The following is a 72,089-nucleotide window of genomic DNA, read 5'->3' on the forward strand; positions in this document are numbered from 1 at the left end:
CATCATCACGGATAACGGCACGAACTTTACGGCCGACGAGGTAAAACTCTGGTGCAAAAACATGGGCATCAAGCTCGATTATGCTTCCGTCTATCACCCACAAACTAACGGCCAGGTCGAACGTGCAAATGGTCTTATCATGAGCGGCATCAAACCCAGATTAGTGCGGTCCCTCAAGGAATCTAACACGCACAGGGTAGAGGAGCTCGACTCCGTACTCTGGGGGCTGCGGACCACGCCGAATCGCACCACCGGATACACACCATTCTTTATGGTGTACGGCGCAGAGGCAGTTTTGCCTTGCGACATAATTCATGACTCACCTCGAGTGCGCATGTACGAAGAAAGAGAAGCCGAGCTCGATCGGCAGGACAGCTTGGACGCACTAGAGGAGGAGCATGACGTGGCAAAAGCCCGTTCCGCATTCTGTCAACAGCAGGCTCGAAGATACCAAATCAGAGAAGTACGAGCGAAAAACTACAATGTTGGCGAATTAGTTCTACGACTACCGGACAAGAAAAAGGACAAACTCAAGCCCAAGTGGGAAGGTCCCTTCATAATTGACCAAGTCCTGACTGGTGGAGCGTACCGCCTGCGAGATGCATCGGATAACCGACTCGAGCCGAACCCATGGAATGCAGCCCGTCTCCGAAGATTCTATGCCTAGCGCCGGACTCTGTGTTCATCTCCTTCCTCTCTCCATTTTTATATACTTTCTGTCTTACATTCCTCTTCTTCTCTCTCTCTCTCTCTCTCTCTCTCTCTCTCTCTCTCTCTCTCTTATAGCCTTTAAAGGCTCATAAAGTGACGCGCTATCCGCGCTCATTAAACCTGGGGGCTTCTTTAAACAGAAGCTTATCTATACGGGCTTCATGCCCAACACATGTGTCACACTTTCGCATGTACCTTTTATTCACCATTATATGCATCGATATGACTTAAGTTTTGGCCAAGCTGGGTTGCCTGGCTCCTGTGCTTACCCCTACGTTCCCGATTGTTCGGCTAGGTGGTAAAGGGAGCACCTCTGCGATTGTTACTGCCGGGTCAGTCGGACGTGTACCTCAGACTGGGTGAAGCCGAAAGCTAGCGTTCTTAAGGGAATATTCGGTCGGTGAACTAAAGATGATCTTTATTTTATTTTATTTATCTATACGCCCCCAGATGTTTTTCCTGCGTTTCTTTTCGCAGCATGGACATGCACTTTAGGGCATGCCTCCAGGGAAAGGAACCCCTAACGGGACTATTCTCCCTGGAAGATGTTTCTTACTAACCATGTAATATAACATAACTAGTCGGGCACTTGTCTGTTCACGCACTAATGACCCCTACGCCTAGTCTCCATGCATTCCCCGGTTCTTATATAACCGCATGGGAATTTGGACACACTCCGGACCGTCAGGTCCTGAGGCTGAAGCGAAAAGGTTGGCCATGACAAATGATCTACAATTTGGCTAGAAGGCATTATAAATGTCAATTAAATTACATAGTCATTTTGACTGACTGTATTCCTCTTCAATACCATCTAACAGGCTGTCTAATTTACAGTCCTGCTGGGAATACTTTGCGGCCAACTCTACTTGGCCGTATACTAAGCTTAGGGGGATCTCCTTCCCATCGGGCCCTACAGGACCGACCTCGGCCATGTGGTTGGGGTCAGCCTTTGTGTACCGCGTCTTCACCATGGCCCAGGCCTCCCTAGCGCCTTGACGGCAGGCCGATATCTTCCACAATCGGAAGCGCCGCCATGCTCCCTTTAGCTTCTCCGCAAGCTCTCCAAGACCTTCGGGCATGGAGATGGATGGCCACAGGGCCTAGGCGACGCCTTGCATCGCCTGCCGAACTCGATCGAGCAGTTGCAAGAGCTCGGGAAGAAGGTCACCCATAGAACCGGGCATCTCCTCTGCAGGACGACCTGTTAGCACACCTACGGACATTGCTCTGTTAGTCGACTTCCCCGCCGAACTTTCTTTTAAAGGTTCATTCAAGCACTTACTAAATATGCCGCGCCGAAGCCGCTGATTCTCCTTAACGGAGTCTGACAGCTGGGCACGAACATCTTTCAGCTTGACGCCCAGCTTGGTGTTGGCATCTTGGAGATCGTTCTTCTCCCGCCTCACCTTTGTCAGCACCTTCTCACCAGCCTTTAGCTGGCATAGGAGGTGTTGCCTTTCCGGATTCAATCCGGCGCCATCTGCAATTTCATTTGTCAGATTCACACCCATGCCGTGCTTCGCAAAATACTTATCTTTCGAAGTGTATATTACCAGAGGGGGTCTCCTTGGGCTCCCCTGCCGCGGCTAGTGCGGCCTCAAGTTGGGCTTTGCACTCTTCTAGCTCCTTGGACAGTAGGGAACTATTTTCTGTAAGAACCTGCATTACAAATGATCCTTAAATCAGTTATTCTAACTGTCTCAAGTCTCGGGGGCTACTGGTATATATATAATTACCAAAATTTTCTTACCCGTATGTCTTTTACATATTGCTCCGTGGCTCTGGCTAGACCATTTTGAGCGGCACGGAGGTATGCATCTCCTGAATTAAAGGCATCTAATGCCTCTTGGGAGAAACAAGCGTCGCGAAGAATTGTCCGGCGATGCCTGTGGTTCATGGCACTCTCCACCTCAGAGTTGGTGGCAGACAACCTGTCCACATCCTCCATCAGAGGAGCGTCCGGTGCGCGCCTTGTGTTCTCCTCCGCCTCCGGACCAGGCTTCGGAGCCTGGCTGGTGGAGGCACGGTTGGCAGCCTCTCCGGGTATAGTCCGGCGAGGTCTCTTTGTCCTGAAGATAGCACGAGTGTTAATATGCCTCGCAGGTGTAACACCTGGGATAAGGGGGCGCGCCATACCTTTGCGCTGACGCCTCGGTCCGGACTGCGCCTCTTTTCTGCCCACGGGCCCTTGCGGCCCCTCGTTGGCTTGCCGCCGCAGGTTCGGCCTCCCGTCTCAAAAACCTCCCCTGCAAAGCTCGGTTGTAATCAGGAAACTGAAAACACGAGAGGGCGGACACCTATTCGGGGTACTGGGACCTCGATCTCAGTTACCTGGGAGGCCGGGATTAGCCCTGGTAATCGGCCGTAATGGCCACCAAGGCGTTGTCCTTGCTCAATTGATGGAACACTCCATCAATCAGCTCCACAGATATGTCCAGATCCTCTTGAGAGGCCGGGTTGAGGGACCGTCCTGGGTCCTCGGGTTGTGGAGGAGGGCTGTTTATTTCCTTAACAGCCCGGCGCAGTTCCTGCATTGAAGTCGTTAGACTAAATATTTAACAATGGGAATACAAAACGGATGGGCAAGTAAATGTGACCGCTTACCTAGCTTGGGGGATTGTGCATAGAGAATCCACCCTGTGGGTTGACGCGGAGAAATTCCTCCTCTTCTCCCTTATACAAAGTGGACAAGATCTTTAGTAGAGCGGCAGCTGAATCCGGCCCCTTACGACCGTAGCGGGTGGCGTCGTCCTCCCCGTGGAAGTCCCACATGGGGTGGCTTCTATACTAAAGCGGCTGCACCCCCGCATGATGCATTCGGCCATAACCCCGATCATGGTCAGTCCGGAATGGGCTAACAATCTTATTCGGCCATCAGGTAAATGATGTCCCTGTCACTTTCCCTTTGAGGGCTCCGTGGATGCCAGCTTAGGCGCTTCTTTAAGGGAGCACTGTCGAACTCAGGGAGGCCAATCTGAACAGGATATGGCAGCGGGACATCCTCTATATAAAACCATTCCGAAGGCCAGTCTTCGGACGCCTTCTTTGGAGTTCCTGATAGATATCCGGTCCCGACGATGCGCCACACGTCGGATCCGCCCACTTGATACATTGACCCCTCCTTAGAGCAGGGCACAAGGCAGAATAACCTTTTCCATAGCCCGAAATGAGCCTCGATACCCAAAAACAGCTCGCAGAGGGCTAAGAAGCCCGCGATATGCAATACGGAGGCGGGCGTGAGATTGTGTAGCTGGAGGCCGTAGAACTCCAGCAGCCCCCGGAGAAATGGATGGATTGGAAACCCGAGCCCCCTTATTAAATAAGGGACGAGGCATACCCGCTCTCCTTTGGAGGGATTAGGGGCACTCTCCGCTTGCTTTCCGCCGTTATAGATGGCAAGACCGGCTCGAACCGGGATCATATAGGCCAGGGGGAGAAATCCCTTGGTCTGGAGTGTCACTAGCTCGCTATGCGCGACGGAGCATCTCTCCCAATATCCAGGCTGAGGGCTGGAAGGGCGAAAGGAGGAGTTATGATGGCTGGCCATGATGGAATGGACCTTTGTCGAATGCGCTCTAATGAACACTCGCGAAGGGGAGAAGGTGTGGTTTGGATCTAAATCCTTGTCCCCTTAAATGGGCGGCTCATTTAAGCGGCTAGGGGTGTGAATGTAAAAACACTCAGACTTTTCATATTCATTTGACACGTGGGAGACGGCCATTATTGGGCGTAGAAGCCGAGGAGCGCAACATTTACAAGAAGCCGGACTTTATTCAACAGGTACACGAAATTTAGAGGAGAACCCGCCTTGCAATGCCGAAGACAATCTGCGCGCCAGACTCATCGTCATTGAAGCCTGGTTCAAGGGCTACTGAGGGAGTCCTGGATTAGGGGGTGTCCGGATGGCCGGACTATACCTTCAGCCGGACTCCTGGACTATGAAGATACAAGATTGAAGACTTCGTCCCGTGTCCGGAAGGGACTTTCCTTGGCGTGGAAGGCAAGCTTGGCAATACGGATATGCAGATCTCCTACCTTTGTAACCGACCTTGTGTAACCCTAGCCCTCTTCAGTGTCTATATAAACCGGAGGGTTTTAGTCCATAGGACAACATACAATCATGCCGTAGGCTAGCTTCTAGGGTTTAGCCTCTCTGATCTCGTGGTAGATCTACTCTTGTACTACCCATATCATCAATATTAATCAAGAAGGACATAGGGTTTTACCTCCATTGAGAGGGCCCGAACCTAGGTAAAACTTCGTGTCCCTTGTCTCCTGTTACCATCCGGCCCAGACGCACAGTTCGGGACCCCCTACTCGAGATCCGCCGGTTTTGACACTGACAATGAGGTTGCGGGAGATAATGATTGGAGAGAGGTGCGGGTATCTTTTGTAAAATTATCATAGTTTGCTTTCTATCCTCAGATATAGATCATACGGTCTGTATTACAAGATGGCAGACACACCATCACCGCCAACTCATATTTTATAAGGGTACAGATGATAAGTTTGCTGACTACTAAAGTAAAGTGGAATTTTTCCATGTTATGCAAGTAAATAAAGGTGATTGTTTATCATACAGGTAAGGTTGGATGAAGGGTGGTAGGAACAAATGCTCCTCCTAGAGCATGTGTGTGTGAGATGGAGTCTTAGTGTGTGTGAGAGAGAGAGAGGAGAGAGACAAAGAGAGATGGAGTCTTAGTTTGTGTGTGTGTGAGAGAGAGAGAGAGATGGAGTCTTAGTGTGTGTAGGGGGGGTGCGTGCATGCGTGCGTGTGTGTGTTTGTGTGTGTGTGTCTGAGAGAGAGAGAGATGTAGTCTTAGTGTGTGTGTGTGGGGGGGGGGTGCTGATACGTTTCCGTCGTATCTATAATTTTTGATTGTCCCATGCCAATATTCTACAACTTTCATATACTTTTGGCAACTTTTTATACTATTTTTGGGACTAACATATTGATCCAGTGCCCAGTTCCTGTTTGTTGCATGTTTTTTGTTTCGCAGAATATCCATATCAAACGGAGTCCAAACGGAATAAAAACTGACGGAGATTTTTTTGGAATATATATGATTTTTGGGAAGAAAAATCCACGCGAGACGGTGCCCGAGGTGGCCACGAGGCAGGAGGGCGCGCCTGCCCCCCCAGGCACGCCCCTGACCCTCATGGGCCACCCGTAAGGTGGTTGATGCCCTTCTTTCACCGCAAGAAAGGTAATATTGGGATAGAGATCGTGCTAAAATTTCAGCCCAATCGGAGTTACGGATCTCCGGGAATATAAGAAACGGTGAAAGGGAAGAATCTAAGAACGCAGAAACAGAGAGAGACAGAGAGACATATCCAATCTCGGAGGGGCTCTCGCCCCTCCCATGCCATGGAGGCCATGGAACTGGGAGGAAACCCTTCTCCCATCTAGGGAGGAGGTCAAGGAAGAAGAAGAAGGAGGGGGGCTCTCTCCCCCTCGCTTCCGGTGGCACCGGAGTGCCATCGGGGGCCATCATCATCACCGCGATCTACACCAACACCTCCGCCTTCTTCTCCAACATCTCCATCACCTTCCCCCCTCTATCTACAGCGGTCCACTCTCCCGCAACCCGTTTTACCCTCTACTTGAACATGGTTCTTTATGCTTCATATTATTATCCAATGACGTGTTGCCATCCTATGATGTCTGAGTAGATTTTCGTTGTCCTATCGGTGGTTGATGAATTGCTATGATTGATTTAATTTGCTTGTGGTTATGTTGATGTCCTTTGGTGCCCATCATATGATTGCGCACGTGGATCACACCCTAGGGTTAGTTGTATGTTGATAGGACTATGTATTGGAGGGCAAGAGTGACAGAAGCTTCAACCTAGCATAGAAATTGATGCATACGGGATTGAAGGGGGACCAATATATCTTAATGCTATGGTTTGGTTTTACCTTAATGAACATTAGTAGTTGCGGATTCCTACAAATAGTTACAATCATAAGTGCATAGAATTCCAAGTCAGGGATGACATGCTAGCAGTGGCCTCTCCCACATAATACTTCCTATCGGTCTAATAAAGTAGTCAATTGCTTAGGGGAAATTTCGCAACTCCTACCACCACTTTTCCACACTCTCTATATTTACTATATTGTGTCTTTACTTAAACAACCCCTACTTTTTATCTACATACTCTTTATTATCTTGCAAACCTATCCAACAATACCTACAAAGTACTTCTAGTTTCATAATTGTTCTAGGTAAAGCGAACGTCAAGCGTGCATAGAGTTGTATCGGTGGTCGATAGAACTTGAGGGAATATTTGTTCTACATTTAGCTCCTCGTTGGGTTCGACACTCTTACTTATCGAAAACTGTTGCGATCCCCTATACTTGTGGGTTATCAAGACCTTTTTCTGGCGCCGTTGCCGGGGAGCAATAGTGTGGGATGAATATTCTCGTGTGTGCTTGTTTGCTTTATCACTAAGTAATTTTTATTTGCTGTTCTTAGTTGTTTTCTATCTTTAGTTATGTGTAGGAAATGTAAAATACCAAAAAAATATTTGTACCTGCTAAACCAATGGTTGAAGAACCACTCAAAATCTATCACACTGCTGAAGCCTATTACTTGGATCATCTTCTATCCCTATGTGCTCGTGCTGAAACCCCAACTAGCTTAGTTGAGGGCAAATCTTTAGATGAGCTTGCTTGTTATGTGCGACACCGAATATCTGAAAAAGGGAAACTTTTACTGGATCAAATTCATCGTTTGCAATGCTATGCTTGGAATTTATGTGAAATATATGATTTTACTTGTTGTTCTGAAAACCCTAAGAAACACCTTCCCTACCAACGTGAGTTTAGTGATAATGGAATCGTATCTTCGTATGCTAAGGGTGTTTATAATTACTATGATGTTCAACAAATTGAAGAATTTGTTGCTTTTAAGGGTGCTTACGAAATTGCTTCTTTGATTGAAAAGTATGATGCTACTCTTTACAAATCTGAAAATTTTGTCATACTTAAATATTGCTATGATAATTATGCTTCTAATGCCTATGTTGAACCATATATTGAGGACTACTCCGCTGTCCAAGAAGAGACTAATATTTTGGAGGAGTCTATGGAAGAAGAAATTCATGAAACTGTGAGCTCATTGGATGAAAAAGATGATGAGAAGAGCGAAGAACAAAAGGAGGAAGAGCGGATTATCTACCCGTGCCCACCTTCTAATGAGAGTAACTCTTCAACTCATACATTATTTAATTTCCCTTCGTGCTTACCGAAGGATGATTGCTATGATGATTGTTATGATCCCGTTGATTCTCTTGAAATATCCCTTTTTGATGATGCTTGCTATGCTTGTGGCCAAGATGCCAATATGAATTATGCTTATGGAGATGAACTTGCTATAGTTCCTTATGTCAAAAATGGAATTGTTGCTATTGCACCCACACCTGATAGTCCTATTATCTTTTTGAATTCTCCAAACTACACTATATCGGAGAAGTTTGCACTTATTAAGGATTATATTGATGGGTTGCCTTTTACTGTTACACATGATGATTTTGATGAATATAATATGCATGTGCTTGCTGCTCCTACTTGCAATTATTATGAGAGAGGAACTATATCTCCACCTCTCTATGTTTCCAATACGATAAAATTGCAAGAAACTGTTTATACTATGCATTGGCCTTTACTATGTGTGCATGAATTGTTCTTTTATGACATGCCGATGCATAGGAAGAGAGTTAGACTTCGTCATTACATGATATATGTTACCTTGTGCTCACCACTAAATTACAAATCATTGTTAATTAAAATTGTCTTTGATATACCTTGGGATCCGGGTGGATTCACTACTTGGGCACTTATTAAGAAATCGCTGCCAGGGAGACAACCCGGAAGTTTTAGAGAGTCATTTATTTATGTTATGTGCTTTTATAAAGTTTAATTATAAAAATAATGTGCCAAGGTTTGCCTTTAGGATGTTTACATTTGCTTGATGGTTTGTACTGTGCAGGACAGAAACTTTGGCTGTAGTGCACGATTTTACATTTTTTTCTGGAATATCAAATGGTTCTGATTCTTTTTGCACTCTATTCCTACACAAATTTATTATTTTTCCTAATTTTGGTAGAATTTTTCAAGTATCAGAAGTATGGTGAATGTTCAGATTATTACATACTGTTCTGTTTTAGACAGATTCTGTTTTTGATGCATAGTTAGCTTGTTTTGATGAAACTATTGATTCATATCAATGGATTAAGCCATGAAAAAGTTATATTACAGTAGACACAATGAAAAAAACAAAATATGAATTGGTTTGCAACAGTACTTAGAGTAGTGATTTGCTTTATTATACTAACGGATCTTACCGAGTTTTCTGTTGAAGTTTTGTGTGGATGAAGTGTTCGATGATCGAGAAGGTCTCGATGTGAGAAGAAGGAAGACAGGCAAGAGCTCAAGCTTGGGGATTCCCGAGGCACCCCAAGTAAATATTCAAGGAGACTCAAGCGTCTAAGCTTGGGGATGCCCCAGAAGGCATCCCCTCTTTCTTCAACAAGTATCGGTATGTTTTCGGATTCGTTTCGTTCATGTGATATGTGCAATCTTGGAGCGTCTTTTGCATTTAGTTTTCATTTTTATTTTATGCACCATGATGGTATGAGATAGTCCTTGGTTTATTTATAGAATGCTCTATGCACTTCACTTATATCTTTTGAGTATGGCTTTATAGAATGCTTCATGTGCTTCACTTATATCATTTGAAGTTTGGATTGCCTGTTTCTCTTTACATAGAAAACCTCCATTTGTAGAATGTTCTTTTGCTTCACTTAGATTTGTTAGAGCACAGGCATATCTTTTGTAGAAAGAATTAAACTCTCTTGCTTCACTTATATCTATTTACAGAGATGACAGGAACTGATCATTCACATGGTTAGTCATAAAATCCTACATAAAACTTGTAGATCACTGAATATGATATGTTTGATTCCTTGCAATAGTTTTGCGATATAAAGATGGTGATATTAGAGTCATGCTAGTGGGTGGTTGTGAATTGTAGAAATACTTGTGTTGAGGTTTGTGATTCCCGTAGCATGCACATATGGTGAACCGTTATGTAACGAAGTTGGAGCATGAGGTATTTATTGATTATCTTCCTTATGAGTGGCGGTCGGGGACGAGCGATGGTCTTTTCCTACCAATCTATCCCCCTAGGAGCATGCGCGTAGTACTTTGTCTCGATGACTAATAGATTTTTGCAATAAGTATGTGAGTTCTTTATGACTAATGTTGAGTCCATGGATTATACGCACTCTCACCCTTCCATCATTGCTAGCCTCTCTAGTACCGCGCAACTTACGACGGTACCATAAACCCACCATATACCTTCCTCAAAATAGCCACCATACCTACCTATCATGGCATTTCCATAGCCATCCCGAGATATATTGCCATGCAACTTTCATCATCATCATATACATGACTTGAGCATTCATTGTCGTATTGCTTTGCATGATCGTAAGATAGCTAGCATGATGTTTTCATGGCTTGTCTATTTTTTTGATGTCATTGCTATGCTAGATCATTGCAAATCCCGGTAAACCGCCAGAGGCATTCATATAGAGTCATATCCTTGTTCTAGATATCGAGTTGTAATATTGAGTTGTAAGTAAATAAAAGTGTGATGATCATCATTATTAGAACATTGTCCCATGTGAGGTTATCAAAATAAAAGTGGCCAAAGAAGCCCCCCCCCAAAAAGGAGAGAGAGAGGCCAAAGAAGCGTACAAAAAAAGAAAAAAAGAGGAAAAAAAGAAGAAGAAAAAACAAAAAAATGAGAGAAAAAGAGAGAAGGGGCAATGTTACTATCCTTTTACCACACTTGTGCTTCATAGTAGCACCACGTTCTTCATATAGAGAGTCTCTTGAGTTATCACTTTCATATAATAGTGGGAATTTTCATTATAGAACTTGGCTTGTATATTCCAATGATGGGCTTCCTAAAATGCCCGAGGTCTTCATGAGCAAGCAAGTTGGATGCACACCCACTTAGTTTCAGTTGGAGCTTTCATACACTTATAGCTCTAGTGCATCCATTGCATGGCAATCCCTACTCACTCACATTGATATCTATTGATGGGTATCTCCATAGCCTGTTGATACGCCTAGTTGATGTGAGACTATCTTCTCCTTTTTGTCTTCTCCACCATCATATTCTATTCCACCTATAGTGCTATGTCCATGGCTCACGCTCATGTATTGCGTGAAAGTTGAAAAGGTTTGAGAACGTAAAAAGTATGAAACAATCACTTGGCTTGTCATCGGGGTTGTGCATGATGTGAGTATTTTGTGTGGTGAAGATGGAGCATAGCCAGACTATATGACTTTGTAGGGATAACTTTCTTTGGCCTTGTTATTTTGAAAAGACATGATTGCTTTATTAGTGGGCTTGAAGTATTATTGTTTTTATGTCAAATGATAGACTATTGCTTTGAATCACTCGTATCTTAATATTCATGCCATGATTAGATTACATGATCAAGATTATGCTAGGTAGCATTCCACATCAAAAATTATATTTTTTATCATTTACCTACTTGAGGACGAGCATGAATTAAGCTTGGGGATGCTGATACATCTTCGTTGTATCTATAATTTTTGATTGTTCCATGCCAATATTCTACAACTTTCATAGACTTTTGGCAACTTTTTATACTATTTTTGGGACTAACATATTGATACAGTGCCCAGTGCCAGTTCCTGTTTGTTGCATGTTTTTTGTTTCACGGAATATCCATATAAAATGGAGTCCAAACGGAATAAAAACTGGCGGAGATTTTTTTTGGAATATATATGATTTTTGGGAAGAAAAATCCACGCGAGATGGTGCCCGAGGTGGCCACGAGGCAGGAGGGCGCGCCTGCCCCCCAGGCGCGCCCCTGACCCTCGTGGGCCACTCGTAAGGCGGTTGATGCCCTTCTTCCGCCGCAAGAAAGCTAATATCCGGATAGATATCGTGTTAAAATTTCATCCCAATCGGAGTTAGGGATCTCCGGGAATATAAGAAACGGTGAAGGGGAAGAATCTGAGAACGCAGAAACAGAGGGAGACAGAGAGACAAATCCAATCTTGGAGGGGCTCTCGCCCCTCCCGTGCCATGGAGGCCATGGACCAGGGGGGAAACCCTTCTCCCATCCAGGGAGGAGGTCAAGGAAGAAGAAGAAGGAGGGGGGCTCTGTCCCCCTCGCTTCCGGTGGCACCGGAGTGCCACCGGGGCCATCATCATCACCACGATCTACACCAACACCTCCGCCATCTTCACCAACATCTCCATCACCTTCCCCCCTCTATCTACAGCGGTCCACTCTCCCGCAACCCACTGTACCCTCTACTTGAACATGGTGCTTTGTGCTTCATATTATTATCCAATGATGTGTTGCCATCCTATGATGTTTGAGTAGATTTTCGTTGTCCTATCGGTGGTTGATGAATTGCTATGATTGATTTAATTTGCTTGTGGTTATGTTGCTGTCCTTTGGTGCCCATCATATGATTGCGTGCGTGGATAACACCCTAGGGTTAGTTGTATGTTGATAGGACTATGTATTGGAGGGCAAGTGTGACAGAAGCTTCAACCTAGCATAGAAATTGATGCATACGGGATTGAAGGGGGACCAATATATCTTAATGATATGGTTGGGTTTTACCTTAATGAACATTAGTAGTTGCAGATGCTTGCTAGTAGTTCCAATCATAAGTGCATAGAATTCCAAGTCAGGGATGACATTCTAGCTGTGGCCTTTCCCATATAATACTTGCTATCGGTCTAGTAAAGTAGTCAATTGCTTAGGGGCAATTTCACAACTCCTACCACCACTTTTCCACACTCGCTATATTTACTTTATTGTGTCTTTACTTAAACAGCCCTACTTTTTATTTACGTATTCTTTATTATCTTGCAAACCTATCCAACAATACCTACAAAGTACTTCTAGTTTCATACTTGTTCTAGGTAAAGCGAACGTCAAGTGTGCGTAGAGTTGTATCGGTGGTCGATAGAACTTGAGGGAATATTTGTTCTACCTTTAGCTCCTCGTTGGGTTCGACACTCTTACTTATCGGAAACTGTTGCGATCCCCTATACGTGTGGGTTATCAGGTGCATGTGTGTGTGTGTGTGTGCGTGTGTGTGTGTGTGTGTCGTGGTGTCCTCTGTGGCGGATGCAATTTAAGTGTGCATGGCTTCATCATAGAGAGGTGATGTGTATGGAAGAGGCCACCAACGATGGGGTGCGAGAGAGAAAATGCCCGTAGAGAGGGAAGAGAAGGTGTGTGCGTGTGAGAGGAGTCGACATCGAGAGAACGTGTTTGTTCGAGAGACAACGAGGAACACTACTATATATCGATGGTGCATGTAGGAGGGAATTAAACAAAGGGATGGTCTTATTGGTTTCGGGGATATAGGGGAAGAGTGAGAGACGGGGGACGGGGGGTAGCTAGAAGGAGATTGTTAAGTATGAGTGTGTGTTTTACCCATCCAGGCGGAAGTTATGTGCACACAAGAAGAGAACGATTCGATGTGGCATTAGGATTGAGGGTAATTAACTACGGATGGAGACATAGAGATCTTGAACGTGCATGTGTGAGAGGTATACATGTATACGTGGGATGTGTGTGTGTGTGCGCGCGCGCATGATCAAGATAAAAGAAAGAAGACATAAGTCATAAGATCAACGACATGGGAGAGACGGATCGGTATGACAATATGCATGCATGTGAGAATGCAGGGAAGAAGGCCGGACAATTGAGCATGTGTTTTTGTCTTTAAGAGATAGTGGCGTGGGCTGGAGCATGCATCTATGGCGAGCAGAGGGAGTGAGGCGCAACGATTGTGCAAAAGAGACCAACCTATAAATGCATATGTATGGAGAGACATATATAGTGTGGGTGATAGGAAGCAAGACTCAGTGCAAGAAAGAAATGTTGACGGAGAAACTACAGATAGATACAGAGATGGAGATGCTAGCTAGAGGGACATCTGCTAGTTTGGGTGTTGGAGATGACCATTGAGTGGTTCAAAGGGTAAAGTTATATATGTGTGTGAGAGGGCACTTGACTGCATGTAGAGAGAAACATATGTAGTGTGTGTGATAGGAATCAAGAGTGAGGGCGAGAAAGAAGGTTGATGGAGAAACAGATAAATAGAAAGATAAAGATGCTAGCTAGTGTGCATTAGAGATAGGAGTCGAGTGGATCAGAAGGCTGGGTTATGTGTGTGGGTGTGAGAGAGATAGAGAGAGGGTGTGTGTGAGTCACATACAAACAGATATCAGAGAGAAATGAGATCCAGAGAGACGGGGTTTTGTGTCTGCGAGTGAGAAAGATATTTCACAACAAAAGTGATAGCTAGAGAGACATACGAGGGAACACAAGATATCTCTAGGGAGAGAGGGTGTGTGTGAGCGGCATACAAGAGAACAATGGAGAAATATGAGACCCTGGGAGACAGAGTTTGTGTTTGTGTGTGAGAAAGAGATATTGAAGAGGAAGAGTCGTAGGTTCTCATATCTAAGGAGCGAAAGACATCTCTGTATGAGGGGTGTGCGAGTGGCACACATGGGAATAGTAGAGAGAAATGAGACCCCAGGAGACAAAGTTTTGTGTTTGTGTGAGAGAAAGAGATTCCACATGGAGAGTCATAGTTAGAGACACATAGGAGGGAGCGAGATATACTTAGAGATAGAGTGATGAAGGTCGAGGGAGAGAGTACCGTCAGTGTGTTACGAAGATAAAAGATCATTGTCGACATATAGGTAGCACGACAGATACCTGAGAGACGATGAACGCGTATAGGTCCAGAGAGATAGTCCTATATAAGCATGATGTGACGCCCCTGATTCAATCGTACACTAATCATGCACGCAAATGTGTCCGATCAAGATCAGGGACTCACGGGAAGATATCACAACACAACTCTAAAAACATAAATAAGTCATACAAGCATCATAATACAAGCCAGGGGCCTCGAGGGCTCGAATACAAGTGCTCGATCATAGACGAGTCAGCGGAAGCAACAACATCTGAGTATAGACATAAGTTAAACAAGTTTGCCTTAAGAAGGCTAGCACAAACTGGGATACAGATCGAAAGAGGCGTAGGCCTCCTGCCTGGGATCCTCCTAACTACTCCTGGTCATCGTCAGCGGGCTGCACGTAGTAGTAGGCACCTCCGGGGTAGTAGTCGTCATTGACGGTGGCGTCTGGCTCCTGGGCTCCATCGTCTGGTCGCAGCAACCGGGTAAAGAAAGGGAGGAAAAGGGGGAACAAGGCAACCGTGAGTACTCATCCAAAGTACTCGCAAGCAAGGAGCTACACTACATATGCATGGATATATGTGTAAAGGGCCATATCAGTGGACTGAACTGCAAAATGCCAGAATAAGAGGGGGATAGCTAGTCTTATCGAAGACTACGCTTCTGGTCACCTCTGTCTTGCAACAGGTAGAAGAGGGTAGGTTGAAGTCCTCCAAGTAACATCGCATAGCATAATCCTACCCGGCGATCCCCTCCTTGTCTCCCTGTGGAAAAGCGATCACCGGGTTGTCTGTGGAACTTGGAAGGGTGTGTTTTATTAAGTATCCGGTTCTAGTTGTCATAAGGTCAAGGTACAACTCCAAGTCGTCCTGTTACCGAAGATCACGGCTATTCGAATAGATTAACTTCCCTGCAGGGGTGCACCAACTTACCCAACACGCTTGATCCCATTTGGCCGGACACACTTTCCCGGGTCATGCCCGGCCGCGAAAGATCAACACATCGCAGCCCCACCTAGGCTCAACAGAGAGGCCAGCACGCCGGTCTAAACCTAAGCGCACAGGGGTCTGGGCCCATCGCCCATAGCACACCTACATGTTGCGTACGCGGCCGAAAGCAGAACTAGCCCCCTTAATACAAGAGCAGGCTTACGTTCCAATCCGGCGCGCGCCACTCAGTCGCTGGCGTCACGAAGTGCTTCGGCTGATACCACGACGTCGGGATACCCATAACTACTCCCGGGTAGATGGTTAGTGTGTATAGGCTCGTAGCCAACTCAGATCAAATACCAAGATCTCGTTAAGCGTGTTAAGTATCCACGAACGCCGAACAGGGCCAGGCCCACCTCTCTCCTAGGCGGTCTTAACCTGCCCTGTCGCTCCGCCACAAAGATCCACACAGAGGGCCATCGGGACAAAGGTCCTTTCAGCCCCCAATCCGTGAATCACTCGCGGGTACTCCTCGACCCGACCCGACTTTAGTCACCATCTGTATAGTATGTAAGTATGTATAATATATACCCGTGATCAACTCCCGAGTGATCACGGCCCAATAGTATAGCAAGGCAGACTGACAAGAATGTAGGGCCAATGATGATAAACTAGCATCCTATACTAAGCATTTAGGATTGCGAGTAAGGTATCAATGACTGTAGCAACAATGACAGGCTATGCATCAGAATAGGATTAACGGAAAGCAGTAACATGCTGCACTACTCTAATGCAAGTAGTATAGAGGAGAATAGGCGATATCTGGTGATCAAGGGGGGGGGCTTGCCTGGTTGCTCTGGCAAGAGAGAGGGGTCGTCAACTCCGTAGTCGAACTGGGCAGCAGCAGCGTCGGTCTCGTAGTCTACCGAAGAGAAGAGGGGGAAGAAACAATAAATACAGTGCAAACATAAGCAAGACGACGCAAGACATGACAAGGAGCGGTGCTAGGTGTGTCCTAACGCAGTATGAGGTGATGCCGACGAAGGGGGAAAACATCCGGGAAAGTATTCCCGGTGTTCCGTGTTTTCGGGCAGAGGAGCCGGAGGGGGAAAGTTGCGAGTTTGATATGTTAGGGGTGTGTGGCGGACGAATGGGCTGCGTATCCGGATTCGTCTCGTCGTTCTGAGCAACTTTCATGTACAAAGTATTTTCATCCAGGTTACGGTTTATTTTATATTAGTTTTAAAAGGTTTAAATCATTTTTTTAGGATTTATTTAATTACTTAATTCTAACATTATCCAAAACAGTACATGCTGATGTCATCGTGACATCAGCATGATGTCAGCAGTCAACAGAGGTGTTGACTGGGTCGCTGACGTGTGGGTCCCACATGTCATAGGTATAATAACCAAATTAACCTATTAATCAGGTTAATTAGATAACTAGGTACCTAATGTTTAATTAGTTTAATTAAACATGATTAATTAAGTTAATTAATTAATTAATTAACATTTTTATTTACTTATTACTAATTTATTTATTTTTAATTAATTATATATATATTTATAAATCATTTTCGTTCTGGGTCTAGGCCCACCTGTCATTGGCACATGGGGGGTGGGGCCTAGCTGTCATAGGCCCAGCGGCCTTAACGGGCGCTGGGTAGACGAGTTTCAGTCGCTGGGGCTGACGCCCATCCCATTTGGGCGCGGTTGGGGAGCGGCGGCCACGATGGGGCGGACGGGGCTCCGGCGAGCCACCGAAGAGGCGGCGATTGGTGCTGGGGTGAAGGGCAACGGCCCTGTGGGCACCGACGATCGCGGTCGCAGCCGGAGCAGGGCGGCGCGGGTAGTGGAGAGGGCCGTCGCGGCAGATGGCACACGGCAGCGGAGCAGCAGTAGCTGCAGGCAGTGGTGGCGAGGCGAGTTGCAGGGCGAGGGCAGTAGGGGGGAGGCCACACGCGGGGCACGGGCGATGCGGCGCATGCGCAGGGCACCAACGAGGAGGGTGGCCGGAGTAGGGCGTGTGCGGGGCGCGGCTGGCGTGCAGGTGACGCAGCGCAAGGCACGACCGACGAGCAGAGGCACGTGGGCCTGCGCGAGCGCGCGGTCGGGGGAGAGCCGCGGTCGGCGTGGTGGCGGGGGCGCGCGCGCGCGGAGGCGCGGCCAGATCCGGTGACGGGAGAGAGGGGAGGGGCGCAGCTCACAGGGGGGATGTAGGGGACGGGGCAATGGGGCTCGGGGAGGATGCCAGGGACGTCGTCGGCGTGGAAGCAGACCGGTGGGGGGCGTGGTCGAGGCGGAGCGATCCGGCGAGGGAGGTCCGGCGGGGTGGCCGCGAGGTCCAGCGGCGTCAGAGGCGGGGCGGCGTCGTGCGTGTAGCGGTGGGGATCGATCCCCCCGATCCAATCGGGGGCAGAGGAGGGGAGGTGGATCGAACCCCTCCCCGATCCAGATGGGATCGAGAGAGAGGGGGGAGTGGGGATCGTGTGCCGGTTAGGGTTAGGTTTCGGTGGAGGTAGGGGTTAGTAGGGGAGGTGGACCGGGGTGGGCCGGCCCGTTCGAGCGGCTGAGGCCAGCTGGGCCACTTGTGGTCCAGCGGGTTGTGGTCCAGGGGGGAGTGGGGATCGTGTGCCGGTTGTGGTCCAGCGGGGGGGGGGGGTCCTGTTTTCTTTCTCTCCCTTTTTTTTGTTTGCTAGTTTTCCTTTTCTCTTTTTTTCAATTTCTTTTCTGTTTATTTTTACCTTTGTTTTATAAATTATAAATCTAGCCCCTAAATTAGAACTAATACTTATGACACTACCACAATTGATTTGGCACCCTAAACAATTAGTTTAAATTTGTTTAGTATTTAAAAGACAATGAAATATTAGTTTTACTGCAGTTTTTATTAATTTAGTGCTTTTAACTACTTTATAAAAAGATGTCTCCTCCACCATAAATACCTACGCATTATTTGTCACCTCTCGAACATTTTAGTATTAAAGTTTGAAAATCTTTACCGTTTGACTTTATTTTAAGTTTGAATTTCGAATCTATTTTGAACTAACACGAGATTAACAACAGTAACCATGGTGACGTGGCATCATTAACGTGTGATTACTGTAGCCTAATTGCCCGGGCGTCACAATTCTCCTCCACTACAAGAAATCTCATCCCGAGATTTAGGAGCGGTTATAAGGGGGGAAGGGATCTGGTTACGAAATTCTAACGATTCTTCTTGGTCATAGTTGCTCTTCTCGAAGTGGTCGATCCAATACATTGATGTCTTCATTTTTCTGCTTCAGGTCATTAAGATGAAGTCGGCATCCTTTCTTCGGAAACTCCATCGTACTTACGAATAGGTCACGGGGTAGATCGGAAACGACAGAATGCTATAAGGGTAATAACCTGGGATTAACCCATGAATGAGCATATGAGTACCTCTCGAGTTGAACAAATAGAACACATCGAGAGTAAAGTTGGAAGGTCCAACAAGAAGTTTCAGGCAGCCAGGCAATCGTTCAATGCCTAGTCAAAAGGTGAAAGGGGTTTCAAGCAACGGAATAATTATTGTTTCCGATGCCAGAATGATGATCTCATCGGAAGGTGGCTCATGAATTACATACGAGTCCACGCGGGAGGAATAACTTTGGGAACAGGGGGTGTACAGGAGAGTCAGGTTTCGATCCTGTGGAACTGTGGGTTATGGGCCCACCATGTGGTTGAAAGTAGGAAGGGGGCCGACATCTTGCACGGTCATGATAGTAAGGCGTGTCAGAGGGTAGCCTGTCAGTTATGTCGGCAACAACATCGATACCAGGGGCGAGGGACGAAGAGAACCATTTTCCTGCTCGTTGAACGAGGCGGGCCAATAGGCAAAGTTCCCGTCCGTCGGTGGCTACCGAAATGTCATCAACAGTAGAAACAGGGTCTTACTGGCACGGTTGTACTCTAACGTGTTTTACATAAGCAGAAGATTACTACTGCTTATATAATATAGATCACAAGAAGGGTTAAGCAAACCAAAGGAAAGGAAAGGTGATTACCAGGTTAAACAGAACAATGGAAAGGAAAAATGTGTTTAAACACATTTCAGGGGCATATCCTTCCCAAGGACAAGCAGAGCAAGATATCCATGACAAGATATAGAGTGGATAACCATTTAGGTAAGGGGAGAGGAATTTGATGACCATACCCATACAGCGGTGCTTGGATAATCGAGCAGGAAACATTTAGCATTGGGCTTCAAATGTTTTTGTTGAAAATCGGAGTACCATGGACATGCTTCAAGATAGCATTGACATGTTTTTTTTTTTAAAATCAGACTTTAATACTCAAAGGATTCATCAGGAACAACTTATAGAATAAGTCTAACCACATGCTCATGGAAGAATAGATAACCTTGTTAAACGGAAACTATAACAATAGGGCCTCCGGCCAGGTGTGCTAGGCACGACATCACCTTACCGGGTCACATAAAGACCATTGTTACAACTCTTGGAAATATGTTCCAACCATCATATCTGACCGAGATTTAGATCTGATTGGTGTTGGGATACCTGAGGCTCAGGATGCCTGAGAAGAAAAGGTGCGACACAAATTAACGAGGTGACATTGTAAGACTCTCGGGGAACGAACTATGGAAGAGAGTTCCAAAACAAGAGTTCATCATTAAATCAAGGAGAGGGTGAGGAGGTGGCTGATGGACTCAGCGACTTTCCATTGGGATTAAAAAAAGGATTTCCATGATTATCTGAACAAGGAGATAACCTTTGTCAGATTAAATGATATAGTGAGGTATGCTCGAGGAAAACATACATAATTAAACATTGGTTGAAAGGTGCACCCGAAATATGGGCTAGGTTGCACAACCAATGTTAGAATGGTGATTCAATTATCGGAAGACTTAGAATGAAACTATCGCCCATTCACTCCAAAGCAATAGGGTTGCTAGAAGTTTTGAATTCACACGTCATAGCTCAATTGTCGGTATTCCAGTAAAAAAAACAATACGGGGTCCAAGGAATGAACGAAGATGGCGAGAAGTATTATTATATCAAGAATTCTTAAGAGGTGGTGAAATTCTTAGCACATTCTTGACAAAAGAGATGGTAATACTCCAAGGTAATTACGAACAAAGGCTGGATAGCAAGGAACTCAAGGTATAACACAGAACACGAACAAGTTTGTGTTGGAGGGGAGGCATTAAAATGGTCGATGACAACACAAATCATCGAGGGCAAGGATGGTATTTTTCATCATGAATTCAATTGATATCCAGGGAGGAGTCAAGATGTTGATGATGATCACGACAAATTTTGTCGAGAGGCTCCACAAAGATGTAATAGATCGGCGATGACATCAAGTCAAAGGAATGATGAAGCAAAAGGTTAATGGAACCGAGGGTACGACACAAACTCCAAAGCAAGCTTGCTATCCAAAGAGAAATGATATGATGAGGAAAGATCGGCGTAATCTTAGCTCATCGTCAAAAAATTGTGCTCTGGGAAGAAGGACCAGGTAGCACAGTTAGAATCATCACGACAACGATATAGCCAAACAGGCTAGGAATGGCGTGATCGGGTACAAACTCGTACTTATAGAAGCTTACTGAAGAGTTGTTGAACCGCAGTGCGGACTCGGTTCAGTTATCGGTGTCTATGAGTGTTTAATAACTTAGAGCCCGTGAAAAATTGGAATCAGTGGGAAGGTAGCACTTGATGGAGAACTCATAAGAAGTTATGAAGTTTTGTGATAATCTCAAGATACCAGGGGGGTAATACTCGACGACAGTCCAAAGTAGAGCTTGGACTGGGGTATTGCTCTATAGAAGGTAAGTGCTTAAACATGCACGAGAAATGGTATTTAAAGGAGATCATGGTCGGAACCACGATTGCAAAGGATCAATTCACAGATACCAGATGATATTTATTAAGGAAATGGTTATTATTTCAAGAAGCTTCCATGATAGGATCTACATCGTGCCCATGGGCATGAGCACAAAGTTCATGGTCGACTCCCACTTTGTCAATGCATAACCTTCCATTCACCCCTCGTATTTCAAAAATAACATTAGTTCTTGAAAGTTTTACTGGTGCAATACCAGATAAGTATGACTCGTGAAAACTTTCGAGTTCACACATATTAAGGAAGGCATAGGTTCAACCCGTCAGGGTATCGTGGAAGCATAACCCTCAAGCTTCAATAGTAAATAACACAAGCTCGATAGTAGAGCATGGTTGACAAAAACAGAGGATACAATTTACCCAAGGCATTATGTACCAGGAAAGAACTTCTCGAGGTTTTTGTATACGAAGGACACTGTCGGATGATATTTCAACAAAGGTTCCGACGGTCCATAGTGAAACTGATGTGAGTATCGGCACACAACCAGAGGAAGAAACAATGCGAAGGCATTGGATTATAGAAGCAACTGACTAAATCAAAGCTCACATGTAAAGGAATTATGATTACCAAATCAAAGGATCAGAAGCAAACGCTCTGATTAAGGATGGATAGGTTGAGTAAGCTTAGGGGTAAAATCGACAACAATTTGATTGGTCGAGATCAAGCTCATGTTTAAAGTGACGTCTGAGTCGGAAAGATAATTTAAAAGGATCAACTGATGATTGTGTGCATTCGCACTCATGTTGAATCAATAGGATCAAAATGACGGTGCCTAAGGATACTAACGAATATTGCCAGATATATGGTAAGCATCCATAAAGCAAGTAGACAAGTATTTTGCAGAACAATAAAGCTGCTAAGGATTTTTGGAGGATTGAATAGTATTTCAAAGACTTTTGTGAAACACCTAAACAACTGGGGATGAGCGGATACTCGGTAAGTGCGGGTATTATCCGTAGGGGTATTCAGGTGACAAGGAACAACAAGGCAGTAAGCTCAAAGGATTATCGAAACAACGACAAGTATTTCGGGGTATCTTGTAATAACAAGACCAACTGGGGATGAATGTAAGAATAACAACTGCAAGTAGTTATCCATAAGGGTTGACGATGGAAGGGGAATTGCAAACGCGATGAACACAAGTTCTCGAGTTAACAGCGGAGAGTATCTTCAGGGTCTTCTGGTGCAGCCGACGATCATCAGTAATAAGGGGCTCTCCGGGTGAAAGTGATAACGAGATCCTAATGTTAGATTTAGCAAAGTTCAATTAACCCGAATAGAAGAGAGATTAGAGTCCCAGAGTAAGATCGAGGAGTAAAAGATCCTAATACCACCCAATGGCGACGTGGGCCCGTAAGGCACACAGCCAAGTTAGTAAAAGTTTTGCAATGACTAGACTCAACTTCGGCCAAGGAGTTGGAAAGGGGGATTCCTACAGGCAGTCGGCTCTGATACCAACTTGTGACGCCCCTGATTCAATCGTACACTAATCATGCACGCAAATGTGTACGATCAAGATCAGGGACTCACGGGAAGATATCACAACACAACTCTAAAAACATAAATAAGTCATACAAGCATCATAATACAAGACAGGGGCCTCGAGGGCTCGAATACAAGTGCTCGATCATAGACGAGTCAGCGTAAGCAACCACATCTGAGTACAGACATAAGTTAAACAAGTTTTCCTTAAGAAGGCTAGCACAAACTGGGATACAGATCGAAAGAGGCGTAGGCCTCCTGCCTGGGATCCTCCTAACTACTCCTGGTCGTCGTCAGCGGGCTGGACGTAGTAGTAGGCACCTCCGGGGTAGTAGTCGTCATCGACGGTGGCGTCTGGCTCCTGGGCTCCATCGTCTGGTCGCAACAACCGGGTAAAGAAAGGGAGGAAAAGGGGGAACAAGGCAACCGTGAGTACTCATCCAAAGTACTCGCAAGCAAGGAGCTACACTACATATGCATGGATATATGTGTAAAGGGCCATATCAGTGGACTGAACTGCAGAATGCCAGAATAAGAGGGGGATAGCTAGTCTTATCGAAGACTACGCTTCCGGTCACCTCCGTCTTGCAACAGGTAGAAGAGGGTAGGTTGAAGTCCTCCAAGTAACATCGCATAGCATAATCCTACCCGGCGATCCCCTCCTCGTCGCCCTGTGGAAAAGCAATCACCGGGTTGTCTGTGGAACTTGGAAGGGTGTGTTTTATTAAGTATCCGGTTCTAGTTGTCATAAGGTCAAGGTACAACTCCAAGTCGTCCTGTTACCGAAGATCACGGCTATTCGAATAGATTAACTTCCCTGCAGGGGTGCACCAACTTACCCAACACGCTTGATCCCATTTGGCCGGACACACTTTCCCGGGTCATGCCCGGCCGCGAAAGATCAACACGTTGCAGCCCCACCTAGGCTCAACAGAGAGGCCAGCACGCCAGTCTAAACCTAAGCGCACAGGGGTCTGGGCCCATCGCCCATAGCACACTTGCACGTTGCGTACGCGGCCGAAAGCAGAACTAGCCCCCTTAATACAAGAGCAGGCTTACGTTCCAATCCGGCGCGCGCCACTCAGTCGCTGGCGTCACGAAGTGCTTCGGCTGATACCACGACGTCGGGATACCCATAACTACTCTCGCGTAGATGGTTAGTGCGTATAGGCTCGTAGCCAACTGAGATCAAATACCAAGATCTCGTTAAGCGTGTTAAGTATCCGCGAACGCCGAACAGGGCTAGGCCCACCTCTCTCCTAGGCGGTCTCAACCTGCCCTGTCGCTCCGCCACAAAGATCCACACAGAGGGCCGTCGGGACAAAGGTCCTTTCAGCCCCCAATCCGTGAATCACTCGCGGGTACTCCTCGAGCCGACCCGACTTAGTCACCATCTGTATAGTATGTAAGTATGTAATATATATACCCGTTGATCAACTCCGAGTGATCACGGCCCAATAGTATAGCAAGGCAGACTGACAAGAATGTAGGGCCAATGATGATAAACTAGCATCCTATACTAAGCATTTAGGATTGCGAGTAAGGTATCAATGACTGTAGCAACAATGACAGGCTATGCATCAGAATAGGATTAACGGAAAGCAGTAACATGCTGCACTACTCTAATGCAAGAAGTATAGAGGAGAATAGGCGATATCTGGTGATCAAGGGGGGGGCTTGCCTGGTTGCTCTGGCAAGAGAGAGGGGTCGTCAACTCCGTAGTCGAACTGGGCAGCAGCAGCGTCGGTCTCGTAGTCTACCGAAGAGAAGAGGGGGAAGAAACAATAAATACAGTGCAAACATAAGCAAGACGACGCAAGACATGACAAGGAGCGGTGCTAGGTGTGTCCTAACGCAGTATGAGGTGATGCCGGCGAAGGGGGAAAACATCCGGGAAAGTATTCCCGGTGTTCCGTGTTTTCGGGCAGAGGAGCCGGAGGGGGAAAGTTGCGAGTTTGATATGTTAGGGGTGTGTGGCGGACGAATGGGCTGCGTATCCGGATTCGTCTCGTCGTTCTGAGCAACTTTCATGTACAAAGTATTTTCATCCGGGTTACATTTTATTTTATATTAATTTTAAAAGGTTTAAATCATTTTTTTAGGATTTATTTAATTACTTAATTCTACATTATCCAAAACAGTAATGCTGATGTCATCATGACATCAGCATGATGTCAGCAGTCAACAGAGGTGTTGACTGGGTCGCTGAACGTGTGGGTCCCACATGTCATAGGTATAATAACAAATTAACTATTAATCAGGTTAATTAGATAACTAGGTACTAATGTTTAATTAGTTTAATTAAACATGATTAATTAAGTTAATTAATTTAGTTAATTAATTAATTAATTAACATTTTTATTTACTTATTACTAATTTATTTATTTTTAATTTATTATTATATCTTTATAAATCGTTTTCGTTCTGGGTCTAGGCCACCTGTCATTGGCACATCGGGGGTGGGGCCTAGCTGTCATAGGCCCAGCGGCCTTAACGGGCGCTGGGTAGACGGGTTTCAGGCGCTGGGGCTGACGCCCATCCCTTTGGGCGGCGTTGGGGAGCGGCGGCCACGATGGGGCGGACGGGGCTCCGGCGAGCCACCGAAGAGGCGGCGACTGGCGCTGGGGTGAAGGGCAACAGGCCCTGTGGGCACCGACGGTCGCGGTCGCAGCCGGAGCAGGGCGGCGCGGGTAGTGGGAGGGCCGTCGCGGCGATGGCACACGGCAGCGGAGCAGCAGTAGCTGCAGGCAGTGGTGGCGAGGCGAGTTGCAGGGCGAGGGCAGCAGGGGGGAGGCCACACGCGGGACACGGGCGATGCGGCGCGTGCGCAGGGCACCAACGAGGAGGGTGGCCGGAGTAGGGCATGTGCGGGGCACGGCTGGTGTGCAGGTGACGCAGCGCAAGGCACGACCGATGAGCAGAGGCACGTGGGCCTGCGCGAGCACGCGGTCGGGGAGAGCCGCGGTCGGCGTGGTGGCGGGGCGCGCGCGCTGCGGAGGCGCGGCCAGATCTGGTGACGGAGAAGAGGGGGAGGGCGCAGCTCACAGGGGGATGTAGGGGACGGGGCAATGGGGCGGGGAGGATGCCAGGGACGTCGTCGGCGTGGAAGCAGACCGGTGGGGGGGCATGGTCGAGGCGGAGCGATCCGGCGAGGGAGGTCCGGCGGGGTGGCCGCGAGGTCCATCGGCGTCAGAGGCGGGGCGGCATCGCGCGTGTAGCGGTGGGGATCGACCCCCCCCCCCCGATCCAATCCGGGGCAGAGGAGGGGAGGTGGATCGAACCCCTCCCCGATCCAGATGGGATCGAGAGAGAGGGGGGGAGTGGGGATCGTGTGCCGGTTAGGGTTAGGTTTCGGTGGAGGTAGGGGTTAGTAGGGGAGATGGACCGGGGTGGGCCGGCCCGTTCGAGCGGCTGAGGCCAGCTGGGCCACTTGTGGTCGAGCGGGGGGGGGGTCCTGTTTTCTTTCTCTCCCTTTTTTTGTTTGCTAGTTTTCCTTTTCTCTTTTTTTTCAATTTCTTTTCTGTTTATTTTTACCTTTGTTTTATAAATTATAAATCTAGCCCCTAAATTAGAACTAATACTTATGACACTACCACAATTGATTTGGCACCCTAAACAATTAGTTTAAATTTGTTTAGTATTTAAAAGACAATTAAATATTAGTTTTACTGCAGTTTTTATTAATTTAGTGCTTTTAACTACTTTATAAAAAGATGTCTCCTCCACCATAAATACCTACGCATTATTTGTCACCTCTCGAACATTTTAGTATTAAAGTTTGAAAATCTTTACCGTTTGACTTTATTTTAAGTTTGAATTTCGAATCTATTTTGAACTAACACGAGATTAACAACAGTAACCTTGGTGACGTGGCATCATTAACGTGGGATTACTGTAGCCTAATTGCCCGGGCGTCACACATGAGTGATAGCTATATGAGATGAATATCTGGATTAAAGGGGATTCAAATATTTAAACTGGAGATCACGACATCGATAATATCATAACGCAAATTGGTGTATCAAACATGCATATTCATTTGAATTTGGGCACAAGTGTAATGTTATATAGTTTATCAATATTGGTGATCTATAGATTCTTCAATTACAAACAATGCATGGTTTATATGCAATTAATGTCTAAACGGGATTACACTATATGTTGCGTGTGTGAAACACATTATACATGTTTGAGAAGTGAAAAAAAACCCGCATGAAACACACATTAATTGGAGATAGTTAGCGAGGAATGCATACATTGGATTTCAACATAAAGTGGTTTCAAATATTTGAAAATCCAAATTGATGGATACAACCTTATGAATCTGAGATCATGCCATTTGTAAACCATATTTATGTATAAATGGTGTTGTGCTTTTGAAAGTATATATAAAAAATGATATATATAGAATGTAATTCCAATTGAAAATGGATCCCGCCCAAAAAAATAGAATACAAACGGGATTCGAATTGAGTTGGCACGGTAAACGTGCGCTCTGCAAAATTTGAACGAAGCGGGGAAAGTTGCAGTAACCGCCCGAAACCAAAATCTGCGAGATGGAAATCACTACTGCCTATCCCTCCCACGCAAAGCCTATCTGCTGGATTTCTATAGGTTTCGATAGGGGTAGGTTTGTAATTTCACCCAAACGTGACGTAACCGCCTCTCACCCGGATTCATACATGATGGGCACCAAAACACAGTGTGTCCTCGGCCGAAATTGACTCCCTCCCTGATTCATATTCATACACGGTGGGCGCCAAAAACAAACTCTCGTCGGCAAATATTCGGTGTATGCGAGATTACTATCCTATCCCCAACCGACTAATGTTGCTGTGACATAGTAGAAATTTGAAACAGGGGCTAAGTTTGTAAATTTCCTCGCATTTGAGACAAGCGCACCCTGAATACATGGTTCCCCCTTCCTCTCTACCTCCCTTTTCCCCATTCGTACTCCGTGGGCACCAAAACACCCTCTCCACCCCACCCTCCCCTGTCCGCCGCCGTCCGCCACCCCATCCACCGCCGTCCTCCTCCACCATGCCGGAGCTGATACCCCGACGCCGCCGTCCATTACAAGAGATCGACCTCTCTCATCCATAGCTTCGGACCGGGATCCTTGCATCCCGTCCTCTCGCTTCATCCCCACCGTCGTCCACCTTGCCGGCGCCGCTCCTACGACCGTCTCGTCCACCGCGCCCCACCGCCACCGTCTACCCTCCTAGATCTGCTTCCACGCCGACGACAGCCATCTCTACCGCAGCACCGTCAAATTCTCAGCAGATGCGTACAAGGCGCCGCACCAGAGGCGGTACTCTTTCATATCTGCTCAACTTATTTATCGCAGCAAGAAAATAGATCGCCACTGCTTTACTCTGATTTATTGTCTTGGTTGCGAAGTTGCCTTTGTTCGGATTGCACCTTCAGATCCGCCACGACACGCTCAACACTATACTCCCAATCCTTATGGTTTTCCCCTTTTATATTCCACACTAGTTAAATCATAGTAGACTAAATTTCAAAATTGGGTCAGTCGATTTTTTAGAGCTCGCCAGAGTTCGCCGGTGCGATCGAAGGGGCTCGGGTGGTTGTGGGGCCTCGCCGAACGAAGAAAACTCGACGCGGGTGGGGGTTGGGGCGGGGGTGGGGGTGGGGGTGGCGGAGGAACACAGGCGGTGGGGGCCGGTGGTCCAGCCGGCGGCCCGTGTGGTGTTCTGTATGGGAAGAATCGGAGACGAGGAAGAAGAAGGGTTAGGAGACGTAGGCTCTTCATCCAACCACCTGAAATGGTCGAGAGACAGCTGGGAGTTGCATTCTTAATCCGCTCTGGTTCATCATGTGTGGGCACTGCGCAACCAACATTTTATTATCGAAAATCTACTTGCTCTTCTTTACCATGTTCCTCTTCAGTTCTTCTTTAATATGTACTCTCTCCGTTCCTAAATACAAGTCTTTGTATAGATTCCACCATGGACTACATATGGAGCAAAATGAGTGAATCTACACTCTAAAATGTATCTGGATACATCTGTATGTGATCCATAGTGGAAATCTCTACCAAGACTTATATTTTGGAATGGGGGGAGTATGATAGCAGTACAGTATGTTCCTTGTATTGAAGATGAGCAGGGACATTTGCAGTGTAGAGGTCTATACAGTCGGTTGTGATGGACACTTTGAGCCTCTTTGATTCGTAGGATCTTGTAAACATAGGAATATGATTTGTAGTGGCCTGCCCACTTGAATCCTATAAGAATAGCAAGGAAATGCGTGGATCTGTGTCGCCTTTGAGAGTTACACTGATATTAACAGTACCACACCTTCACTTGAAGAGAGTTGGTATCCGAAGCCTTTCTAGCTGTACCGGCAATACTAGCACATATATGCTAGCAAGTTCCACTTTGCTGATTTTACTCTGATGCTTAAGGTTTTCCCGTTATATCTACACTATGATCTGTGTAGCTACTTTGTGTCGCACTAGCAGCAGTCCACTCTTGAAGCTAAACACTGCAATGACTTACAAAATTGGCACCAAGATTTTGAGTGCCATTCTGGATGCAACGAAACTCATACGCTCCCCACCTGTTGATTCTTGTTCAGAATATGATCCTAATGACTATTCTAACCTCGAGGAGTCAAAGGCAGATGGCCTGTCTTGTTCACCCATCAAGGTGCCTGTTCTAATTTGGCAATGTTTTATTGATTGCGGGTATCTTGCATATGTTGTCTTGCATTTCTTCTACTTTGTTGCACCGCCATCTGCTTCGTTTACTCATCATATATGTCAAGATTCCATGCCCATCCATTATCAATACATATTCCATCTGTCATCATACCATGTTTTTCCACTCAAATGTTGTTCTTGTGCATTGGACATCAAAAAGGAAAAGGGTGATTGCCGAACCTAAAGGAGCACCAGCAAAGTCCTTGAAAAATGTGGTGGTGCCGGAGAAATCAGACAGCACCCCACTTATATTGGCTGTACAACCAGTGACACAAAACGTAGGACCGACTCCAGCAGACTATACCCATACTTCACTGGCCACACCACTAGCCCCACCACACAGGACCTACACTCTAGTAAAAGGTATACCGATTTCATTTGCCATAGCACCAGCTATACCACAGAAAAATCCCACTCCAGCAAAAAGTACAGCAAGTCCACCGGCCGAAGACCTATCCCAACTGCAGAGACGGCCAATTCCTGCAGATTGGAACCCCATTCCTTATTCCCAGTTTAAAAGACAATGCTTTCAATGTTGTTAGGGACTACGTGCATATATTCCCATCATGGGAAGTTTATTGTGAAGACAAACACCATTTTCACATCTTCCTGTCCAACTTACGTGTAAGTGCTATTATTCATGGTTATTATTTTCATGTTTTCTGCTGATTGAACACATCAATGATTTACATTACATTGTTGTAACTAGGTGAGGGTCAATCTGGATAGTCATGACGAGCAAAGCTTGCTTGTGCTTTTCAAGGAAGCATTGTACCAGTATCGATGTTACCTGAGGAAATCACACTTTGATGGCAAGTCTATAAACGAATTTCCGGTGAAGTCTCCTGTGCTAAATTTAGAAGACATTGAATGGAAAAACCTTGTTATGCACTAGTCTCGCTCCCAGGATGAGGTACTGTCTATGAAATCACATGACAATTTGAACTTCTACTTTTCTGCATGTGCCTTATATATTTTTTTGCAGGAAATCTGCTCAAAGAAGAATTCCGGTTTGACAAGAATGACAAGATATCGCAATTAAGGTGCCCGCTGCTTTGCTCTTGTTAGTACTTCTTGTCCTATATCACTGTACTTGCATACATACCTGGTTCATTATGTGACAGCGGTATGCATGATAGCTTGCTTATCAATTGTTCACTCCAAATTATCTGATCTGTATGAATGGTTACATTAGTGTAGAATATATCCAATGCCAATGTTTTTTTAGCTCTGCATTTTTCTTGTAAGTACATGTTGTCCTTTATCAGTGTACTTATAATGACAGGTAGTTGTTCATGTACCATCACTCTGCAGCTTATTTTCCTTTGCCCTCCATTTTCTACACATCAGATCTATATTTACTCTTACCATAAGGTTGGTACTGAAGAAGTTTAGTTGTGCATTGCTCTTGGTTGTACCTTTTCCCTGTATCACTGCACTTACATTTATAGCTACTTGGTTATGTAGCATCACTCTTCATCTTATCTTAAATATTCTCCATTTTTTCGTATATTATCACATCTATATTTACTCTTAACAAAATGTAGAATAAAGGCAATGCTTTTGAAGAAGATTTTGTGGTAAACTTCTTGAATTGCCCCCCCCCCCGCATCAGCATGGACAAGGCCTTTATAGAGCCTGTCTTCACCAATAATGTAAGTTTGTCCATCTTAAGCCTTCAAACTTTGTTGTATATATTAGGTTAGGCATGACTGCAACAGCTGTTTATTTTTGCTGTTTGCATCACATTGCTTGTTTATAGTTTATTATGTAGTTCATAAACAAAAGTTTGTCCTTTGTCAATTTAAGTTTTCAGTTGTACAACCAAGTTCCTTCTTCATACCATGTAAATTAAACTATACAGAGCAAGTGATCTTCTTTTGCACTGCATGTATGCTTCTGTTCTTCATCCATAATCCAGTGGTGTGGTGAACTTACCCACTACAACACAATGTCATATTCTGCAATGTCTTAACTATGAACAATGTCATATCATTCTACTATTATTTAAACCGTCTCTTTATTTGCCAATCTGAAATGGTATAAATTGACAACACACTAACCATTGATACTTATGAGTTCTTGATCTGTAATCCAGTGGTGTCTTGAAGCTGCCAACTCCTTCACAATGTCATTTCCTGCCATGTCTTGACCCGAACAATATCATATTGTGTTAATGCAATTTTAAACTGTGTCACTTTATTCGTCAGTAAGAAATGTGATGAATTGTCAGCACTGATACTTTTATGTGCAAAACCTATCATCTGTCTGCTTGTTTATCTTTCAGAGTAAGGAAGATATAAGTGTTGAACAAGTGCAGTCTCATCATCTTGCTCAGCTGCTTGCGCTGCAGCTCCCCAGCAGGGCTAACCTTTCTTGAACTCTATTGAAGTGCTGTTGGTTTTGTATATTATTTTGTCGGTGTGTTTATTTGCACTGGTGGCGATCTTTGATGCCCAATGTATGTAATCTACTGTCTGCTTGTGCTTTATTATCATAGTGGCGAACTTTGATGCCCAGTGGATGTAATATGCCGTAATTTCTTTATTGACCGAGTTGGGTCAAATGTGTGTGACGGTTGGATTTTGTGTGCAGGCTATATATACCCCTCCACCCCTATCTCCATTTGAGAGAGAGACGTCAGAACGTGTTGTAAGTGCATCTAGTGCCACTCGTAGTTGGTTTTGGAGTATTGACGACAAACCTAGTTGAGGGACTAATGTGTTTGTGAGAATTGCAGGATAACATAGGTAGAAGTCCCTCATTGATTCGGTTTTCCCACCAGAGATGACCCCTAAAAATGTAAGAAGACACTGAAGACAAAGGTGGTATGTGAAGACATTCACATTGAAGACTATGACAAGAGAAGACATCGCATGAAGACTATGGAGCGCGAAGACTTAGTTCTTTCGTCGTTCTTTTTCTTCTTTGTTGAGTCATAGGAACCACCGTACTGTTAAGTGGGGTCCAAGAGAACCAGTCAGAATGACTGAAGTGATGCTTAACCAAAATCCTATGTCTTCGAGTGAAGACTATGAGAGCAAATCTTGTCCAGAGTTGGATAAGTCAGCTTTGCTTGTAGCCCAAGTAAAGTTGTCGTGTGTGTTTGAAATCTGACCGTTGGAACACGTGTCAGTTCCTTAGTGACGCAGGGTCATTTCAGACAAATCAGGTCAGGTTGCCTAGTGGCTATAAATAGCCCACCCCCTACAACCATAAACAGTTGGCTGCTTAGAGTTAGAGTACGGCTTTTGTCGTTTGAGAGCAACCCACCTCGAAGCCTTTGAGAGAGAATTCCTTGCGAGGATAAAGCCCTAAACACCCAGAGCCGAAGAGTGTTAGGCATCACTTAAGTCTTCCTGTCTGTGTGATCTGAAGACTTATTACACTTGAGGACTGTGAATCCTCCAGCCGGTTAGGCGTCGCGTTCTGAGCATCCAAGAGTCATTGTGGATCGCCGGTGAACGAAGTCTATGAAGGTTTGGAAGTCTACCTTGAAGACTTACCAGAGTGATTGGGCGAGGACTGGGTGTCCTTAGCTCAAGGGGAATAAGGTGAAGACGAGGTCTTCTGAGTTGAATCTCAGCCTCCCCAACCAGACGTACAGTTGTCACAGCAACTGGAACTGGTCCAACAAATCATTGTCTTCAACGAGTCACTGGTTTCATCCTTCCCTTCCCTTTGCTTACTGTTGGTCCTTGTGAAGTCATTGTATGATTGCATTATCTTTTGTCTTCACTGAGTGACTACTTGTTCTGATTGGCTTCACAATATCTTCCTACCTGATCTTACTGCCTAGCTGCTATTAGTCATTATGCTTTCACTTCATTGAATACTTGACTATGGTTTGCCTAGTGTAGTCTACCTTCTGCTGCATGGTAATAGGTTTATTTCTATCGTTTGTCTTCGAAACTTCCATGTCTTGAAGACTTCCATAAAAATCGCCTATTCACCCCCCTCTAGTCGATCACTAGAACTTTCAATTGGTATTAGAGCAAGGTACTCCCTTGTTCTGTGTGATTCGGTTTAACCACCTGGAGTTTTAGCTATGTCGACTGCAGGGATAATTAAGGTCTCCTCTGCTTGCCCCGTCTTCGATGGAACTGAATATCCCTACTGGAAGAATAAGATGTGCATGCATCTTGAAGCCATTGATGTCGACCTATGGTATGTCGTCAAGAATGGCGTTCCCAAGGCTGATGAAGGTGTCACCGCTGCTGATGTCAAGAAGTTCGTTCAACTGGACTCCACTGCCAAGAACATCATCTGTGGTCATCTGACCAAAGGACAGTATGGCCGCGTGAGTGCTTTGGAAACATCTAAACTAGTCTGGGACTGGCTCTCCAAGGTCAATGAAGGCGTCTCAACCCAGAGAGATCAGAGAATCAGTGTACTTCGCAAGCTCTTCAACCGCTTCAAGAGAAATGACAATGAGAACGTCCAGCTCACGTTTGATCGACTCACTGACATCACTAATGAGCTTCAAGCTCTCGGTGCCACTGAGATCACCAAGCATGAAGTCATCAAGACACTCCTGAGATCACTTGACAGCTGTAACACCCTCGATGTGACTATATCTCCCACATGTCGAGGCACGACTTAGAGGCATAATCGCAATGAAGGCATATGTCGCAAGTTAGGCAATCTTCACAACATCCCATGTAATATAAATAATAAAAGGGGAGATAACATAGTTGGCTTACACTCGCCACATCAATCAAGTACATAAATAACATTACATCATTCAAACACTCATGGCCCGACTACGGCGCCAAAATAAAAGATAACCCAACATGTGACACGGTCCCGATCACCCCCAACTGGGCACCACTACTGATCATCAGGAAAGGAAACATAGTATCATTGAGAGTCTTCATCGAACTCCCACTTCAGCTCAAGCGCGTCACCTGGAGTGGAATCATCAGGCCCTGCATCTGGTGTAATAGTAATCTGTGAGCCACAGGGACTCAGCAATCTCGCACCCTCGCGATCAAGACTATTTAATCTTATAGGTAAGGCAAGGTAAAATATGTGGAGCTACAGCAAGAGACTAGCATATATGGTGGCTATCCTGTTTGCAAAAGAGAGCGAGAAGAGGAGGCAAAGCGCAAGCGAGAAACTAGAGGACAACCTGCGCAAACATTACTCCAACACCATGTCCACTTAACGCCGGAAACGGCAAGAGTTGGAGTACAAATTGGGAAAGTCATATCCGGGGTGTTACAACACTCCACCACTAGGAAAGGATCTCGTCCCGAGATCTAGGACTGAAAGAACACCGGGTACTCAGAACGGAGGTGATCCTCACGTTCCCAGGTAGCTTCACGGTCGGAATGGTGTGACCACTTGACTTTGAGGACTTTGATTGACTTGTTGCGAGTCTTGCGTTCAGTCTCTTCGAGAATAGCAATGGGGTGCTCACGATAGGAGAGATCTTCTTGGAGCTCAATGTCCTCGAAGTTGACGGTGCGGTCAGGAGTCTTGAAGCACTTTCAAAGCTGAGAGACATGGAACACATCATGAACATTTGCAAAGTTTGAAGGAAGCTCGAGTTGATAGGCGAGGTCGCCTCTCTTGCTGACAATCTTGAAAGGTCCCACGTATCTGGGGGCAAGCTTCCCTTTGATACGAAGCGATGAGTACCTTTCATAGGAGAGACGTGGAGGTAAACATGATCTCCGGTCTCGAAAGCCAAATCACGGTGCTTACTATCATAGTAGCTCTTCTGGCGGGATTGGGCTGCTTTGAGGTTATCTCGAATGACTTTGCACATTTCCTCTGCCTCTGTGATTAAGTCATTTCCCAAAAACTGACGTTCACCGGTTTCAGACCAGTTGAGAGGGGTACGGCACTTCCTGCCATACAGAATTTCAAATGGGGCCTTGCCCGAACTTGCTTGAAAACTGTTGTTGTAGGAGAATTCAGCATAAGGAAGACAATCCTACCACTTCATGCCGAAGGAGATCACACAAGCCCTGAGCATATCTTCAAGAATCTGGTTGACACGCTCGACTTGACCGCTAGTTTGAGGATGGAAAGTTGTGCTGAAGCGGATGTTGGTGCCCATGGCCTTCTGAAAAGAATCCCAAAACTTGGAGGTAAAGATGTTGCCACGGTCTGAAGAGATCACTTGTGGAATACCATGCAGAGAGACAATTCGAGAGGTATTGAGTTCCGCTAATTGAGCTGCAGTGATTGACTCTTTGATAGGCAGAAAGTGAGCCACTTTGGTGAGTTTGTCGATGACAACGAATATAGCATCATTGCCACACTTGGACTTTGGAAACCCAGTCACGAAGTCCATCTCAATGTGGTCAAACTTCCATTCTAGAATGGCAAGAGGTTGGAGGAGACCCACTGGCCTTTGATGTTCTGCCTTCACTCTTCTGCATACATCACATTCATTCACGAATTGAGCAATCTCGCCCTTCATTCGAGTCCACCAATAAGCCTGCTTGAGGTCCTGATACATCTTCGTGCTCCCAGGGTGGGTGGAAAGGGGAGAATTGTGAGCCTCGTTCATGATCACTTTACGAAGGTCACCTTTGGGCACGACAATACGGTCCTCGAAGAAGAGAGTATCCTTGTCGTCAAGGCGGTAGCACTTGTACTTGGGTTGACTCTTGGCAATCCCAATCTTCACCTTTTTCACCATAGCATCAAGAAGCTGAGCTTGGCGAATCTGTTCTTCCAAGGTAGGAGAGACTTGAAGGTTGGTGAGGAAACCTTGAGGAACAACTTGCAGATTAAGTTTGCGGAAAGCTTGACAAAGCTCGGGTTGATAAGGCTTGAGAATCAGACTGTTGCAATAAGCCTTTCTGCTCAATGCGTCAACAATCACATTGGCCTTGCCTTGAGTATACTCGATACTCGGATTATACTCTTGAATCATTTCGACCCCTCGAGTTTGCCTGAGGTTGAGATTAGGCTGAGTGAAGATGTACTTGAGACTCTTGTGGTCAGTGAAGATGTCCACTTTTCTTCCCAATAAGAGATGTCTCCAAGTCAAAAGAGCATGCACAACTGCCGCCAACTCGAGATCATGAGTGGGGTAGTTCTTCTCATTGGGCTTCAACTGGCGAGAGGTATAAGCAACAACTTTCTTCTCTTGCATCAACACTGCGCCAAGACCTTGGAGAGAGGCATCACAAAAGACCTCGTACGGCTTGGATTCATCAGGCGGAGTCAGAACTGGAGCAATGATCAATTTCTCTTTCAAAGTGTTGAAAGCAATGTCACACTCCGGAGACCAAACGTACTTGACGTGCTTCTGGAGAAGATTAGAGAGAGGCTTCACGATCTTAGAAAAGTTTTCAATGAATCTTCGACAGTAGCTTGCGAGACCGAGGAAGCTACGGAGTTGCTTCACGTTCTGAGGAGGTTCCCAATTCACAATTGCAGACACCTTCTCAGGATTCACCGCAATGCCCTTGGCAGAGATGATATGACCAAGATAAAGAACCTCATCGAGCCAAAATTCGCACTTGGAGAACTTGGCATAGAACTAGTGTTCCCTCAACTTATCGAGTACCAAACGCAAGTGCTTGGCATGATCTTCCTTGTTCTTCGAGAAAACCAGAATGTCGTCGAGATAGACCAAAATGAAGTCATTGGTGTAGGCGTTGAAGATGAAGTTCATCATGTGAGAGAACGTCGGAGGAGCGTTGACGAGGCCAAAAGACATGACAGTGTATTCATATGAACCATAGCTTGTCCTAAAAGCCGTCTTGGGAATATCTTGCTCACGAATTCGAATCTGATGATAACCCATACGGAGATCAAGCTTGGAGAATACTTGGGCACCTTTGAGTTGTTCAAACAGCTCATTGATGTTGGGAAGTGGGTATTTGTTCTTGATGGTCTTCTTGTTCAATGGACGGTAATCAACACAAAGTCGGTCCGTTCCATCATTCTTCTTCACAAAAAGAACACCACAACCCCACGGAGAAGAACTAGGCCGGATGAGGCCCATTCTCTCTTGAATATCGAGTTGCTTCTTCAGCTCCTTCAACTCTTCAGGTCCGAGCTTGTAAGGATGCTTGCACACTGGTTCCGTGCCAGGCTCAAGATCAATGAAGAATTCAACTGCCCGGTGCGGAGGCATTCCTGGAAGCTCTTCTGGAAAGACGTCTTGATATTCGCAAACGACTGGAATTTGCGAGATAGCATCCAGTTCACCCTTCTCATTGAGAGAAAACAGACGGATAGTATCATCATGAGCGGCAAAGACAATTACATCCTCAGACGAATGAGTCAATTGAATCTGCCTGGCTGCACAATCAAGATGTGCCTTGTTCTTAGAAAGCCAATCCATCCCGAGAATAAGATCAATATCCGAGTTACCAAGAACCACCGGAGAAGAAAGAAACTTGTAATCGCCCAACATGATAGTAACGTCCGGAGCCATCATTTTAGTGTTCATGAACAAACCCGGAGAAGAAACCTCTATCGGCTTAGGCAAATCAATAGTATGCACATCATGCATGGATGCAAAAGGCTTCGATAAAAATGATAAAGATGCACCAGTGTCAAAAAGAACTCTTGCGGGAATGTCATTAACAGGAAGGTTACCCATGATCACATCTGGTGAGTCCTCTGCCTGAGCTGCATTCAGCAAGTTGACCTTGGCGTGCTTGGTGTTATGCTTGACCATAGCTGTACTTGCCGATCTCACAGGAGGAGGAGGAGGAAGACGCCTCTGGTTGAAACACTTGTTGGCATAGTGACCCTTCTGTTGGCACTTGTTGCACGTGACCTCTAAAAGCGGACGGTGATACGGAGCACTCGATCATGGAGCTTGACACGAAGTCTTGTTCTGAAAGCCAGGGTTGGGTGGGTGGTAAGATCCACTGCCACCTTTTCTCTTTTGCTGATACAGCTGACGGAACAGAGGAGGAGGAAGCGAATACTTCTGCTGCTTGGCCACTTGAGTAGAGGAAGAAGGAGTAACATCTCTGACTCGCTTCTTGGAAGCATCACACCTCAGTTGAGTGGCCTCTTGCTTCAATGCCATGTTGTAGAACTCATCGTATCTCAAGGGCTCAAAGAGGACAAGAGCGAGCTGGATTTCTTCTCTGAGACAACCCCTGAACTGGTATATCATGCTCTTCTCATCAGGCACGTCCTGCTTAGCAAAGCGGGCGAGCTTCTGAAACAACTTGTTGTGGTCATAGACAGACAAAGAGCCTTGCTTCAGGTTGCGGAATTCCTCACGCTTGCTTTCAACCACGCTCTGAGGGACATGGTGAGCTCTGAAATCTTGACGGAATTCATCCCAAGTGATAACACGTCCACCTCTGGAATCCTTGTACTGCTGGAACCATTCTGCGGCTTGGTCTTTGAGTTGGAAGGAAGCGAACTTGACAAAGTCCTCAGGCCTGACGTTACTACACTCGAAATGCTTGCACAGATCCACAAGCCAATCATCAGCATCGGTTGCCTCAACACAATTGGTGAAAGTCTTTGGCCCATTAGCAAGGAACTGGTTGAGTGTAGCAAAGTGAGTCTGATTGTTGCCTTGATTCCCTTGGTTGACTTGATTCGCTTGATTGCGCTCTTGGAGAATTTGCATGATCAACTGTGTGTTTGCATTGGTTGCGGCCATCACAGCTTGCCATGCCTCCGGAGGAGGTGGAGGTGGTGGCGGATCAGGATTCGGAGTAGTGCGTGTTGGAGGAGACATCCTGAAGAGGTTGACATCCATTAGCACATTGATAGACAAATATTGAAGCTGAATCCAACGGAATGAAAATTGCAACATATAGTCTTCACATCCGAACAAAATGAACGAATGCATTCCTCTTGAAATGGTCACATATCCATAAATTGAGAAGCCACTTAGAATTAAGGTAGAGAAATAAATCAACAAGGTACGGATCAAGAACGAATAATCGGTAAGAAATCCCAATCTCAAACCAATATCCGTGGAAGAAGAACTAGAGCTACGAGAATTCCCACCTATGAAACTCCCGAACCTTTTTGGTTATGCAATCAGGTGTTGGGGATACAAGGGAAGCATAATATCTCACCCAAATCTAGCAAATCCTACATCCAGCTGTATCCATCCTTCAACACATAACCGAGAAAAACTTCGAAAACCATCTACCTCAACCTTCGAAAAGCATCCGTTATACAAGTTATGGTGATACTCCCGAACTCCTTCCCCAGTACTGGGTGGCGTCGAGGTTATCTCACCAACGAACTGCATAAAAGAGATTTTCGATGTCGGCGTACTAAACTCGGGTATTCCAGAACTGCAACGATAAAATTATGACGACAACACCTCAGAGCTCAACTCCTCGGGACACTTCCACAAAACCCCTTACAGGAGGCACCAAGACAATGTTCTCATCATAAAACCATCGAAACGATTCCAAGATACCCGCGTGATCCTAAAATTTTTTTAGTGAAATTTGAGAAGAGAAGAGTCAAAACTCTACGTCAGGATGCCTTACCAAAGCGATGAGGAGACTGGGAAGTAAAAAGAATTCCTAAACTCTCCGATATATAATTCCTAAATGACTCAAAACATTTTTCTAGACACAACTCGGCTGCTAAAAACGATCAAGCAATGGGGCTCCTAAGGTCGGGGAAGGCTCTGATACCAACTTGTAACACCCTCGATGCGACTATATCTCCCACGTGTCGAGGCACGACTTAGAGGCATAATCGCATTGAAGGCATATGTCGCAAGTTAGGCAATCTTCACAACATCCCATGTAATATAAATAATAAAAGGGGAGATAACATAGTTGGCTTGCACTCGCCACGTCAATCAAGTACATGAATAACATTACATCATTCAAACACTCATGGCCCGACTACGGCGCCAAAATAAAAGATAACCCAACATGTGACACGGTCCCGATCACCCCCAACTGGGCACCACTACTGATCATCAGGAAAGGAAACATAGTATCGTTGAGAGTCTTCTCGAACTCCCACTTGAGCTCAAGCGCGTCACCTAGAGCGGAATCATCAGGCCCTGCATCTGGTGTAATAGTAATCTGTGAGCCATAGGGACTCAGCAATCTCGCACCCTCGCGATCAAGACTATTTAAGCTTATAGGTAAGGCAAGGTAAAATATGTGGAGCTGCAGCAAGCGGCTAGCATATATGGTGGCTATCCTGTTCGCAAAAGAGAGCGAGAAGAGGAGGCAAAGCGCGAGCGAGAAACTAGAGGAAAACCTGCGCAAACATTACTCCAACACCGTGTCCACTTCCCAGACTCCGCTGAGAAGAGGCCATCACGGTAACTCACTCAGTTGATTCATTTTAATTAAGTTAAGGTTCAAGTTATCTCCAACCGGACATTAACAAATTCCCATCTGCCCATAACCGCTGGCACGGCTTTCAAAAGTTCAAATCCCTGCAGGGGAGTCCCAACTTATCCCATGACAAGTTCTCATGGTCAACGAAGGAATAGACCTCCTCCCGAGACGTTCCGATCAAACTCGGTACCTCGGTTCTTCAAGACACTTCGATAGGTTAAAACAAGACCAGCAACACCACCCGAATGTGCCGACAAATCCCGATCGGAGCTGCACATATCTCGTTCTCACGGCACACTCAGATGAGACATCCTACGAGTAAAACCAACCCTCAAGTTGCCCCGAGGTGGCCCCGCAGTCTACTCGGTCGGACCAACACTCAGAGGAGCACTGGCCCAGGGGGGCTAAAATAAGATGACCCTCGGGCTCTAGAAACCCAAGGGAAAAAGAGGCTAGGTGGCAAGTGGTAAAACCAAGGTTGGGCCTTGCTGGAAAAGCTTTAATCAAGGCGAACTATCAAGGGGTTCCCATTATAACCCAACCGCGTAAGGAACGCAAAATCCAGGAACATAACACCGATATGGCGGAAACTAGGGCGGCAAGAGTGGAACAAAACACTAGGCGAGAAGCCGAGCCTTCCACCCTTTACCAAGTGTATAGATGCATTAAGATAACATGGCAATATAATGATATCCCAACAAGTAAATAAATGTTCCAACAAGGAACGGTCTCCAATCTTCACCTACAACTAGCAATGCTATAAGAGGGGCTGAGCAAAGCGGTAACATAGCCAATCAACGGTTTGCTAGGACATGGTGGGTTAGAGGTTTGACATGGCAATTTGGGAGGCTTGAAAGCAAGTGGTAGGCATCGTAGCATTGGCATAGCAAAAGAGCGAGCATCTAGCAAAGCTAAGATAGTAGTGATTTCAAGGGTATGATCATCTTGCCTGCAAAGTGGTCAGAGTTGATTGGATCCTCGAAAGCAAACTCAACGGGCTCCTCGTTAGCGAACTCGTCTCTCGGCTCTACCCAAACAAGCAACAAGGACACAATTAACCACGTGCAAAGCTCAAACAATATGATGCAAAGATGGTATGCTATGCGGGATGCGATGCGGGATGCATATGCAAGATGTGACAAGGAATGCATGAACCTGGCCTCAACGTGGAAATGCAAGTGTGCCACTGGAAATATGAGATGAAATCGCTTGAAAACGATATAAAGAACGTCGGAATCGGAGTTACGATTTGGAAATGGCAAGCAATTCAAATATGACACCGGTTTGCGATTTACAGCAAGTAGCCAACTAAATGCAACAAGATGAACATGCTACAGCACTCAAACATGGCAAAAAAATACATGGCAGGGATGTATTCAAGATGCTTAACAAAAATCTATCACTGAGCTACGGCCAAATCATACATTAACAGGTTCAAACAAGCATGGCAAAAATGCATATGGCAAACAGATCTCAGACTTAGTGAAATTAACACTTGTCTGGAATTTCAGATCAGGTAGCACACTTCGGAGCAACAAAACTACATGCTACAGGACCTGAACATGGCAAAGTAAAGCATGGCATGGAGCTACTCAAAGATCTTAACAAAAGTCCCTTAGTGACCTTGAGACAAAAGGGATCAGAAAATACAATTGCAAGCATGTGAACATGGCAAAAACATAATTAGTTCTCAGACTTGGTGAAAACTGGAGCATGCTGAAAACGGATATCAAGTAGGCATGTTGACGAGCTCGATGCACTCACTACAGAGCAAGTCATGATAAACTAAGCTTACACCCATCAAGAATACACAAAATTCAGCTAGACATGGCAAGAACAATAGCATAGCATGCACGGATCAACTACAACATCCTCGGAAAAATCGCTAACAAGTAGACAATCTGCCCAGATTCACGAAGTAGCAAAAGTAGAGCTCGATTGACTCAAGCTAGGGTACTCCATAATTTCAAACAAAGACATGGATGGATAGAGCACTACAAGATTAACAAAACATCCTTACTGATCATCCTCAAAAGAGGCACGGATCACTAGGAAACAACATGAACATATGGCCATATGAAATAAACAGCTCAAAGACTTAGTGGAAATGCTAAGTCCCTGAAATCAGCATTACCAAGTACCTCACTTTGCAAACTCGTGCTAGTCCCCACACTCATCACAAAAATACATAGGTTGCACCTCTGGAAAGATGGCAAAACCCTTAACAAAACATATGTAGAGCTCATGGGCATATCATGCACACAATAATCATGGCAAAAATGACAAATATCTAAATGGAGTAGCAGATCTGACAATTATCTCAAGTAGCACTCTTCTAACAGCATTTCGGGCATCAAGATGAACTCAAATGAAAATGATGCAATGGAATGAAATGATGTGCTCTCTGAAGCGAACATTTTGATATGCTATATGCCCAAAACGGAGCTACAGATGCAAAGTTACGGATCGATGAACATGGGCATATGGATCTAGGAATTTGAGGACTTACAAGAAAATCATCACCCGCGGATCTAGGGTTGACCCGGGCATGCAAAACAAAGCGGGGCCGGACCTTCGCCGGAGATGCGGCAAAGGCAGCGCGGGGAGGTCATCCCAGCCCGGATCTGACCGGATCCGGCCGGCGGCGAGCTGGGACGACGGCGGAGGGCGGCGCCGGTGACTTGGCAAGGCGGGGAGGCACGCGGTGGTGGCGGCGGTGCAGAGGGAGGACGGCAGCGGCGAACCGCGACCGGCACGGCGAGGTGAGCGGGGCGGCGCCGGCGGGCACGGGCGGCGGAGGCGTGCGGCGCGCAGGGCGCGGCTCGGGCCCGGCGCGGGCGCGGGAGGGCCGGCCGTGGGCCTCGCGGGCCGCGGCGGCGGAGGGACACGCGTCACGCGCGGACTGGCTGGGCGCGGCGGTGGGACGAAACGGACATGTCCGGCGGCGGGGTTTTTGTCCGGCGTGCGAGGAGAGGGAGGGATCTAGGGTTTCATCCGGATTTGGACGGGGAGGCACTTATTTATAAGTAGAGGGAGCTAGGAGACTCAGAATGAGGTGCGGTTTTCGGCCACGCGATCATGATCGAACACTCTAGATGATGGAGAGGGTTTTGGTGGGTTTTGGGCCAACTTGGAGGGGTGTTGGTCTGCAACACACACGAGGCCTTTTCGGTCCCTCGGTTAACCGTTGGAGTATCAAATGAAGTCCAAATGGTACGAAACTTGACAGGCGGTCTATCGGTAGTAAACCAAGGCCGCTTGGCAAGTCTCGGTCCAATCTAGAAATGTTTAATCCCCACACACGGAAGAAAGGTAGAAATGACCACCGGAGGAGAACGAAGCGCCGGAATGCAAAACGGACAACGGGGAAAATGCTCGAATGCATGAGATGAACACGTATGCAAATGCAATGCACATGATGACATGATATGAGATGCATGACAACGGCAACAACACATGGAGACAAAAACCCGAACCCGAGAAAATAAAATAACTTAACGCCAGAAACGGCAAGAGTTGAAGTACAAATTGGGAAAGTAATATCCGGGGTGTTACAACAGCTCGTTTGACACCCTAGCCTTGATGATTCAAGAACGTCCTGATTTCAAGACACTCGATCCGTCTGACATACTTGAGAGGCTCAACACACATGAGTTTCAGCTTTCTGAGAAAAGAGACATCTACGGTCCCAACTATGGGCGAACTCGTGCCTTGAAGGCAAAAGCTGTCTCCTCATCTGAAGAAGAATTTGACAGCAGTTCTGATGATCCTAAAGACATTGGAAAGGAGCTTGCTATGCTTGTGAAGAAGTTCCAAAAATTCACCAAGAAGAAAGGCTTCAGAAAGTCTTCACGATCAAGCTCAAGAAATGATGAAGCTTCTGCTCATGACTACAAGAAGAGAACATGCCACAAGTGCAAGAAACCTGGCCACTACATCTCTGAGTGTCCGCAGTGGGACAATGAGAAAAAGAAGAAGAAGAAGAGCAAGGAATATGACTCTGATGACAAGAAGAAGAAGAAATACTCAAAGTCTTCTTCCAAGTCTTCATCACACAAGAAGAGCTCATCTGGCAAGGCACGTGCGTTTGTTGGCAAGGAAATGGATTTAGAGGAGGAGTCCGCTTCTGAGGAGGCGGAGGTGGAGTCTGAGGAGGAGTCCGATTCTGGCGTTGCGAGTCTGGCTACAGCATACGTTGCCAAGTCCATCTTCAACACTAAAGACAATGACTTCATCACCGACACCGATGCAAATGACAAGGACTACTCCACTCCTACCTACTGCTTCATGGCACGCGGTGCCAAGGGTACGACACCAGCTGCTTCACAATGGATTATTGATAGTGGGTGTACCAATCACATGGCTGGCAAGCGAAGCCTTCTTATGGACTCAACACTACGTCCATCTGACAAAAGTCACATCACATTTGCTGACACTGGTAAAAGCAAGGTATTGGGTCTAGGTAGAGTTGCGATCTCAAAGGATCAACACATGGATAAAGTCATGCTTGTTGAATCCCTTGGTTTCAACTTAATGTCTGTTTCAATGCTTTGTGATTTAAACATGATTGTGATGTTTGGAAAATATCGTTGACTTGTACTAATGGAATCTGACAAGTCTCTAGTGTTTGAAGGGTATCGGAAAGATTATTTGTACATGGTAGATTTCTCAGGAGGACCACAACTTGCCGTATGTCTTCTAGCAAAAGCTTCTGAATGCTGGCTCCGGCATTGGAGGCTAGGACATGCTGTCATGAGGAACCTCCACACCCTTGCAAGGAAGAAGCATGTCATAGGCATCGAGGGTGTCAAGTTAAAGAAGGATCACTTATGTGGTGCCTGTGAAGCAGGAAAGATGACGAGGGCCAAGCATCCCTCGAAGACAATCATGACAACGACTCAACCCTTTGAACTGCTCCACATGGATCTTTTCGGTCCCACTCATTACTCAACTCTTACTACTACTGCTTGTCTCTATGGCTTTGTCATTGTTGATGATTATTCAAGATATACTTGGGTGCATATAATCCTCTACAAGACTGAAGTGCAGGATGTCTTCAGACGCTTCGCCAATCGAGCCATGAACAACTATGGCGTCAAGATCAAGCACATCAGAAGTGACAATGGCACTAAATTCAAGAACACTGGTCTAGACACTTATCTTGATACTTTGGGCATTACACATGAATTCTCAGCTCCGTACACACCACCGCAGAATGGCGTCGTGGAACGCAAGAACAGAACACTTATTGAGATGGCTCGGACGATGCTTGATGAATACAAGACTCCAAGAAAGTTCTGGCCTGAGGCCATTGATACTGCATGCCAAATCATCAACCGTGTTTATCTTTACTAGCTTCTCAACAAGACATCCTATGAGCTCCTTACTGGCAAGAAGCCAAATGTCAGTTACTTCAGAGTATTTGGTGTCAGGTGCTGGGTCAAGGATCCACATCACACTTCAAAATTTGCACCAAAAGCACATGAAGGTTTTATGCTTGGATATGGAAAGGTTTCGCACTCCTACAGAGTCTTCAACCTCTTTCATTATAAAGTGGTTGAAACAGTGGATGTGCGGTTCGATGAGACTAACGGCTCACAAAGAGAGCACCTGCCAAATGTGCTAGATGAAGTTCCATCCAGTGAATCAATCAAACTTATGGGAACTGGAGAAATCATACCTTCTGAAGCTCAGCCTGAAGAGGAACTTATCATCTCCGCACCTAATCGGCCTGAAGACAATGATCAAACTGAAGACAATGCTCAGCCTAAAGACAATCCTTCTAACGATGACAATGATCAACAAGAGCAAAATCTTCGTCATGTACATCCTCGTGTTGCAAATGAAGTATAAATTGAGAAAATAATTGATAGCATCAATGCACCAGGTCCACTCACTCGTTCAAGGGCAACACAGCTAGCAAATTTCTGTGGGCACTTCGCATTCGTCTCAATATCTGAACCCAAGAAAGTTGAAGAAGACTTCATGGAACCTGAATGGATTCAAGATATGCAAGAAGAGCTTCAACAGTTTGAGCTGAATAATGTATAGGAACTGGTTAAGCGTCCTGATCCCCGCAATCACAATATAATAGGCACCAAATGGATATATCGCAACAAGGAAGATGAGCATGGTCAAGTTGTCAGAAACAAAGCTCGTCTCATTTCTCAAGGGTACACTCAAGTTGAAGGGATTGACTTCGATGAAACCTTTGCTCCTGTGGCTAGACTTGAAGCCATACACATACTGCTGGCCTATGCAAATCATCATAACATTTTTCTGTATCAAATGGATGTGAAGAGTGCTTTTATCATTGGCAAGATTGACGAAGAAGTGTATGTTGCACAACCGCCTGGCTTTGAAGATCCAAAACATCCTGACATGGTGTACAAGCTCAACAAGGCACTGTATGGCCTCAAACAAGCCCCTCGGGCTTGGTATGACACACTCAAATACTTCCTGAAGAGCAAAGGCTTCAAACCTGGTTCCCTCGACCCCACTCTCTTCACGAAGACATATGATGGTGAACTGTTTGTGTGCCAAATATATGTGGATGACATTATCTTCGACTGCACCAATCAGAAATACACAGACGAGTTTGGATATATGATGCAAGATCAATATCAGATGTCCATGATGGGTGAGCTAAAGTTCTTCCTTGGTCTTCAAATACGTCAGCAAAGCAACGGCATCTTCATATCTCAAGAGAAGTACCTCAAAGATTGCCTGAAGAAATTTGGGATGCAAGACTGCAAAGGCTTCACGACGCCAATGCCAGCCAAACATCATCTGGGTCCCGACGACAATGGTAAAGAGTTCGATCAAAAGGTATATCGTTCCATGATTGGTTCCTTGCTTTATTTATGTGCATCTAGGCCAGATATCATGCTTAGTGTTTGCATGTGTGCTCGATTCCAAGCGGCACCAAAGGAATCGCATCACTTAGCTGTGAAGCGAATTCTCAGATATTTGGCTCACACCCCAACACTAGGATTATGGTATCCAAAGGGCTCAGAATTTGATCTGGTTGGATTCTCGGATGCTGATTATGCTGGTGACAAGGTGGATCACAAGTCTACATCAGGCAGATGTCATTTTCTGGGACGATCACTTGTATGTTGGTCTTCAAAGAAGCAGAACTGTGTATCTCTCTCCACTGCTGAATCTGAATACATTGCTGCTGGATCTTGCTGCGCTCAGCTTCTATGGATGAAGCAAACACTCAAAGATTATGGCATTCATCTGAAGCAAGTGCCACTCTACTGCGACAACGAAAGCGCCATCAAGATTGCCAACAACCCAGTTCAGCACTCGAAGACAAAGCACATTGAAATTCGTCATCACTTTCTCAGAGATCATGTTGTGAAGGAAGATATTGATATCATACACGTCAACACTGAAGAGCAATTGGCAGATATCTTCACCAAGCCCTTGGATGAGAAGAGGTTTTGCAAGTTACGGTGTGAGCTAAATATCTTGGAATCCTCAAATGTCCTGTGATCAGGCACACATCCTAACACTTATGCATATTGATGACTTAGATGTGCAACACACGAAGTAAAGTAAATCTTCAATCAATGAAGACTTACATTCTAAGTGTGAATACATTAATGTGGAATTTGACTTCGGAGCGCCACGATAATTGTGCACCATGTCTGAGTCTAATACTTCCTATACGGTGGGTAACGCCACCACCAAAATTTTCTGTTTGAAGTGTTTCACTCATGGCGTTACGTTTGGTATGTATTCACATTTGGTTTGGCTTCAATCTCAACTTGCCTTCATGATTATGTTCACTATGTTGATTTGATTGTCTGTCTCATCTATATATATATATATATATATATATATATATATATATATACTAGTGTTCTGTCCTCTACATCATTCACTTATAGCTATGTCTTCTTGTTGAATCTTTTGAACTAAGTGAATGTGATCGGACCCTAACCTCTCTATGCTTTCTATCTCAAACTCTATCTCTCCAAATCATATGCATTCTTTTGAAATTGTCGAATATCTTCTCTGCGTCCTTGTCAGCAGAAGATACAGAGACAAACATTAAGTCCGTTTTCAATGCTAATTCCTTCACCTGAAACCCGGAGAAGTGGGAATGACCACCCGACAATCCAGGCGTGCGTGGGAACGTGGAACAACCTCCGATATGTTGCATGATGGCCATGTGTCCTTCAGATGTGAAACGCCAAGGGCACCTGTGTAATAACACTGTGTCGTCCCTGTCTCTATAAATACACGCCTCACCACAGTCATTATCGTTTCTTCCACTCTCGCACAAACCCTAGCGCCGCCGCTCGCCCTCGACGACGCCGGCGACGAAGCGCTTAGTTGCCGCGACCTCATCGATGTCGTCTTCACGCCGGCCGCGGACCTCGTCTTCTCTGCCGTCGCCGTAGGTGTCCTCCGTCGCCAAGTTAGGGCACGGATGATCGATCTGCTCGGCCTCCTCTCCCACTCCGTCTAGCAGTTCTTCGTGTGGTAAATAAAACTTCTTTGTTACGACCCCTTTGATTCTATAGATCCATCACTTTCTACCACAAGCAGTTTCTGTTCACACAAGTTGGATCTATTTCATACTGCATCTCATAATATGCCTAGTATGTTCACTTATGCTTCACAAAGTAGTTAGATTCCTCACTTGTACTTATTCGTGGATTCGTACAAATCTGGAACCAACTCCCTATCTATGAGTGAATGCCTTTGCACTATGAGGTCAATGTCTTCTAAACTGATTTATCTTCAAAATCTTCTGAGAATGCATATGACCTCTTCCCCTTCCTTCGCACCTTAATGTTGTCACAGGTACATGTCCGTGCGAGAATCCCTTGGTTCTCACAGTCTGCATTCATTTACAGAATTCTTACAACATCATATAAATTCTCCCGAAGCCAGTTCCTGTTTGACCAGCAAACGGAAGCCTTTGAAACCTTTGAACGTGTTGAAGCCATTCCGTTTGAAGATCATGGCTATAGAGAAATCAACAAGGAAGGGTGGCCGACAGCGTCGAGGGGGAACATCAAGAGATCTGCCTGATGACCTCTCAGAGTTGTACAAGACAGACCCAGAAGAGGATTACAATCAGCGCAAGACACGAATCCAATGGATTCGAAGGTACTGGGCTGAGCAATGGTTCAAGTACAGGTTTGTGACCCAGAAATATGCAGAGAAGAATGCCATCAAGCGACCATGGGGAGACATCCTATACAGAAATCTTCAACCCAGGTCCAGAGATGAAGCCATTGAACAAGGCTTCTATCCCTGCATGGTCTGTGGACCACAGCCTGCAGGTGCTAATCCATCGTCATTGCTATGGTGTTGTGACGACAATCTGTTCAAGTGCAACTTCCAGTTTGCCAAGAACTCTGCTAAGCAAAACAAGAAGTCATTGGGACTAGACTTCAACCCTGGTCCTTCTGCTCCCCGTGCCGATGGCACCTGCGAAGCTGAACCCAATCTTGTTGGGCCCTTCTACAACCTGGAAGGTCTCATCACTCATATTATGGTTCAAGGGACAGCTGTGGATGAGCCTGCAGATGACGCTGAATCTGATGAAGCGCCTGCACCGCCAAACCCAACGAAGCTGAAGAAGCCTAAAGCTTCAAAGTCTGCCTCAGCACCAAAAATCTTACGGGCGAAGCCACTGGCTACTGCACCTCCTGAAGACAGTGTGCAGTCTGAAGATCTATCGCGCATCTCCAAGAAGACTGAGATGAGAAAGAGTACTGATCAGGCACTGACTGCTGCTGCTATTCTGCGAAATGACGCCATTGATCTTTTCAGCGATGAAGTTCTTGCAGATGACGCTCTTGAGCAACTGATCAAGAGCAAGGAAGAAGCAGAGATCTTCAATGATTTGACTCTCTTTGATGTGGCAATCCTCCGTAACTTCATTGATGAGTGGTTTGACACGCCCAACCTCAGCTTTGAAGATTTGCAACTTCCAATTGGCCTCAGTGTCGCCTTCCATGGCGCCATTGCTTCTGAGCTATCTCTAGCTCAGCGCATCGTTGAACTGAAGCAAAAGATCGACTATGAGAAAGCTCAGTTCAAGAAACACATGGCCAAGCTCAGCGTGCAAGATGTGAAAAACTTCAAGATTATGCTGCACGAGCTCAAGGAAGCCTTTCTCAAGAAGCGTGAAGAAGCTCAAGGTTCTTGTGAACGCATGAAGAGCCTGGCTGACAAGTGTGTGCAAGCCTGCAATGAGGCTGAGAAGCGCAAGGCTCTTGGTCGTCCTGGCATCGACCCAAGAATGGCTGCAAAGAAGAAGAAGCCCTCAACTGACCAATCTGCACCTTCAAGGCAGGAAGAACCTCGCATAGTCTTCCCAAGCAGCATGACTGGCTCGAAGCCAAAGGTCAGGTCAACCGTTTCAGAACTGAAGAAGACAAGGACTGCCGAGGCTGAAGCTAGAAAAAGGAAAAATCATGAAGCTTCTGATGTCGCTCCCTCTAAGAAGAAGTGCAAAATCAAGAAGGATCGGGCTGCTCCCGCAGAGCCCTTAGTTGTTGAACCCATCTCAATGGTTTGCCCTGCATCTGAACACCACGAGCGCCAATTGATTGTTCATGAGCCTGCTTCCACAGAGGCTCCTGAAGCTGAAGACATTCCAGCAGTTGACCCCACCGCTGCTGAAGACATTGGTCACCATGACAATGTTGAAGATGATGAAGTCCTTCCTCAGATCGAGCACCAACTGGTATCATCACCTGTGCTTACGCACTGCGAACTCATCAGCATTGGTCGTCCTCTAACGCCAACTGCTCAGGATGCATCGTGGGCTGATCACCCACAGAGACAAGACACTCCCAGCTCTCCCCAAGTAACCCCATCAGTGCAAGAAGAGGATGACTTTGAGGCCCAGCCAACTCCATCTCCACAAGCGTCGCCAGCGCTACGCAGGCTTCGCAAAGGACCAAGGTCTCAAGTCCCTCTTCCGAGCGTTCCAGAAGGAGAAGTGCACCACCAATCTGTTGCACGTTAAATGTTTCCAGATGCCACTCCTATTTTGACTGTCTCTGAGTCTGAAGCCCAAGGTGCTGAAGACAATCCGGCTGCATCAGCCGATGACAAACAAGAAGAAGATCGTGTCCCTACACCCCCAAACCCTGAAGAAGTTGTTCCTGAAGTGAACGTGTATGTGCCCAACCCTCCAGCTCATCAAGTAGAGGTTGAGAATCTTGAGGCTGCCACCACCAACACAAATGAAGCAAATGACGTAGTCATGGCTGAAGCAAATGTGGAGCCTGCACCAACCAATGTGCCAGAGGCCAATGAAGCCAATGATGCACCTGCAACAGATGTGCAGCCTGACGCCTCTACTGATGCCACTGCTCCTGTTCCGCCACCAAGGCCACACACTATCGAGCAAGCATTCAACTATGGCCAACTTGTCACTGTCAAACGGCCTTTTCTGACTCCTCTGCCTGCTGCTGGTCCTCAGTTTGACTATCACGTTGAGCACAGGCCTCAAGTTCAGAAGCCAATACCAAGGTTGCCCAGGTTTCCAGGCACTGCATCTGCACCCAGGTCGTTCAATATCAATGGCTTCAAGGCACACAAAACCTTCTTTGATAGCGCCAAGAACCCCTACACCAAGGCAAGAATATCTTCTGATTGGTTCTAGAGTTATCAGCAGTGCAGTTATTACTCATGCATTCTGTACAATCAAGGTCGCATTTTCCCACATATGCGTCTTGACACTGAAGCCATAACTGGAGTGCCCTGTTTGGAAGAAGCTCTGGATTGCTTCAGAGAGTCAGGCTTGCTGCAGTTCGTCACTGATAAGGAGCACTGGAATGAAGAATTGCTGCTCCAATTCTATGCCACTCTTCATATCCGTGGTTACAACAGGGATCCGAAGACTTGGGTCCTTGAGTGGATGACAGGCAATGTTCATCATGAAGCCAAAGCCTTTGATATCATTGAGCTTACTGGCCTGCCCACTCGAGGAGATCTGTATGAACCTGGTTGTCAACTTCACAGTGCTGCTATGGAAAGCATCTTCCACAAGCCTGAGCCCAATATGAGTCAGATGCTTAGCATGATGAAGCCTTTGCCTCCAGATGCTAAATATCCTAAGGAGTTCTGTTGTGGAATTGTCACGGCAGATGTCCTTAGTGTCAGAACTTAGTCGCGAGGCCAACGCATCTATGTGGTAGCTTGAGAGGGGTTGAGCGGGACGAGAGATGCGATGTTTTACCCAGGTTCGGCCCCTCACGATGGAGGTAAAATCCTACATCCTGCTTCATTGATATTGATGATGATGACCACGGTTACAAGAGTGCTCTAACTCAAGAGCTATTGTCTAAACCCAACTTGTCCAACTTGTGGAACTTGTGAATCTTGCCCCTCTTGGGGAGCCCTGCCCCTCCTTATATATGTTGGAGGGGCGGGTTACATGTAGAGTCCTATTAGGATTAGGACTAGTCTATCTCTAATACAAACCGGATACAAGTCCAGGTCTTAGCTCCTTGTAAGATAAATGTTCCTCATGCCTTTCCTCTTAAACCGGCCCACCATTAACATAAACCGGCATGCTGGGCCTTGGGCCTTGTCATACATCTGGAACATGCGCCGGGTCACCAATGAGTCTTCAGGTTCGTGAATCGTCATACCAGTGAACCGCCGGACACGTAAACCGCCAGACACGTAAACCGCCCATCACGTAAACTGCCAATCCTCTGGCGGTTTATCAATGAAACGCCTAGTCCGGCCGGGTTATACTTCCGGCCGGTTTATGCCGCGGGGTATATCCCCGACATTAGCCCCCAAGTTTAGCTTGGATTTATTCATGGTAAACTTATGCTGCAAAATAAACACAAGAACAAATTTGACAGGTTATGCTCCGGGTTAAGAATTTTTGTAAACCGGTACCTGATCATCCTTAAGTCCTTGTTATTTCCTCCTACTGGGAAATTCGGGTCAACAGACCAGCTTCATAATTAATTTGCCGACATTGGTTTGTCACTGAGAAATATTGTGAAGAATAACTCCTTTGACTCAGCTCCCAAAGTGTCGGTTTAAGAAATATGGGTCTGAAAATACTTATCTGATATTCAGCCGGTTTAAAGATGTAAAACTTGTCGGTTTGAGAATGTTAAACTGTGCCGGTTTAAGACTTGAACTTGCCGGTTTATCATTACCGGTTTACAAATATTGACGGCACCGGGTCATAATTGTTGTCGACACTGGGTCATGTAACTGATCTTCCTGATTTTCTCAAAACTGATGAAATGAAGATGTTCCTCCTTTATATGCATAATACCTGTAGCCCCCAAGTCTTAAGAGGAGAACATAGTGATAACTTAAGACTTGCTCCAATAAGTGTTTCAACCTTGAAGAAATCTGGTTTGTTCATCTAAAAACCGAATACTCCATATATGTAGCCCCCAAGTGCCGGGTTGTCATGCTTGCAGCAACTTGGGACTTGTAATTGCTTATAAAAACTTCAATCAGTGTAACCCCCAAGGACCGGGTCATTATGCAATAATGAGCAGGAACTTTGTAAATATAATAATGTAGATTTTAGCAGTGATGTGTAGCCCCCAAGGGCCGGCATAGTAAGATAATACTGAACCGGGACTTGATATATACTTCAATGAAAATAACATCTTATAATGTAGCATCCATCGTAGGGCTTGAACCCACGTCCACAAGGTTAAGAGCTTTGTGCTTTACCAACTAAGCAATGGATCCTTCAATATTATGGACGAAAATGTGTGTACCTTGAATTGTTGGTGATGGTGTCCTGGACTAGGGGGTACTCACCATGTCGTCTCCCGATCTATTAGATTGGGCCGAGGACCCCCGTGGCCGTATACTCATGGGCCAGTTCGGACGGCTACCGCATACAAGGAAGATTCCACAAGACTTGGCTATCAAGACAACGACTTCTCCCCGCCGGCGTATTCGGCTAGGACTCTTGTTATCCTAGGCCTCCGGTGCATTATATAAACCGAGGCCAGGCTAGTCGATACAACATACAATCATACCATAGGCTAGCTTCTAGGGTTTAGCCTCTTCGATCTCGTGGTAGATCAACTCTTGTACTACCCATATCATCAATATTAATCAAGCAGGACGTAGGGTTTTACCTCCATCAAGAGGGCCCGAACCTGGGTAAAACTTCGTGTCCCTCGCCTCCTATTACCATCCGGCCTAGACGCACAGTTCGGGACCCACTACCCGAGATCCGCCGGTTTTGACACCGACATTGGTGCTTTCATTGAGAGTTCCGCTGTGTGATCGACAAAAGGATCGATGGCTTGCCTGCAGATCAACTGCGACTTCGGCATCTTCGTCACCAGCTCGACTGGTCACCTTGGTTCGACCAAGAATTGCGCCCCGTGTTCAGATCACCATGTCCGGACGAGGGCCTTCATCAAACATCAACTCCGATCTCTATCAAGATCACGGAGGAATCATCTATGGAGCTCGGGAGCTCAACGTCAACATTGCCCTCAAGCGACAGTGCTGTTTTTCTGGACAACGAACTCATATCTGCCACCACCACCTCCTCGAGTATCGCTTTGACGATCGCTTTGGTGGAATTGTGCGGAATTGAGTCTAAAACAACCCTGGAAAATTTCGTCAAGTTCGGATGGAGGAATCTCTGGCAATCCATGATATACCGGAGCCCTGTCAAATCTGGACGGGAATTTGGATGAGCTTCTAGCTCGGACGTCCTTTGGAAGATCCAACCGTTGATCGGCTGCGGAATTCCTATATCTACCACCTCTCAAAATTTTGTCTTGATCCGACCGTCCAAACTCCGGGAACCTTCCGATTAGTGCATCACTTTTCGGATCTGTTTTCTGTGCGAAAACGAATCCGACCCGAGTTCATCTTTTTTATGAACAGGATTTCGGGCATCCCTTTTGAAGGAAGTTTTGTATGGGGTATTGTGTTTTGTTCCCGAACACATCCCACTAACTGTAAGATCTTTTGAACATGATCTTCAACATTATGCTGGTTTCAAACCAGTCCGGCAATATTACTCCACGGCTGTCGACCTACGCTAGACATGGCGTCACTTTGTTGAGCCGAGCTCAGCCTCTTCGGATCATCATCTCGGCAAGCCGAACAAGAGTCCGGCATCGCGAAGAATAAATCATCACCAACATCGCCGCCCCACGGATTACACGGAGCGGGCATACCGGCATCGCCGTACGGTCGCTTCATCAAGCCGGCATCGACCACGTCACGACCTGCATCGACAGGGCCGCACTATTGCTTCTTCAAGCTGGTGTCCATCACGCTGACCTACTTCGACTCATCGGCTGACATCGAGGCTTCGACATCTCGGCTGGACTGGAGGCTTCGCCATCTCTTCATCAACCTACTCCGGACACTTCGGCGTCACTAGCCGACCAGCTCCGTCACGTTAGCTGGGTCGAGGGCTTTGCCTCGGCGAGTCAACCTTTACCAGCATTGCCATGCCGTTGTTTTATCGCCCATCAAGCAATGGGTGTGCGGAGCGGGTCCCAATTTTAGGAATCACCTTCCTTCGGATTGCTACAACAAATAAACCAGGTGCTATTAATCCCAGTATTTTTTGCTTGTTTGGGTTCATTTTTCCCAAGGAATTATTACTCTGGTTTGTCCATGATATGTACATAGGTCTATCAAATGGTGACCGCATTAATGACGGTCGCGTGGTGGTTCGATCAGTTTCGTACATAGTCCGGCGAATGCTGCATCCGAAGCTCGGACTGACCTGTGAATTCAGGCTTTGCCACGCCTTTACTACATCATGCCGACGCCCTGGATCGACATTGAATTCGGCGCCAGGGCATATTTCTTCTATTCCTCACTTTACATAAATTATTTATTATGCAACACATTTTTTTTAATTATCATTATTACTATTATCTCCGGTTTGCACTATTTTTTGTGCACAGGAAAATGATCCGGAGACTTCGGCGTCACTCTGCCGGTCTGCATTGATCGTGCTATGTCACCACTTCGTCGTGTCGAGCTCTCCGCTCCGCCACCTCGGGACCGGTTGGGGGATGGAACCTTGCCCCACATCAAGCTCGGACCGCGTCATCAATATCGAACACATTAGCCAGCTAAGTCTCTTTCATGCTCAAAGCTTTAATTTCTAATTTATGTTCGGTTCGACCAAGCATTATACTTTTTTGGAAAAAAGTTGCTTGTAAAAAATTTTCCTTGTCCAGACTTTGTTTGTGACACATAAATTTAAATACCCCGTTCACTTGGGGGCTTCCCTTATGAAGCTTTTCCTGTTGCATATGATTATACTTGTACGGCTTCATTCCTTGTTCGTGTATTAAGCCACAATATGCACCACATTGACTTAAGCGATTTGCAAGCTGGGTTGCCTCACTCCTGTGTTTACCCCTACGTTCCCGATTGTTCGGCTAGGGAGTAAAGGGAGCACCTCTGCGATTGTCACGATCGGGTCACCCGAGCCGGACCTTAGACTTGGTGAAGCCGAAAGCTAGCGCTCTTATAGTTATTCAATGATGGTCGGCACACAACGGAACTCATGAGTACAAAAAATCTATTGCACAAGTCTCATAATAACAATGAGCACCGAAGAAAGGTATCGATGGGGGTACTATTTTCTTCGAAGATGCTTCTTACTCTTCGCAGTAATATAGCATAAGTTCCCTGAGCGCGCTTTGTCTGTTACAGCCTTATGGCCTGATTGCCTGGTTATTGGAAACACCGTCGATATTCTCGACCGATGGAGTACATAACACTTTTCGGTCCTTAACCGAAGAGGGAGAAGCCGACGGTCGGTTAAGACGCGTTTAAAGTTCGGTTGAACATAGATATGATATAAGTACTTCGATACATGCAATCATTCTTCTACCCAAGTCACTTGGGGGCTCTTAAGTTTATTTGAGCCGTTTTATAATAAGTGTTCTTCTTCTTAGTCGTTGCAAAGTTCTATTATTATTATTATTTATCACTCCTTTTTCGATGCGAGTGTGCGGTCACTAGCCGGGAGCCTAATTTCTCTCTCAAAGCCACTAGAGTTTAGTTTACTAAACTGGCCTAATGAGAAGTACTCCGCCCTCGGGATAGGAGGTTGAAGCTGTAGGTTGACCCACTCGAAGTCTTGAGATAGGATGTGTCATGTTAAAGGACGACAGAAGCACTTCTTTTTTCTAAGACCAATTTTCGGATTGGCACCGAACACTTGATCTTGTTCGGATGTCATGTTTTTACTGACGTTTCTTGGTTTTCCAAGCCTTTTGGCACTTTTAAACTATTTGTGCTTTTCCAGCATTAGTCTCGCAGTGCAACGCCGGACACCTTTAGGGATTAGGCAAAAACATTCTCAGATATTGCTATATATGCATCGGTTTCGAATTGTGTCTTCGGTCAATAGTTGGGTTGCCCGGCTCCTGCACTTGCTTCCTACGTTCCGTTTTGTTTGGCTAGGCGTCTAAAGGGAGAACCACTGCGATTGTGCTTCCAGCTCACATGGTTAAGCACCTTAGTGGAGAAAGCCGAAAACTGACTATCACAATAAGCATAAACTGGTCAGCGATCCGATGACTATGACGGGCCATTCATAACATTGGCCGAAGTGTTTACGGCTTGATCTTGACTGTCGCCGAACACTACCGGGGGCTATTAACTGGCCTCCCAAACTAAATCCTCGATATTTTGCTCTTACATTCGAGCTGAGGTTTCATGATCATGCTTAGCATGACAACCCAAAGAAAGGAACCGATAGCGGGACTATTTTCTTTGGAATACATTTCTTCTGTTAAAAAGTAATATAACATATCTCTCTGCGTACCTTTGTTTATAAAACTGTGTGGCCAGATTGCCTTGTTTGTCGTAAATCTTTGCCCTCATAAAGGCTTTATAAAGTAGGACAAACAATCCTCGGCTACTGGCCAAGGAGGTGGAAGCCGATGGTCGGTCAACAAAGTTTTGTACAATGTGGATCCGAGCATTAATGACGTAAAGTACTTGGATACATAGAGTCATTACACATAATTTGTGATTTTACTATGGATATTGATCCTTAATTCGGCCACCCGTGCCCGCATTAAGGCTCGGGGGCTACTGGGCTTCGGGCTTATTATTTACAAATATTAAAGGGGCACATCGATCCCCTGATCTGGTGTTGCCACCCGACCAGTGTCTCGGGGGCTACTGCATTGCTTGTCCAATGTAGACAATTTTATGTGCAATATAGTTTTCGAGGAGATTTTGATCCTCAGGTTGGTCGGCCGCACCCAACCTGAGTCTTGAGGACTGAGCACGCCGCTTTTGTGTCCCGAAGTATTCTGCCGAGCTAGGACTTGATCCTCAGGCCGATTTTCCAAATCAACCTGAGTCTCAGCGGCTACTGGGATCAGCGGTCTTATGTCATCCTTCATGTGCATCTTGGGTTTTAGACCGATACACACCTTGAGGGCTACTGGCTATATATCTCGGCAGAGAATAAATTGCACCAATAAAAAATATTGACAAAAAATCGGCCCATAGTCGGGGTGGTGCACCACCTCGGAAGCAGTCCGGCATAAAGCTTGGGCGCTAGTGGCTGGCTCCATAGAGGGCATTTCTGGCATTAAGCTCGGCTAAACTCCTTCAACTTTTTTGAACCAAGGTGATATGACACCTCGGATATAATCCGGCATTGGAGCCTGGACACAGTCCGGCGTTGGAGCTCGGATATACTTCGGCGTTGGAGCTCGGATATACAGTCCGGCGTTGGAGCTCGGATACATAGTCCGGCGTTGGAGCTCGGATACATTCCGGCGCTAGAGCTGGGAAGCGGTCCGGCGTTGGTGCTCGGCTGCAAAAGATACCTCGAATGCAGTCCGGCGTTGGAGCTCGGACACAAGAGGACCCTGCCTCCCGGGAACAACTTCAAACCCGAGGTGTGGCATAAAAATAAACAAGGCATTGATAAAGGCCGGAAACTTAAATTGGCTCCACGGATACCCGACGTGTAAACTCGTCGAATGCATTTCGGCGATCCTCAAGATCGAAGATAAAGAAGATTTGTTGAACCAGTTTTCAAGACCGGCAATCGAAGATGAAGAACAGTTCGGAAGAATCGAGGAGTGTCCCTAACTTGAAGACCAGTTCAGGGGGCTACTAACGGTGTCCTGGACTAGGGGGTACTCACCATGTCGTCTCCCGATCTATTAGATTGGGCCGAGGACCCCTGTGGCCGTATACTCATGGGCCAGTTCGGATGGCTACTGCATACAAGGAAGATTCCACAAGACTTGGCGATCAAGACAAGGACTTCTCCCCGCCGGCGTATTCGGCTAGGACTGTTGTTATCCTAGGCCTCCGGTGCATTATATAAACCGAGGCCAGGCTAGTCGATACAACATACAATCATACCATAGGCTAGCTTCTAGGGTTTAGCCTCTTCGATCTCGTGGTAGATCAACTCTTGTACTACCCATATCATCAATATTAATCAAGCAGGACGTAGGGTTTTACCTCCATCAAGAGGGCCCGAACCTGGGTAAAACTTCGTGTCCCACTACCCGAGATCCGCCGGTTTTGACACCGACAGTTGGCATGAGCAATTGGTAGCCCCCAAGGGCCGGCTCATTATAATATGATGATTCGGGTCTTCAATAAGACTAGTAAAAATGACTTTGCATTAGCCCCCAAGTGTCATGGTGCATGCTTGCAGCGACATGAGACTTGCATGTAATCTCAATTTGAATAATGTAGCCCCCAAGTGCCGGGTCGTAAGCCTGCAGTGACTCGGGACTATTCCTTCCATTGTAGAATATATCCTTTTATAAAATAATAGCCATTGCGCTAAAGCAACTTTGAAAACCTCAATAATACCGGTTATTAATAACCATAATAAAATCCAGCCATGTTGGCTATTCAAGATAATATAATCCGGTATGAAAACCTTATTCATTCAATATCATAATGATTATTCAGCCAAATTTGGCTATTTGAATAATATAACCCAATGATTTATAAGCACATGATTCAAATGATGTGATCCAAATATATACTGGCAACTTACAGTCCAAAGCCAGGCCGGGTTAACAAACACCGGATAATTTCTCATCATATACTGGCGACTTTATCGTCTTAAAACCAAGCCGGTTTAATAAACACTGGATAATTTATCATCATACTGGCAACTTTATAGTCGAAAGCCAGGTCGGGTTAGTAAACGCCGGTGATTTATAATCATGCTTTATTCAACCTATTTCTGCATACAACAAGTTTAAAGTGTCCGGGCGGTTTACCGTTGGATGAGTCATAATACCCAACATATAACCCAGGTTTATAACCAAGGCTGCACTTAAGAATAATCAAATATGAAATATATCATACCTGTGACATTGAATCACATCGTTGGTTTACCAACTTTTTGTAATAGGGGTAATAACCCAGATTTTGAGTACTGATAACTCCTTCCATATTGTGTCGGTTTATGATAAAGCTGTACCAGGTTGTGATAAACACCGGTTTAACCACATATAATATTGGCGACTCGTAGTGAAGCCAGACCGGGCTGATAGTCTCCGGATTATAACTTGATCGTGTACTGATAACTTGTAGTTGAAAGCCGAGCCGGGTTGATAATCACCGGTTTACTCCATAATAGGATGGTAACAGAAAATCAAACCGGGCAGATAGTCTCCGGATTAAGATTTGATCGTGTTCCGTTAATTTGTAATTGACAGTTTGAACCGGTTTAAAACTTTGTCGGTTTAAAAACGCAACAGAAGTAAAAGGTCTTTAGCAAAAAAGAACAGAATTCAAGAAAAGGCAAAAATAAAACCATTGCAAATGAGGCTTTGAGCCGATCAAGAGGCATTACCATGGTCGGACACAACCAAGCCCCCCAAAAGGCGTAGCTATGGTTCGAGTCAGCCAGGTCCCCAAATGATGCTTTGGCATTACACCGATCAAAAGGCGTGGCAATGGTTCGGGTTCGACCAAGCCCCCAAGTGATTCTATGGCCTTAGGCCGATCAAGAGGCGTGACTATGGTTCAGACGTGACCACAAGTCCCCAAGTGATGCATTGGCATTATGCCGATCAAGAGGTGTAGCGATGGTTCAGGTTCGACCAAAGCCCCCAAGTGATGCTGTGGCACTAGGCCGATCAAGAGGCGTGACTATGGTTCAGACGTGACCACAAGTCCCCAAGTGATGTTGTGCCCTTCCGCCTACCAAATGGCGCTGCTATGGTTCGGACGTGACCAAGCCCCCAAGTGATATTGTGGCATTGCGTCGATCAAGAGGTGTGACTATGGTTCGGATACGACCAAAGCCCCCAAGTGATCAAGAATATGATAAGCCAATAAGGCATGATACCCATGTTTGAACCGCGCATCATGGCAGCAGGTCCTCTTTGGCACCCTTTAACTATTTGCAAGAGATAAATCCTTCTTGAACCGGATGTTAAACCGGATATTAAGAGTTTCAAAGCTTTGTGGGAAACATCTTTCCCTTCAACCGGATTTTAAACCGGAATCTTCATTTTCAGCCGGAAATTTTCTGACGGCCTTTAAACTCGAACTTGCGAGAAGTTAATTCCCTTTTGAACCGGACATTGTTAAACCGGATTTGAGCGCTTCAGAGCTTTGTGGGAAAATAGATTTTTCTTGAACCGGATTGTAAACCGGATATTGAGAGCTTCAGTGAGACTGACTTCCCTTGAGCCGGATTTTAAACCGGAGTCATTTCTAATGACCCGGAACTTCTTCATTGAGCCGGGATTTTATAACTATCATATACTTTCTAAGCCAGCAATTTTCTGACGGCCCTTAAACTTTCATCAATATAACAGTAGCCTCCGGGACCGGGTTATCCTTCCCTCCATCGTCCTGGGGTTCTTAAATTTGCTGAAACTGGCAAAATTTGCTGAGTCATGTCATCGTAGCCCCTGAGCCTCAAAGGTGACTCGAGGAGTTGGCTTGAGACTCTTCATATTTGACCGTGATATAAACCGGTACAACTTGTATATCATTGGCGTTGATAGCACGATGTGAATCCATAGAAGGTTGAGGTGACTGCGGCGGGTTGTAAATGATCCCATATGAGCCGTGTCAGCAACTCGGCCAATGGTTCCCTCCAACTGGCTGTTTGAAGTTTAACCAAACTGTAGTGGCGGTGACTTGTGCACCTGCCTATTGAACCATCCAGTGCAGACGGTGGCTGATAATATACGATAATTTACCTCTAATTTGTTGGAAGAAAACCGGGCTTCCCAAGTAGTGACTTGCTCATACTCAATAAACAGCTCATCCCGACAAGTGCGGCTTGGTATGTCGATATAGACCAGGTCGCGAGAGACGGACGGTAAAGACGACCGCAAGATCAGACGCGGCACAGACAGATTAGCCGGTCGTGGCGTTGTAAGCCGGTGCAGACGGGCGAGTCGACCGCAGGCGCGATAAAACCGCGCGGACGGGTGGCTCGGCCTCGTCATGTTGATGTAAACTGGCCGCAGAAAGCCGCAGCTTTGCAGTGAACAATTGTACTGCATCAAGAAACATTGCAAGCCCGAGTAATCGTTCTTTGACAAAAAATAATACGTGCTAATAAAATAGACTTTAGATGGATAGCACCTGATTCGTTTAGGCCGGAAATAACCCGCCATGAAATTGATGATCCGACTGCGGGAGCAGACAGATGAGTCGGCCCGGTGTTGTAAGCCGGTGCAGACGAGCAAGTTGTCCTCCGCATTGTAAGCCGTCGCGGACGCGTGGACTGGCCACGACGTTGTAAGCCGGCGCGGTCGCGAGAGTCATTGCGTGTGTTGATGTAGCGGGGGTGACAACTTGCACAGGATGAGTGCTAGTACAAAAATAATGCTGGCGCATGCCCCTTCACAACACCCTTGCAATGAATAATGGTACTGCGAAAAAATATCACAGACCAGACTAGAGTAATGGTTTCTCAAACAATGTAATATATGCTGATAAAATATATAGAAAGGATAGCACCTGGTAATTTGTTGGATGAGCACAGACGCTGATAACAAAAAGATTGATGAAATACCACTGAACGTTGTAATGTCGTCTGTTCAGTAGTTTCAAATACCACTCCGCAAATGTCATAGTACTTGTACTTGTAGTACTGTACCAGGTCTCCACATTTGGGTAGTAGTCCACCAATAATTAATCAACCCACCCTTAACGTGATTGATCCAGTAATACTTTGCTTCTTGCCTTGATTGACTTTGACTGTCATTGAACTGCTGCAATTTTAACAGTAGCACTTGCCCACTGGGACTCCTGCACAGGGCCAGCGATCAACCATGACGACCGGGTGCAGGGAGCCGGCAACGGCAGCCAGGTAATAGCCACTAGACTACACCACCGCCGCTCCTTATCCCCCAACCTTGTCTCCCTCACTCCAGTATATATGCGAGAAGGGTCCAACCAGTTCAATTTCAAAGATAGGATGTGATGAACGACAGCTGCTCAACGGCAGCAAAGGTGAAACGCCGCGGCGTGTTGCCAAGGCCGCGGGAGTAGGAGGTGCGGCACCTCACGGAGACCACAGTAAAGGCAGTCATGGCTTGGCGACGAAGCGATGAGGTGCGGACGCACCGGCGGCTCATGACAGAAGTAGCGGCGGCTCAAAGTAGTAGCTCGGAGGTGGTATATATCATAGGCAGCCCGCAGCGGCTCTTATCATCGCGTGGCGGTTCAGGGCATAGCACGGCGCGCGATGGCAACAGCTCCAGAAAATGAGGCTTCGTCGGCGGAGGCCGCGGCCGGCTTGCAACAGAGGCTCGAGGCCACGCCGGCCGCTCGACGGCGACTGGCGGCGATTTAACATGAAGACGGGCGGAGGCAGAGACAAGCCAGGGCCGCGAGCAAACCAGCATCGGAGTATAGCAACTAGCGCACTGGCGGGTCGATAGCGCGGATGAACCGGACGAGTTGAGGTGCAACCGCAGCTGCAGCAAAAGCAGAGACCGCATCAGCGTCAGAGTCCAAGTCCCTATGGTCCGATCCTCCTCTGGGTCGTACAGGCAGAGGCGGAGTCATGGCCGTGAAGAACGGCGGTGCGCTGGTGAGCCAGCAGCGGCGGCTCGAGGCGACAGGCGTGCAGGCACAGAGACCCGCGACGGCGGCCGGTGGAGATAGGCGGCGTGGCAATTTAGAAACGGAGGCAGGCGACTCAAGGCGCTGTGGAGGAGGCTAGTCCGACGGCGCAGTCGAGCAGAAGCAGGCGGGCACAGCCGGCCAGCGCGGTAGGGGAGACCCCCTCGTTGCTGCTCAGGGCGCAGCTCGGCGGGTCAACGGAACGGTCAATCAGAGGAGTCCGAGCCCGGAGAGAATCTGCTTCCGGGTCGTGGCAGGGTCGGCTTGAGGTGCCGAGGCACAGGTGAGGCCTCGAAGGCACGGGCCGCGAGGGCGGTTTAGAGCAAGGCCAAGTAGTGGTAGCGGCACGAGGCGAGCCATGGCGTAGAGGCGGGGTGATTCCAGCGAAGAAGTGCGACCGGCGGCCTACGGCACGGACAGCAAGGGCGACTCCCTGTAGAAGCCCAACGGGACGGCGACTCACGGCAACGCGGTGCTTCATCCAAGGTGGCCTCGTGCCAGAAACCAGGCCGTGACAGTGGAGGCGCGGTGGTTGGATGAAGGGAGTCGCAGGAGGAGTCTGAGCTCGTCGCTTTCCTTTCCTTTGACTATTTTCTTTGACCCTACTTGTACTTGCTCACCGATTGATAGAACTCGGCGGATCAACATTGGAAACCTTTTATCTATTTCGATGGAAACTGTCACTCGATCGCTTGCAGGATCCAGCGAACCCAATCTCTTGTTGGCTTGGACAGATTGTCTCGCATCGGCGGCGTACAGAACACCAACCCTAATTTTTTTCTTAATCTTGTATATTGCTTCAACTGATTACCACAGAGACGATCTGTACCCTTATGCGCCGGCTCTTTTCATCTAACACATCGCGAGTTTCTCGATCCATAAAGAGATCCCTCCAAGAACTCATCACCATCGTGCGCGAGCCCCATGGTGGGCGCCAACTGTCGTGGAATTGTCACGGCAGATGTCCTTAGTGTCAGGACTTAGTCGCGAGGCCAACGCATCTATGTGGTAGCTTGAGAGGGGTTGAGCGGGACGAGAGACGCGATGTTTTACCCAGGTTCGGCCCCTCACGGTGGAGGTAAAAGCCTACATCCTGCTTCATTGATATTGATGATGATGACCACGATTACAAGAGTGCTCTAACTCGAGAGCTATTGTCTAAACCTAACTTGTCCAACTTGTGGAACTTGTGAATCTTCCCCCTCTTGGGGAGCCCTACCCCTCCTCATATATGTTGGAGGGGCGGGTTACATGTAGAGTCCTATTAGGATTAGGACTAGTCTATCTCTAATACAAACCGGATACAAGTCCAGGTCTTAGCTCCTTGTAAGATAAATGTTCCTCATGCCTTTCCTCTTAAACCGGCCCACCATTAACATAAACCGGCATGCTGGGCCTTGGGCCTTGTCATCCGTCTGGAACATGCGCCGGGTCACCAATGAGTCTTCAGGTTCGTGAATCATCATACCAGTGAACCGCCGGACACGTAAACCACCAGACACGTAAACCGCCCATCACGTAAACCGCCAATCCTCTGGCGGTTTATCAATGAAACGCCTAGTACGGTCGGGTTATACTTCCGGCCGGTTTACGCCGCGGGGTATATCCCCGACAAGTTCTATGTTGAAGACCTTGAGTATTTGCCACGTACTATCTATCACATCATCAGGCGAACTCTCCGGCCCATCAAAGGACATTCTCCACATGCCAAGCTAGAAGGTGCAATGAAGATGTTGGTCTTTCATATTCTTCATGGCAAAAGCTTCAATGCACAAGACTTCTTCATTCGCCAGCTTGCTGCATCAGGATCTGACATTTTTGGCTTGAAGTTTTACGCTCCATGGGTTATGCGGCTGATCAAACTGCACTTAGTTGTCACCTATCAGCCCTCTGCTTGCAATCATCGGATCTTTCTGCCTGACATCGATATGTCAGTTGAAGCCATCTATCCAGAGCCTGCCAAGGAGCCTCTTAGTCTTCAGAATGCTGAGAATCAAAGCTTCTCTCAAAACATTGAAGGAGTTCAAGCAGTCTCTCGTGTTTATCCTCTGGCTGGCACTACACGTGCACCTCACCGTGCCCTCACTGAAGCCACTGAAAGCACCATTGCCCAATGGCCCAAGAAGCGATCCCGTGTTCTCAATGACCGCGAGCTTCTGGTTGCCCTTCATCAGAAACAGGATAGGCATCATGACTGGCTGAAGCGCCAAATGCAAAGCCTCTTGGTGGACGTAAACATGATTCACAATCTTGCCACCAAAAATGCCTTTGTTGCCCATGAAACCTGTCGGCGTACATGGAAAGGGCTGACGCTTATGTGCTCTGAGGATGATCTTCAAGAGGATGGCTTCTCTGAACGCTTCAAGTTTGACTCAACACCTCCAAGAAGGACTGTGCTGCGACGAACTCCGTCTCTTGAAGACTCTGAGTTCTCCTCCTCTGCTGCAACTGTGAATGCCAGAGTGATCGATGATGAAGACGATGCTACATCACCGCCCCCTACTTCTGCATGCATCGACAATGCCCCGAGTTCGTCTGCACTGCCTAACAACACCGACGACCCTGCTGCTTCACCTACTCCTCCTGGGAACGAGTAGATGCTCTATGTCTTCAAACCTTTTTGGTCCTTACTAACAAAAGGGGCAGAAGCATATGAGTTTGATAGTCTTCAAGCGGGTCCATATTGGCGGTTGCTTTATATTTTGCCTAGTGTTTACAACTCTTGCGTTTTGATACATTTGGTTCTTTGAGTTGTAACACTTAAACTTGATGGTCGTCTGCTACTTATTTTCTATTCTGTGATGCGATGATAAATTCCGCATGTGCGACGATAAATTCCGCACTTAGATCATTTTGCACACGTCCATTTTTCACGATGCATGTCATTATCTTCACATACTTTTCATGCATGATAAATTGTCATCATAAGTTGAAGAGGATCTCCACAAGTACAACCTGCCATGTGCATTTGCATTCCAAAAGCAAATTACTTATATGCACATCTTCAGGGGGAGCCCTTGCAACTTATGAAGACAATCCCCTATCCTTTACAATTTCACATATTATATTCCCCGTTGAAAACTTCAACTAGTTTTTCATCAATCACCAAAAAGGGGGAGATTGTAAGTGCATCTAGTGCCACCCCTAGTTGGTTTTGGAGAATTGACGACAAACCTAGTTGAGGGACTAATGTGTTTGTGAGAATTGCAGGATAACACAGGTAGAAGTTGTTGGGGAACGTAGCAGAAATTCAAAAAAATTCCTACGTATCACCAAGATCTATCTATGGAGAGACCAGCAACGAGTAGAAAGGAGAGTGCATCTACATACCCTTGTAGATCGCTAAGCGGAAGCGTTCAAGTGAATGGGGTTGATGGAGTCGTACTCGTCGTGATTCAGATCACCGATGATCCTAGTGCCGAACGGACGGCACCTCCGCGTTCAACACACGTACAGCTCGATGATGTCTCCCACGCCTTGATCCAGCAAGGAGAGAGGGAGAGGTTGAGGAAGACTCCATCCAGCAGCAGCACAACGGCGTGGTGGTGATGGAGGAGCGTGGCAATCCTGCAGGGCTTCGCCAAGCACCTACGGGAGAGGAGGAGGTGTCATGGGAGGGAGGGAGGCGCCAAGGGCTCAGGTGTGGATGCCCTCCCTCCCCTCCACTATATATAGGGGCAAGGGAGACGGGGGAGGCGCAGCCTTGCCCCTTACTCCAAGAAAGGGGTGCGGCTAAGAGGGGGGGAGGAGTCCATCCTCCCCAAGGCACCTCGGAGGTGCCTTCCCCCTTTAGGACTCTCCCCTTTTTCCTATATCTTGGCGCATGGGCCTCTAGGGGCTGGTGCCCTTGGCCCATGTAGGCCAAGGCGCACCCCCTACAGCCCATGTGGCCCCCCGGGGCAGGTGGCCCCACCCGGTGGGCCCCCGGGACCCTTCCGGTGGTCCCGGTACAATACCGATGACCCCGAAACTTGTCCCGATGGCCGAAACAGGACTTCCTATATATAAATCTTTACCTCCGGACCATTCCGGAACTCCTCGTGACGTCCGGGATCTCATACGGGACTCCGAACAACATTCAGTAACCACATACAAACTTCCTTTATAACCCTAGCGTCATCGAACCTTAAGTGTGTAGACCCTACGGGTTCGGGAGACATGCAGACATGACCGAGATGTTCTCCGGTCAATAACCAACAGCGGGATCTGGATACCCATGTTGGCTCCCACATGTTCCACGATGATCTCATCGGATGAACCACGATGTCAAGGACTCAATCGATCCCGTATACAGTTCCCTTTGTCTAGCGGTATGGTACTTGCCCGAGATTCGATCGTCGGTATACCGATACCTTGTTCAATCTCGTTACCGGCAAGTCTCTTTACTCGTTCCGTAACACATCATCCCGTGATCAACCCCTTGGTCACATTGTGCACATTATGATGATGTCCTACCGAGTGGGCCCAGAGATACCTCTCCGTTTACACGGAGTGACAAAATCCCAATCTCGATTCGTGCCAACCCAACAGACACTTTCAGAGATACCCGTAGTGTACCTTTATAGCCACCCAGTTACGTTGTGACGTTTGGCACACCCAAAGCACTCCTACGGTATCCGGGAGTTGCACAATCTCATGGTCTAAGGAAATGATACTTGACATTAGAAAAGCTTTAGCATACGAACTACATGATCTTGTGCTAGGCTTAGGATTGGGTCTTGTCCATCACATCATTCTCCTAATGATGTGATCCCGTTATCAACGACATCCAATGTCCATGGTCAGGAAACCGTAACCATCTATTGATTAACGAGCTAGTCAACTAGAGGCTTACTAGGGACATGGTGTTGTCTATGTATCCACACATGTATCTGAGTTTCCTATCAATACAATTCTAGCATGGATAATAAACGATTATCATGAACAAGGAAATATAATAATAATCAATTTATTATTGCCTCTAGGGCATATTTCCAACAGTCTCCCACTTGCACTAGAGTCAATAATCTAGTTCACATCGATATGTGATTAACACTCAAGGTCACATCCCCATGTGACTAACACCCAAAGAGTTTACTAGAGTCAATAATCTAGTTCACATTTACCATGTGATTAACACTCGATGAGTTCTGGGTTTGGTCATGTTATGCTTGTGAGAGAGGTTATAGTCAACGGGTCTGAACCTTTGAGATCCGTGTGTGCTTTACAAATCTCTATGTCATCTCCTAGATGCAGCTACCACGTTCTATTTGGAGCTATTCCAAATAACTGTTCTACTTGGAGCTATTCTAAATTGTTGCTCCATTATACGTATCCGGTATCTCTACTCAGAGCTATCCGGATAGGTGTTAAGCTTGCATCGACGTAACCCTTTACGACGAACTCTTTTACCACCTCCATAATTGAGAAAATTCCTTAGTCCACTAGTTACTAAGGATAACTTTGACCGCTGTCCTGTGATCCATTCTTGGATCACTCTTGTACCCCTTGACTGACTCATGGTAAAGCACACTTCAGGTGCGGTACACAGCATAGCATACTGTAGAGCCTATGTCTTAAGCATAGGGGACGACCTTCGTTCCTTTCTCTCTATTCTGCCATGGTCGAGCTTTAAGTCTTAACTTCATACCTTACAACTCAGGCAAGAACTCCTTCTTTGACTGATGCATCTTGAACACCTTCAAGATCACGTCAAGGCATGTGCTCATTTGAAAGTACTATTAAGCGTTTTGATCTATCCTTATAGATCTTGATGCTCAATGTTCAAGTAGCTTAATCCAGGTTTTCCATTGAAAACACTTTCCAAATAACCCTATATGCTTTCCAGAAATTCTACGTCATTTCTGATCATTAATATGTCAACAACATATACTCATCAGAAATTCTATAGTGCTCCCACTCACTTCTTTGGAAATACAAGTTTCTCATAAACTTTGTATACACCCAAAATCTTTGATCATCATCAAAGCATACATTCCAACTCCGAGATGCTCACTCCAGTCCTCAGAAGGATTGCTGGAGCTTTGCATACTTATTAGCATATTTCAGGATAGACAAAACCTTCCGGTTGTATCAAATACAACCTTTCCTCAAGAATCGTCGAGGAAACAATGTTTTAACATCCTATCTGCAAGATTTCATAAATAATGCAGTAATTGCTAATATAATTCCAACAGACTCTTAGCATCGCTACGAATGAGAAAGTCTCATCGTAGTCAACTCCTTGAACTTGTCGAAAAACATCTTAACGACAAGTCGAGCTTTCTCAATGGTGACACTTACCATCATTGTCTGTCTTCCTTTCAAAATCCATATGTACCTAACAACCTTACGACCATCAAGTAGTTCTTCCAAAGTCTACACTTTGTTTTCATACATGGATCCTCTCTCGGGTTTTATGGCCTTGAGCCATTTATCGGAATCCGGGCCCACCATCGCTTCTCCATAGCTCGTAGGTTCATTGTTGTCTAGCAACATGACCTCCAAGACAGGATTACGTGCCACTCTGAAGTAGTACGCATCCTTGTCATCCCACGAGGTTTGGTAGTGACTCGATCCGAAGTTTCATGATCACTATCATAAGCTTCCACTTCAGTTGGTGTACGTGCCACAGGAACAACTTCCTGTACCCTGCTACACACTTGTTGAAGTGACGGTTCAACAACCTCATCAAGTCTCCACCATCATCCCACTCAATTCTTTCGAGAGAAACCTTTCCTCGAGAAAGGACCCAATTCTAGAAACAATTCATATTGCTTTCGGATCCGAATTAGGAGGTATACCCAACTGTTTTTGGGTGTCCTATGAAGATGTACTTTATCCGCTTTGGGTTCGAGCTTAATCCTGAAACTTTTTTCACATAAGCGTCGCAGCCCCAAACCTTTAAGAAACGACAACTTAGGTTTCTCTAAACCATAATTCATACGGTGTCATCTCATCGGAATTACGTGGTGCCCTATTTAAAGTGAATGTGGTTGTCTCTAATGCCTAACCCATAAACTATAGTGGTACTTCGATAAGAGACATCATGGTATGCATCATATCCAATAGGGTGCAGTTATGATGTTCGGACACACCATCACACTATGGTGTTCCAGGCTGTATCAGTTGTGAAACAATTTCCACAATGTCTTAATTCTGTGCCAAACTCGTGATTCAGATATTCATCTCTATGATCATATCATAGATCTTTTATCCTCTTGTCACGACGATCTTTCAACTTCACACTGA

This window comes from Triticum aestivum, chromosome 5A, assembly GCF_018294505.1.
Source record: "Triticum aestivum cultivar Chinese Spring chromosome 5A, IWGSC CS RefSeq v2.1, whole genome shotgun sequence".
Taxonomy (NCBI): Eukaryota; Viridiplantae; Streptophyta; class Magnoliopsida; order Poales; family Poaceae; genus Triticum; species Triticum aestivum.